The following is a 72,089-nucleotide window of genomic DNA, read 5'->3' as shown; positions in this document are numbered from 1 at the left end:
CTATCATACAATCTAAACTCATTCCCATTGCCATGTATGTAAATGTTCATAGGATCATAAATTTAGACTTACATAGTACTTCAAAGGTTAACAGATCAAACTCCTCCATTTACAGAAGTGAATACTGAGATTCTGAAGGCTGAATGACCTGTCTAAGACACACAGATAATTATTGATGGAGATGGAATAACATCCATGGATGTTTTCATGTCCAAGAGTCTTTCCACTACACCACTATTTTTATTTGTTTCATATGTGGTATCCTGTATTTCAAAACATATTGTATGCCACTGGAGCAGAGATATTTTTTCTTCCTAATGCCTAATACAAAGTAAGGTCTCATTCTATTCTGACCAAATTAAAATGAAAGTCAAGCTTAACATATATATATATATATATATATATATATATATATATATATATATATATATATAACCATTTTTCTTGAGAATACAAATTTGTTTCATATTTCTTAAGTATGTCCTTTCACTTGAGCCAGTAGGGAATATCCCTCTTTCTATGCTTCACATTCATTTCAATGAATATGAGCCTTAATTCCTACTTTTTTTTTAATTTGTAGTGCTCCAAGGAATCAGATTCATAAAATATTTGTACATCAGAGCAGGAAGAATATTTTTTTACTCTCATTAATTTTATCTGGTATTTTTAGTTATGTATGAGTGGAATGAAAAATGCTCACCCCCTACTCCTACTCCCAACAGATTCTGTTTTATCCTGAAAGCACTTCAAAATCTTATTTCTTATTCAAATCACGAACCAAAATCTGTCTTATGAATACATAGGGATTTGGAGAATCTGGATTTCCAGTTCAGATCTGTTTAGTCAAGATTCACTTTATAAAGACATTTCATTATGCTGTGTGAATTTTCCTCCCGTCATTTGTTTGTGACTACAAACTTCTTACTATATAAATACAAGACGTAATGGAGAAAACTGAGCATGAATATGTCATTAAGGGGAAGATTTGAAACTAGTTGGACTATGATAACTTTTTCTGGTTTTGCAGGAACTTATAAGAATTGAATATTTCTGATTTTTTCAACTAATCGAGTAGATGGTTATCTCAGGGAAAAATGAATACAAAAAAATTGTTAATGCATTAAAGTCTACAGAGCTTTTTGGTTTTTAGAAGGAACACAGAAAATGCTCCTGGGACTTTAAGCAGAATTTATTGTTTTCTAAAAAACTTAAAAAACAAAACCCAAACACTTAATCACTCTTTAAGATTATATTCAAATCTAAAGTCCTCAAGTTAAAGATAAAACAAGGTTTAAGACTTGTAAATGATGTTTTTATAATACAGATATTTATTATGTTATATAAGACATTATCTTCCTTAAGGTCAATATCTCTTAATGTACTCAATAAGACTGCAAATATTATTCTTTTTTATAAATAGATTGCTGAAATTTTTATTTGCAATCTACTTGTTGCCTTTATCTAAATTAAAATTGCAGGCAGTGAAGCAAGTTTTTCTTTTGTTTTTTTTTTTTTCTATACTACTAGGTGCTCTTATATGTTGCCTTTAAGCACAATTTCCAGTAAAGTACAAAGACTTTCCACTGTTCACATTTTAATATTTTTCTACCTGACCTGAAAAATTACTTTTAAAATACACTATGATCTGTGGACTCTCTTCTACTTCCAAAATAGTGCTTAAGTGGAAAAAGGCAAAACATAACCAAATAATCCAAATTCTAGCCGTGGAAGAAACCTGAGAGGTCATCTACTAAAATCCTACTTTTACTTTATTCTGTATCACTTTTTTTTTTTTTATCTTTGGACAAAGACCCTCCAGCTATAAGGAACATTCACTAACGACCAAGGCAGTCCATTCTACTTTTGGAAAGTTCTAATATTGGAAGATTATCATGTCCCCTACTGAACTAAATCATAAATCCCTGAATCCATTCCTTAGTTCTTCTTTTGCAGGTTAAACAGAATAAAGGCATTCCCACTGTGAAATAATCATTTTGTAGTATTTTGTGGAGAGAGAATGAGTTTCCAAAAAGTCAGTAATCAAAATTTCAGAACATTTATTGTGCATTTACACTGGTATACATTGTATTTGAAAAAAAAATCTGTGAAAGATACCAAGAGGAGCAATTGCCTTATTAACTTGATAATTGATAATCATTCAGTCAATCAACCAGTAAGTTTATATTATCTCTGTCAAGCATTGTGTTAGGGAATTAGAGGTAATTTTCCTTTTTGAGAGGACTGTGATTTCATTCCTTATGAAATAGGAGAAAAGACATTAAAAATTTTTGTTGAAAGCATTAGGGACATTCACAGGGAAATGCCCTTCTGCAACTCATTGAGTATGAAGATGTTTCTGGACCAGTATGGACTAATGGTGAATTAAGTGATTGGTTTAAGCTATTGGGTCAGTCTAACATTTGTTTTTCATTTGTACATATGCTCCTATTGTTCATTTTCCCTTTCTTCAGATGGTTCAATAAATCTAAGATTAGAGCTAGAAGTGTTAAGGTCCGTGAAAAGTCCTCAATTACAGAACAGAGGCACTGGACACAATGGAGATGCAATAGCAAGGGTTTATTAAACTAGCTCGATCTAGGGTTCCATCCTAGGTCAGGGCTAGGATCCTGGAACCCCAAGTAAAGTGAAGAGAGATGTTATATATGGTTTGGTAGGGGAGTTTCAAGCATCTGCCTGCAGATTGTCTTGAGATGGTGCAGCATGTTCTTATTGGATGCAGGTCCTTGGAGAAGCTCACCCCCTGCTGCATGGTCCGAGGGCTGACCAGGCAGAATCTTCAGAAGCTGATCTGGCAGAAACTCAGCTAGCTGACCAAGCAGAGACTTAGGGGCAGAATTTAGGTAACAGTTCATAGGTTTCAACACTCAGGATCTTACAGGCATTCAGGCTAAAGTTCACAGGTTTTGAAACTCAAGATCTTACAGGAGAAAGGGAAAAAGACAACATGAAGGCACAAAGTTGTTTATGTTTATATTAAGGGAGGGAAAAAGCCTGCAGCTGAAAGAATTCTGAACCATGCTATTAAGAGGAGAGTTCCTGAATCCAGAGTTCCAGAATAAAGTCTTCTAGACAAAAAAGGGAGAATTCTTTGGAAGGGTTAGTATAGTTCATTCTATAGCAAATCAATGGTTGCATCATGAAAAAGAAAAGTCACAATGATAGCAAATTTGTATAATGGTCTTGAGTCAGGAAATGTGAACTCTTGTGATTCAATTTTTTCCAGGTTATTTCTTAGGTCCTTTCTAGATCTATATCTACAATTGTATGATTTATATTGTTTCCCTAATACCTTATATCTTAAGTTCTTTCTTCATGTTCTATCCTCATTGAAGATAAGGAAATACTACCTAAATACTTCAATCAACTATGATAAAAAGAATGGGGAATTGCTAGGACAGGAACTCTTTCTACCAATGCAAATTGCCCAAATTCATTAGCTCAATAGATAAATCCTAGGGGATTGCCTCAGGACGAAAGAGATAAAGTGATTTGCTTAGAGTTATATAGCTAATCAAGTTAACTTGTAGCATTTGAACAAATTGAACACAGGTATTTCTGACTTAGTTGAGGTTATTATCACTATGCTTCATCTGACTTTACTCATACTGACTTTACTTTCATACTGACTTTACTCCTCTCCTTCCCCAGGCTCAGAGAGTATCCTTCCTGCATTCTCTAATGCCCCAGAGAGGGCCATGATGAGGTTCTGGGTTGTTGACCCCAGAGTTATTGTGGGTGCCTTTGGTCACCATGGTCCATGCCACCTGAGTTTATGTTCTCTACAGCATGTTCTACACAGTGAAAAGGGGTCACACTCTCCCCACATGGAGTGGATATCAGGTACAAATAAACCAATTTCCTGCTCTTCAGCTCAAGAAGTTTGCTACTGAGGATGAGGTTTGAGTCTTTGAAATACTGCAAGTCCCCATCACTTCACAGAGCAGCAAAAGAAATGTGATAAATGAGACTCATCAGATGAAGAGGAAGAGTCGTGTTCAAAGTCTGAAAAAAATAGAGCTAATACCTTCATTTAGGAAAAATACACGTTCTGATATGGGAGATGCAACTGTGGTTCACACAGATGGCTGCTGCTCTAGAATTTGGAGAAGGAAAGAACTAGCAGGCATTGTTGTTTATGGGGTCCAGACCATCCCTTAAATGTTTGTGATAGAATTCCTGGCAGCAGATAAAAAAAAACAAACAGAAATACATGCTGCCTGTAAAGTCATCAAAAAAGCCAATAAAAACATCAGTAAGCTGGTTGTCTACTCAGGAGGTTTACTATAAATTCTATAGTGAGTTAGGTTAAAGATTGGAAGAAAAATGGCTGGACAAATGGCACAGGAAAAGAAAGGAAAGAAGATTTGTGAAGTTTTAAATATTTATTCTAAAGAAAACCTAAAAAAAATATTTATTTTAGACATAGACATTAAATGGAAACACATTCCTGGTCATTCAGGATTTGTAGTAAAAGAAAAAGCTGACAGATGAACAAAAGAAAGAACTAAATCATTTCAGAATCAATTTAGCATCATTTTTATAAACTAAAGGGCAAACCAAGTACTCTTTAGTCATTATTTGTGACTTTATCAAGGCTTAACCAAGTAACCTAGAACTACTTTTTTAAAATAGTATAAGTATTGTGGAAGATATATGCTATACTGGTATAAATAAACCCTAAGAAACAAATATGCACAAATAAAATTTCTGTCTATTTAAAAATGCTGCAGTCATTCAAAACATATGTGAAATCCCTTAGGATTTGGTCTATATCTACATTTTATATATTAGAATGAAGTATAGTAAATCCACAGAAGCCCATAAAGTCCTTTATTATGTTATACTATTCATATTTCCTTTTGTTGTTTTAAAAAGTGAAATAAAAATATAACATTCTAAACATGACATAAAGGCAATTTATCTCCAATTGTGAAACCTTTCCACCAGAGTACAATTTACCAGATATTCCTGATTCCATTAATTTAAAAAATTTAACTAAATCAGATTTGCCTTCTTATTCTACCTTCTCAGGAATAGGTCTTCTTAGTGTTCTCAAGAGTAATGTATGTCCTGGCTACACAAATTAATGTTGGTCAGTCTTTACTTGGTAAAACTTATGTACAAAAGGGAGAGAACTAACTTGCATCTGGCTTGAACTACTTCTGTAGCAGGACTTCTATCTAGTCTTGACTCTGTCACCTTTTCATGGTGCAACTTTGGGCAAGACCTGGATCCTTGGTGGTCTCAATCCTCATTTGTACCATAAAGGAGTTAAACTAACCTCTCAATATCACAAAAATTGTCATCTGTACAGTACTTTAAAGATGCTTTAATATCCATTGTCTTTCTTGAGAGAAAATTCTATGCTTCTATGAGAAAGTTGTCAGAAAAAGTCTACCCTTCTCACCAACCTCATTTCCCAAGCCATAAACTTGTTGAGTTGATGATCAAAGTTTGGCAAAAGGATGCAATTAATATTAAATGTTGATTATGCATAAATATTTGTTTTTATTTGGTTTTATGCAGCTTTTCACATAGGATGATGATGACCCTTCTAACTGATTCCTAACAGTGTATATGTTTTTCAGCAGTCTGTGTTTCTGGTTTTTCTTTAATCCAGTGTCACTTTCCTGGCATCATATACAAATCATGCTTTGCCAGAATGAGTTAACTGGTTTACTTAAATGACTACTATTGATTGGTAGTGTTAATCTGCATAATTCTACCTATTTTAAAGAGTATAATGAATAGATATCAGTCTTTCATCTTGGTGACAGTTTTGCTCATATAAAATTATTTGAATAGTGGCAGCCTAATTTTTTTTGATAAAACCTAAAATGGAAAAAAATAGAATTTACATTTTAGAAATGGAGTTATGGACTTCCGGCCAAGATGGCAGAGAGAAGACAGGCATAGTTCTAAAGTCTCTAGATATTTTCTCATCTATCATATGAAACAAACCTCTTAACAGAAATCTGATCCACAAAACCCAGAAAGAAAAGCCAGGTGAAAGAACATCTATCTCAGGATTTGTCTCCCGCAGCAGCCTTGGGCGAATCCAGGCATGTGAGTCTGGGTGCAGAGGGCAGATCAGCCCTGGATCAGCCAGATTAGTGGATGAATTGGAACCAGGGAGTCTGAGGGTGTGAGAGACCAACCTGCCGGATCAGTGGTGGGGCTTGAGTATGGGAGCAAGACTAAGGAGCAGAGGCACTGGTGTTGGCACTGACCATCTGGAGTTTATGGACAGGGCTAGGGGGAGAGTTCTGGTGCAGGAGAGCCACAGACACGATCCCTGGGCTCCTCTGCTTTGAGGATCTCTGAGTCCACAGCCTCCATTGTGGCTGAGGCCTCTTTCCAGAACAAACAATTGCAGACTACTTCTGCCTCAGGCACAGGTGTGTGAGCAGACGAACCAGCCCAGCTGACAATAGGCAGAGGGATGACCTCACTCCAGGTTAGAGCCCACCATTGATTGAAAGCAAAAGGATTCAATAGCTTCAATTGCTCTCTTCAAGCTAAGGGAGAAGGCCTCAATCAAGGAAACAGACACTCCAGAGGAAGCAACCAGCACCTCCTACTGGCCAACTAGAGAAATTGCACTCAGTGAGTAAAGCCACTAGCACTCTCAAGCCCCTGTGAACCAGCCCCTCCCCAACTCAAGGTCTTAGCAAAATGAAGAAGGGTCAGCTGAAAGGTGGATCCATAGAAAAATTCTTGGAAGAAAAAAACCTAACTCAGAGAGACCTAGAACCTCTAAGGAGAATATGATCTGGTCTTCAGTACAGAAAGACTTCCTTGAAGAAATAAGGAAGGAATTTAAAAACCAAATGGAAAATTTGGGAGAGACAATTAATACCATGCAACAAGAAAACAAATCCTTAGAAAATACAATTGGACAAATACAAAATGAGAATAAATGTCTCAGATCATAAATTGGACAAATAGAAAATGAGAATAATTCTCTCAGATCCTCAATTGAGCAAATACAAAAATAAAACAATTCTCTAAAAACCTCAATTGGTAAAATGGAAAGCCCTTTCAAAAGTAGAATTGACCAATTGGAAAAGGAGTTCCAAAAGGTTAATGAAGAAAACTCCTCACTAAAAAACAGAATGGAGTCTGCAGAAACTAACAACTTCATGAGACAGCAAGAGCCAGTTAAAAAAATAAAAAAAATAGAAAAAATAGAAGAAAATGTAAAATACTTCATCAGCAAAACCACTGACCTTGAGAATAGGTCGAGAAGGGGCAACCTGAGAATTATTGGACTTCCTGAAGACAGTGAAGAGTTAAAAAAAAAAGCCTGGACTTAATCTTACAGAATCTAGTGCTGGAAAAATTCCCTGATATCATGGAACCAAAGGGCAAAGTAGTTACTGAAAGAATACATCTTTGCCCTCTAGAAAAAAGATCCTAAAATGAAAACACCAAGGAATGTTGTGGTCAAATTTTAGAACTATCAGATAAAAGAGAAAATCCTGCAAGCAGCCAGAAAGAAACAATTAAAATACCAAGGAGCCACATTAAGGATTATGCAGGACCTGGCTGCATCAACAAAAATGGAAAGGGGAACGAAAGGGGAGGGTGTGATATAGGAGGGCAAAGACACTGAAGGGGGTGGTATTAAGAAACAAAATACTGGGGAATATGGATAAAGGGGGGGGGAAGGGTGAAAAATAGAAACATAGGGAAGATAGCATGGAGGGCAATAAAGAATTAGTAATCATAATTTTGAATGTCAGAGGGATGAACTCTCCCTTAAAACGTAAGCAAATAGCAGAGTAGATTAAAAACCAGAATCCTAAAATATGCTGCTTACAAGAAATTCATTTGAAGCAGAGAGATACATATAAAGGAAAGGTGAAATGTTGGAGCAAAATATATTTTGTTTCAACTGAAGTGAAAAAAGCAGGGGTGGCAATGCTTGTCTCAAATAAAGCAACTTCAAAAAATAGATAGCGTTAAAAGAAATAAGGAAGGAAACTTTATCCTCCTAAAAGGTACTATAGACTCTCTCTCTCTCTCTCTCTCTCTCTCTCTCTCTCTCTCTATATATATATATATATATATATATATATATATATATATATATATATATATGCACCCAATGGGATAGCATCCAAATTCTTAGAGGAGAAACTGAAAGAAATACAGGAAGACATAGACAGCAAAACTCTACTAGTGGGAGACCTCAACCTCCCACTCTGAGATCTAGATAAATCAAATCATAAAATAAACAAGAAATAAATTAAGGAGGTAAATCGATTTTTAGAAAAAATAGATATGGTAGACTTATGGAGGAAACCGAATGGGGATAGAAAAGAATATACCTTTTTCTCTGCAGTACATGGAACTTATACAAAAATTGACCATGTACTAGGACATAAAAACCTAATGATCAACTGCAGAAAGGCAGAAATAGTGAATACCTCTTTCTCAGATCACAATGAAATAACAGTCATTTGCAATATTGGGTCAAGGAGACATAGACCCAGAACAAATTGGAAACTGAATAACCTCATTTTAAAGAATGAGTGAACCAAAAAACAAATTATAGAAAGAATTAACCATTTTATTCTAGATAATGACAATAATGAAACAACATACCAAAACCTATGGGATTCACTCAAAGCGGCTCTCAGGGAATATATCATATCTTTAAATGCTTACATGAATTAATTAGAGAAAGAGGAAATCAATGAAGTAAATATGCAACTAAAAAATTAGGGAAAGAACGAATTAAAAATCCCTAAATAAATACCAAATTAGAAATTCTACAAATTAAAGGAGAAATTAATAAAAGCAAAAAAAACTATTGAATTAATAAAACCAAAAGTTGGTTTTATGAAAAAAAACAATAAAAATTAATAAACCTCTGGTCAGTTTGATTAAAAAAATAAAGAAGAAAACCAAATTGCTAGTGTCAAAAATGAAAAAAGGTGAACTTACCACCAATGAGGAGGAAGTTAAAGTAATAATTCAAAATTATTTTGCCCAAATCTATGCCAATAAATTTGGTAATCTAAGTGAAATGGATGAATATTTACAAAAATAGAAGTTGCTCAGGTTAAATGAAGAGGAGATTAAATACCTAAACAACCCTATCTCATAAAAAATAGTTCAACAAGCCATTATTGAACTCCCTAAGAAAAAATATCCAGGGCCTGATGGATTCACAAGTTGATGCTACCAAACATTTAAGTAAAAATTCATTCCAAATCGATATAAACTCTTCAGAAAAAAATAGGGAAAGATGGAACTCTGCCTAACTCTTTCTATGAAACCAATATGGTGCTGATACCTAAACCACCAAGAGTTAAAAGACAGAAAGAAAATTATAGACCTATCTCCCTAATGAATATAGATGCAAAAATCTTAAATAAAATATTAGTAAAATGATTACAACAAGTTATCACTGGGATAATACATTATGACCAAGTAGGATTTATCCCAGGAATGCAAGGTTGGTTCAATATTAGGAAAACTGTTAGTATACTTAATTATATCAACAACAAACTTATCAGAAGTTATATGTTCGTATCAATAGATGCTGAAAAAGCTTTTGACAAAATACAGCATCCATTCCTACTAAAAACACTAGAGAATGCAGGAATAAATGGATTGTTCCTTACAATAATTAGCAGTATCTATTTGAAACCATCAACAAGCATTATATTCAATGGGGAGAGGCTAGAGGCATTTCCTTGGTGAAACAAGGATGTCCATTATCACCGCTACTATTCAATATCATATTAGAAATGTTAGCTTCAGCAATTAGAGAAGAAAAAGAAATTGAATGGATGGTACTGCAAACATTCTTTATGAGGTCAACTGAAGTACTTAATTTGGACTTTGAAATGAAAGGGTTGATTGTGATATTAAAGCACCTACATTTGTATGTTTTCATAACCTGACCGCAATATGACTGTCTTCTCAGACAGTGCATCACCTGATACCGTTATCGTTAAGGTACTCTTGCTTGCCCTCCTTTCCTCTTAAACTCCATCTTTGAAAACTGAAAAATGGAAAATTCTCTAACTTCTGATGTATCTGGCTAAGGTTCAAAATAATTCTTTATAAGCCATGCCCTTTCACCCCATAGTCAGTCAACTTTCTTAAAGCCCTTCTTTCCTTGACTCTTCAAGCTTACATATAATGAAGGCTGACTAAAACAGGTTATTGTCTATATGAGTTCTGTCACAATCATCTATGAACCAGGATGGGGTCCCTAGAATCTTTCTGGGTTCTTTCCCTCAGCACTCATATATGAAGATAGCTTAAAGTGAAGAGTTTAAAGAAAGTTTAAAGTTTAAATCATCCAGGATGAAGTGTTTCAGAACTGATCCCCCAAAGAAGAGTGTCATTTGTTAAAAGGAAAAATGAAAAGCAATAGAAAATAGAGAACAAAGTAGTTGTATATACTACCACCACATTCTAGAGGTTGATGAGAGCTTCAGGAAGTAGAATTGTGTAAGTCTGGAATCCAAAGCAGCTGTTAATGCTGTTTGTCCACTAAAAAAGAAGTAGAGCAGTAATTCTTAGCCTTGGAAATGAGATTTTAAAATATTTTGATAGATATTTTAATAAAAATTATATATTTAAAAAAGAGTGATGAATCAGAGGAACAGGGTAGTTACACAAGGTGCAGTAGTGAATGACAAGTAATCTATTTTTGATAAATCTAAACACTTTAATTTGTGTGATAAGAACTAATTGTTTGACAAAATGCTAGGACAATTGGAAGATAGTATGAAAGAAATTATGTGCAGACTAACATCTCTTTTCTTATTTCAAGATAAAGTCAAAATATGTACATGATTTTGATATGGTGATAGCAAAAAAAAATTAGGAAAGCAAGGAAAGATTAGTTTACCTATTAGATCAATGGGAAAGGGAAGAATTTATAACCAAACAAAAGACAGATCATTATGGAAAGAAAAATGAATAACTGATTATATTAAATTAAAAAGTTTTTATGCAAACAAAACCAATGCAACCAAGATATGAAGGAAACAGAAATCTGGGAGGCAATTTTTACAGCCAATACTGTTGATAAAGGCTTTGTTTCTCAATTATATAAAGAACTTATTCAATTTATGAAAATGCAGGTCATTCCACAATTGATAAATCATCAAAGAATATCAACAGCAGTTTTCAGATGAAGAAATTATAGCTATCTATCTATCTATCTATATCTATCTATATCTATCTATCTATCTATCTATCTATCTATCTCTATATATATATATATGAAAAATACTTTAAATCACTATTGATTAGAGAAATACAAATTAAAATAACTCTCAGGCATTACCTCACATTATCAGACTGTCTAATATTACAGAGAAGGAAAATGCTAAATGTTGGATAAGTTGTGGGAAAATTGCAACACTAATACTTGGTAAAGTTATGAACAGATTCAAACATTCTGGAGAGCAATTTGGAACTATTCCCATAGGGCTATAACATTGCATACATTTTGATCTAGCAATGCTAATACTAAGTTTGTATCCCCCCCCAAAAAAATCATAAAACAGGAAACATCTACAAAATATTTTTAGCAGCTCTTTTTGTTGTTGTGGCAAAAAAAATGGAAATTGAAGGGATACCCACCAATTGAGGAATAGCTGAAAAAGTTTTAGTGTATGAATATGCACTATTGTACTGTAAGAAATCATGAGGAGGCACCTAGTGGTAGAAGGCAGATTTCAGAAATTCTTACCTAGAATGATGCTGAATGAGGTGAGTAGAACCAGGAGAATATTCTACATAGTAAAAACAACATCAAATGATGACCGACTATGAAAAACATAGCTCTTTTCAGTGACACAGTTATCCAAGATGATGGAACATGCTATCCACATAGAGAGAAAGAATTATTTAGTCTGAATGCAGATGGGTGCATACTATTTCCACTTTTAATGATTTTTGTTTTTTTCTTTCTTCTGTTTTTCCCATTTTGTTCAAATTCTTCTTTTATAACATGACTAATGTATGTTTAACATGATTGTACTTACATCAAAATGCTTACTGTCTTGGAGAAGGGAGAAAATTTTGGAATTCAAAATCACATAAAAATGAATGTTGAAAACTTTATATGTGATTAAAAAAATAAAATATTATTAAGTGGGGGGAAAAAAGAGACAAGTCATCCTGGGCAACAGCAAGGCAAAGTAGCATCATGTATCTCTCTACCAATGCTAGGTCAGGGCAAATATTGTAGAGAAACAGAGAAAAGGAATCATAGTGCCAGGGATTGCCCTTGGTCACATGCAAGGTTCCCCATAGGAGAACTGGGACCTCTTTTCTATTCATATTTACTTATATTTTTCTTTTATTTGTTTTAATTATTTTATATATTTACTTTTATTTTAATTACTTTTCTTATATTACTCTTTGAAAGGACAGGTGACATTCCCAGATTCCAGCTGTCATGTTCAGTGACCTATAAAAAACTTATTCCACTCTTTACAGATTTCAGATTATTAAAACCAGTTTGACTTTTCCCTCATTCCTTTTTACAATGTTCATTAAAGGATTGAGGGGATCCTTCTCTCCACCTCCCTCAGAAATAGTAAACAACTATGTGCAGAAGCATATGGGCAATGGTGATATTGGCTTTTGTGGAGTCTTAAACGGAAATTTGAGGGCGTTGCCCAGGAAATTCAATCTCCATTGTACAAGGAGTAGAATTTTGAATTAACTGGGCAATCTAACTTTTAGATAATCTACTCTTCTGGAGGAGAAAAAGGGAAATTCCAATGTAATTGGATTCCAATTGGATTCCAATTCCATTGGAAATTCCAGCTTTGATATTTCCTGATGTAGTATGCTGTTTGGAAAAGGCAGAGGAAAGTTTGTGTTTCCTACAGGGTTCTACTTGGAGAGCAAATCACTAGGTTATATTTCAGAAGGAAATCTAGACTTTGCACATTTTTACATGGAAGAGAAACCTCACTAGAATGACAGACCATTGCTTCAAAAGTCCCAACCCCTAAGTTCATTTCCCTTTGAGGGAAGGTGGAGTTAAGAGATACTTGATATTTTTTTTCTTTCTCTGTTTGTAAACAGAATAATTAATGCCTAAAATATTCAGCATTTTCTGTGAAGTAAAATAAAAGCCTTATCTAATAACCATATTGCATATTGAGTATTAAGGACTTGGACAACTGCCATCCCCAATAGGGATATTCTAGAGGTGAGCAATAAAGATTTCCCTGATTGATTCAAGGTAGACACTAAGTCAAAGGTTTCAAATGTTTAATGGAACAAGGGCCATTCAACTACAGATTCCTTGGGAGTCCCTAAGCAATGAGTTTATATATATATATATATATATATATATATATATATATATATATATATATATATGTATGTACATATATATACATATATATATATGTATATAAAATTTTCACAAAAAATACTTTTATGAGTTCTGCACTGCCTTAGTTTGGATTTTAAAAATCATCCATACTCTGAAGCTTGGTGAAAATAGCATGTTCTTCTATCTCTTACTTAAGGCATAACTATTGTAATTTTACAGAGACTATCCCTCATAAAACCTAGAAACAGCCAATGCCCTGTCAGTTTAATGTGAATTCTACATTGATGATACATATTTTAACCATTAGGACAAAAATGATACACATAAAGCCAACAGTTATTTTAATTTCCATAGATTACATTGAAGGTATGAAACACATCCATGACCATTGCTTTGTGATTACATTTTAAGCTTAAATTCAATGAAAACTTCTCATTGATGAATAACTATTGCATCACATAGTGGATCAGAGAATAAACCAAACTATATTTTAGGTGATGAGGAGAAGAAAACACCACACTGGGTGAACTTAGAATTAGTGAGGGAAAAACCCTAACTGCTAGCTAGACTCCAACCCACATTGGAATTCCCACTCAAGAGTCTCAAAGAATAAATTTCTCAATGAGCAGAGCAATTGTTTATTCACTTCATCTGCTTGCTTTTTCTCCCTGGAACAAATAGAAATATAAATAACTTCTATACTATAATTTATTTCTTCATTATAAAACATACTCTATGGAAAAGCTTCAAATCAACAAGCAATATGATTTGTGCTCTCTCTCTACATTGTTAATTGAACACACTTCTGGTGCCTTTAATTCACTACAACCCATTTTAGTAGTAGAGACTCCTAAGACAAATCATGTCTAAAAATTCAGTGCTAGCCCTTTAATTTTCCAAAGGCACTGCTATCATTTTAATGGCTATCAACAGCTGCCCCAAATTGATTTTTCCCTAGATGAACGTGTTGCTGCTTTAAATTATTTTTTCTCTTAATTTAAGACATTGAAATTAAATCTTCACTATCTCAGATCTTTTTTATTTGACCACACAATTGATAAAAACATATAATGCAAATTCTATAAGAAAGAAAGTAATAGCATTAGTAATGAAAAAAAAGCAGTCAATGTTAGTATTAGATTTGTCCAGTTTCAGAACCAGTGAAAACCATATGTATTTCATGAGTCCTATTTTCTTTTCTTTTCTTTTCTCCCCTGGTTACATGCAAAAACAAGTTTCATCATTCACTTCTAAAACCTTGAGTCCAAATTCTCTCCCTTCCTCCCACCACCAATCTTCTTTATTGGTTAAATGGTTAATACTAAGAAAATTCCTCAATATAGATTTAAAAAAGTGTCAAGAAAAATGTTACTACAATAGTCATGATGTAAAAGTTAACATAACCCTTCCCAAATAAAGTAAAAAAACCTCAAGCAAAATAAAGAATTTTTTAAAAAGCCTGCTTCAGGCTGTATTCAGACACCATCAGCTCCAGCACTGCTGAGAAAGGGTGGCTCACATAGTCAGTTGACCATTCTGAAATATTGCTGTTAATTTCTATAAAGTATACTTCCCATTACTACTACTCATGTAAGTTTTTACTGAGAGTATACTGTTCATCATTTCCCAGAATAAAACAGTATTTCATCTCAATCACATACCACAATTTATTGGACCATTCCCCAACCTCTGGGCATCCCCTCAATCTCCAGCTGCCCACCACCAGAAAAGATCTGCTAAAAGTATTCCAATCAAATAAATTCTTTTCTTCCCATATTTCATCTCAGTTTGAGAAATGAGGTCTTTATCATAGAAACTTGTTTCAATGTGTCCCCAACAATTGCTATTGCTAACTTTATTTCCCTCTATCCTATTCCCCCCAACCTCCATTTATTCTATTCTCTCTTTCATCATGTCTCTCTTCAAAAGTGTTTTGATCTGACTACCCCCTTCCACAATCTTTCCTCCCTTCTATCATCTAAACAATACCCTTCACCACCACCCCATCCTCCCCACCCATTTCTCCTCTGTCCCCTTTCCTCCCATCTCTTTCATCTCCTACTTTCCTCAACGATAAGATAGTTTTCTCTATTCACTTAACTGTGTATGTCATCCCTACTCTGAGCCAATTCTGTGATGAGAGTAAGGCTTACTCTCTTCCCCTCACCTTCCCCTTCTTTCACTTCACTGCAACAGGTTTTTCTTGCCTCCTTCATTTGAAATAATCTACCCTTTTTAACCTCTCCTTTCCCTTTCCCTTGGTACTTTCCTTTCTGGTCAATTAGCTCTATTTTTAAAATATATTTTCAAATTCAACTCCCACCTGTGTCTTTTCTATGTATCTTCTTTCTAGCTGCCCTAAAAATGAGAAAATTCATATGAGTTATCAGAATCATCTTCCCATGGAGGAATAAAAGCAGTTAAACAACAAGTCACTTATGATTTGATTTTCCTATTTACCTTTTGTATACTTCACTTAAGTCTTGAATTTGAAAATCAAATTTTCTGTTCAGCTCTGATCATTTCATCAGGAAAGTTTGAAAGTTCTTTATCTCACCAAATATATTTTTTCCCTTGAAAAAGTATGTCAGTTTGCTGGGTACTTGATTTTTGGTTGTAATCCTAAATCTTTTGCCTTCCATAAAATCATATTTCAAGTCCTATGATTCCTTAAGTCAGGAGCTTCTAAATCTTGTGTTATCCTGACTGTCACTCCACAATATTTGAATTGTTTCTTCCTGGCTACTTGCACCATGTTCTCCTTGACTTGAGTATTCTGAAATTTGGCTATAATATTCCTGGCAGTTTTCATTTTGGGATCTCTTTAAGGAGGTGATCAATTAATTCTTTCCATTCTGGTTTTATCCTTTGCTTCTAGGATAGCAGGACACTTTTTCCTGATAATTTTAAAATTATCTCTCCTGGATCTGTTTGACATATCATTTGTTTTCTAATGAAATATTTTACATTTTCTTCTACTTTTTCATTCTTTTGGTTTGTTTTATTGTTTCTTGATTTCTCACAAAGTCATCAGCTTTCCTTAGCTCCATTCTATATTTTAAGGAATTATTTTCTCGAGAAAGTTTTTGTATCTCCTTTTCCATTTGGCCAGTTCTGATTTTTAAGGCATTCTCATTGGCTTTTTGGACCACTTTTTCCATTTGATCCAGTCTGGTTTTTAATATACTACTTTCTTCCATATTTTTATATCTCTTTTACCAAGCTGCTGACTTGGTAATTGTCTATAGTCTGATTTTTTTCTTCTGTTATTTGCTCTTTTCCCCCAATATATGATTTGATTTTAACTCTGTTTAGTGGAGCTCTGCTTCCAGGGTATTCACTATCCCAATCTGTTGACAGTTTTTGCAGCTGTTTTCAGAAATAAACTGCAAGTTCTCAATTCCTCCAAGGTCTTATGAGAGACTCTGACTGCTCTCCTGATTTGTGCTCTCGTCTATAGAGGACCATAAGCATTCCCCTCTGCCCTGGAACCATGGGGAGAGTCTCTGCTCTGCCATAGGCAGAAACTCTGTAGTGATTTTACTCCTTTCCTGAGACTGGGTCCCCAGACTGTCACCTGAATTTGAAAATGGGTGAAGCAATAGAGTCCTGCCTCATGGATAGCACAGAGATCTCTGAAGTCTCCCCTGACTCCCATACTGTCTATGGACTGAACTGTCTGGACACAGCTACCTGTTGAGTCCTGAAAACATCTGGTTTCCTGGGGCCAGGTCTTCATTGAGACCTGGTTGGACTGGACTCTGTTTTCATTCTGGTGGGGAAAAGTTTTTCTCTTAACCTTCCAAGTTGACTTTGACAATTCCTGGGTTGAGAGGTTTGGAAACTGCCCCTACTGCTACAAACTCAGGTGCCCTGTGGTCTGTTCCTGGATAGTTGGAGCCATTTCACTCTGGTGTGGCCAGGCTATACTGTAGATCCTTTTTAACTCTGGTGTAACAGACCCTTCCTACAGATCTTCTCAGCTATCTCAGACTGGAAGATTGTTTCACTCCTTCTTTTGTAGGTTCTAGCACTCTAGAATTTGGTTAGGATTAGTGATTAAAGGTATCTGAATTGTTTTAGGAGAGAGTTTGAGGGAGTCATGTCCCTGCATTTTCTCTGCCATCTTAGCTTCACCATGAGTCCTATTTTCTAAAAGAGTATACAATTTCTGAATAATTTTCTGAGAGAGTCAGTATATGTAATTACAAGATAAAATGCTGATCAAACTCATTTAAATAAGTTTATATATTCTATGATAGCCTTGACTGTAGGTCTTATGATTATCTTTTAATATTAAAATGCTACTGTGTTACATTGGCCAGGAAGGGAATGAAAGGATTTCTATTTTCTATTAGCAAATAATTTGGTTAGTACCTTTTATCTACCTTTGGTAGTAACCTTTTATCCTACGAGTGAATTAATCAATCATTCAAATGACCAAACACCTGTTTTTAACATCAAAAACAATTTTTTATAATGACAAATTTAATTGCCAAAATGATCCAGTGATATCAAATTAGTATTGTCATTTTCATTAAGAAAATTATATTTCTTAATAAAGTGGTCTACAGATAATCTAAGTGTACAAATCACGCACCATATCTGTATTCAACTTATTTTACCAGTTTTCATGAATTTCCTCTTTCTAAATTCTATTCATTGAACTCTTTGATGTTCTAGCTGTAAGTATTAATATGTTCTTCAATTAGTGGTGAATACATCCTGCCAGTTATCTGAGGAGATTGGAAGAGTTTGGAAGTGTCCTCTTCAGGGAGAGTAGGTTGTCCTCATGTCTGGTGGTATAGTTCTCCTGCTGACTGTATTGCTGATGCTGATATTTTGTTGTTGTTTCTTACTAGTGTTTCTCATATAGATGTAATATTTAATTATAACTTGGCTCATTTTATTTCATCCACTCTGCCCATCAATTATTGCGGGCTCTTTCTCAGATGATAAGTGCTGGCTAGACTGAGCAATTCATGTTAATTTGCCACAGTTGATTTCTTTTCTAATTTGCACATTTGTAAGTTGATCAAACATAGATTTTTAATTATTATAGGCACTTAAATCTTTATTTAAAGGTGATATTTCTTGTTTTAAATGCTTCAGAAGAAATATTTTTCTTTTTGTAAACATTTTTCTTTGTACACTTCCATCAGTTTAGAAGTCAGCCTGCATGTATGCATGACATAGACTGTCAAGAATTCATGATATCATAAATGGGAACTATAGACTCTTCAATTGGATGTCAGTAACTAAAGAGAGTACAGGGGACAAAAGAGTCATATGTAAACTGGGACTAACCAACATGAAGATTATCAGTATTTATATGATAAAAACTGCACATCACTTCTATCAGATAATGGACTTTATCAAAATCAACATCATTCTCTGTGTGCTGGGGAAAGTGAAATCAATTAGGGATTTCCAGTCTGTCTTCCATTTCTAGACCCCAAAATCCTGCTTGGACAACTTTATTCCCCTGTCCTTTTGTTGATAATGTGAAATCATTTTCAAAATAAATCAGTCCCTCAATTTATACATTTTCCACTTGCTTTATGACTGAATCTCCCACTGTCTTTCCCAGAGATGATGCTGATTATAGAAATTGAAGTACTGGAGACATAGCTGGTACTCTCTTTATGGAATGCCCTCCTAGAGGAAGGACAGAAGGAAAGAGCCAAGGATCCATTAAGTGCCACTTCGTTACAGGAAAAATTACAGTTGATTGAGAGATACAGACAACAGTGAAATAATACCACCTATTTTCAAGGGTTGTTGTTAGTTAAAATGAAGTAATATTGATAAAGTGCTCAGTATGGTCTGGCACATAGCAAGTCCTTAGTATACATAATCTCTTCCTTATAATAATAATAATAATAATAATATTTATATATCATTAAGTTTTAGAAAGTATTTTAAAAATATTGTGTCATTTTGCTCAATATTGGAAGTTGTGTGGCAACTGGGACACATGCATTGTTGGTGGGTTTGTGAACTGATCTGCCATTTTTGAAACTATGCTGTAAGGGGGAAAAACTGTGCATGTCATGTGCAACAATTTCTGCTATGTCTGTATCCTGAAGAGCTGACCAAAAAGGATAAAAAAAAATATGCAAAAATATTTCATAACAACTCTTTTTGAAATAGCAAAGAATTAAAAATTAAGGGGTTGTCCAACAATCGGGGAATGGCTGAACAATTTGTGGCATATGAATATGAGGAAACACTATTTTCCTATAAGAAAACATGACAGATGGGACTTCAGAATAGCCTGGAAAGATTTGCATGAATTGATGCTGAGTAAAGTAAGCAGAACTAGAACATTATACATTAAAAGCAACATCAAGTATGATAGACTTGCTCATGCAATAAACAAAGATAATTTGAAAAGACTTGTGATAGAAAACAAAAACCATTTATATCTACAGAACGAACTATGGATTTTAAATGAAGACCAAAGCTTACTATATTTATTTTTAAAAGTTGTCTTATGTATTATGTTTTTATCTCTCTTATTTTTCTCATTTTGATTTGATTCTTCTTTCACAACATGATTAATATGAATGTATGTTTACCATGGTTATGCATATATAGACCATATTAGATTTCTTTCAGTCGGGGAGGTAGGAAGAGAAGGTGAAAATATGAAACTAAAAACCTGCAAAAAATGATTCTTGAAAACTACCATTGCACGTAGTTGCACAAATAAATATTATTATTTCTTAAATATTGTGTCATTTGATCATCAAAACAATTTGGGAGTATGAGATGATATTGTCTCCATTTAAAAGATGAAAAACTGAGGAAAAGAAAGATGAATAGAATTGTACAATTAGTAAGTCAGGCTAAACTTGTCTATGGAATAGACTGGGTACAAAAGAGACAGCCAGAAATGATTATAGCAATCTGTTATTCAATTAAACTCAAAGAGTCCAGCCTCTGCAATTAGAATTTTCTCTTTGATAAAAATTTTCGGGAAAATTGGAAGTCAATATGGCAGAAACTTGGATTAGACTAACATCTCACACCTTATACCAAGATAAGATCAAAATGAGTGCAGGATTTAGACATAAAAGACACTGTTATAAACAAATTAGGAGAGAAAGGAATAGTTTACCTATCAGATCTATGGAAATAGAAGCAATTTATGACCAAGGAAGAGATGGAGAACATCATTAAAAATAAACTAGATTATTTTTATTACATTAAATTAAAAAGATTTGCACAGACAAAAGCACTATAACCAAAATTAAAAGAAATATAGTAAATTGGGAAACAATTTTTACAACTAATATTTCTGACATAGGACCCATTTCTAAAATATACAGAAAATTGAGTCAATTTTTTTAAAAAAAGCAAGCCATTCCCAAATTGACAAATAGTCGAAGGTTATGCAAAGGCAGTTTAGAGATGAGGAAATTAAAGCTATCCATAATCATATGAAAACTTGCTCTAAATCATTACTGATTAGAAAAATTCAAATTAAAGCATCTCTAAGGTATCACCTTACACCTCTCAGACTGGCCCATATGACCAGAAAGGATAATGATCTATGTTGGAAGGGATATGGGAAATATGGGATGCTAATACATTGCTGGTGGATCTGTGAACTTATCCAACCTTTCTGGAGAGCAATTTGGGCCAAAGGGCCACAAAAATGTGCATACCCTTTAATCCAATAATACCTCTACTGGGTTTATACCCTGAAGAGATCTTGAAAAAGGGAAAAAACGTGACTTGTACAAAAATATTGATAACAGCTCTATTTCTAATAGCAAAGAATGAGAAATTGAGTGAATATCCATCAAGTGGGGAATGGCAGAATAAATTGTGGTATATGTGTGTGTCATGGAACACCATTGTTCTCTTAGAAACAAGGAGGCATGGGATTTCAGAGAGGCCTGGAAAGACTTGCATGAACTGATGCTGACCAAGATGATCAGAACTATAATAATATTATACACCATAATAGCAACATGGGGGTGATGATGAATCTTAATGGATTTGCTCATTCCATCAGTGTAATAATCAGGGACAATTTTAGGGTATCTGAGATGAAGAATGCTATCTATACACAGAGAAAGAACTGTGAAGTTTAAACAAAGATCAAAGACTATTGCCTTTAATTTAAAAAAAGTTGTCTAATGTTCTACATAATTTTGTTATTTTTAATATTTTATTTTTTCCTCAAGGATATAATTTTTCTTTCAATATATTCAATTTTGATCAATGTATAGAATGGGAAAATGTAAAGATTATCAGACTGCTTGTAGGTGGGGGGAAGGGAAAGGAGGGTAGGGGGAAAAGTTTAAAATTCAAAACCTTACCAAGAAATGATAGGTAGAAACTACCTTTGTATAAATTGGAAAATAAATAAAATATTTATGCAAAAATATTAATTGAATAGTGGATTAAAGTCAGAAAAGTCATCAAAATTTAGTGACTTTTCTGCTGCCTATTCACCATTTACTTACCAAATTTCTTGCTTTTTCTCACTGTATATTACAGCATCAGGCTTGGGAATATAACATTTATTTTATATGCTAGGTATCAGGCTAAATGCTTTTCAAAGAAGAACAAGACTTGTTGAATATCTAAAATTAAATTAGACTTTCAGAAGGGAGAAGAAGAAGAGGAGTAAGAGAGAGAAGAGAAGGAGGAGGAGCACGGACAGACACCAAGAGAGACAGAGATAGATAAATATAGAGAGACAGAAATGGAGACAGACAGAAAGACAGAGACAGAGTGATGAAGAAAAAAGAGAAAATAATATCTAACTCAAATGCAAAATTCATTGGTATGGGTCTAACTTTGATTTGTGAAGATCAATGCCTTTCACCTTCATCAGAAGCATGATGAAGTTGACATGAACAAAAGAGAAGAATGATCTTCTTTATCTATGAGTGAATTGGTCATCATAGCCCATATAGTAAAGATAAACAATAGATCTAAATTGGTATTTTCTCTGGATATGGCCTATTTGTCCTAAGAGAGCAATCTTGGGTTCAACTTGGGTTAACTGGGGTTGAACAAGAAAGAGGGATACAAGAAGGTCCCAAGACAGACAAAATGACAAGTTTGGCAGACAGAAGGTAACTGCAAAGGCCAGGAATAAACTTAATGAGGCAAGATCAGATGTTACCCAACTTGAATGTATACAAACTTCATGTGAAATATGAAGTCTATCAACACTGTTAATTTTATCTCTAAAATTTTGCATTGTAAAAGAGAAAAACTTGATTAATTCCTTCTCAGAGTGAAGCAACATATGCAGAGAGTGACACAGATCGTTGTTGTAGATCCTGAGATAGCAGGAAAACTTACACTACAAATATTGTCCTAAGGTTTGGTAAATGAACTTCATGCTGTTTTCAGAATTCTGAAGACACAGAAGTTATTTTTAAGAATGTCTGAATTGAGACAGATACTCATGAAGTCAAGGAAGAATATTATCCACAGGACTTAGTCCCAAAATCTTGTGAATCTTCTTGAATATGGCCCAATAAATAAAACAAAACAACAATAACACCAAAGAACTAGAGAGTCATGTGTAAGAGATGAAGCAATGCAAAACCTTTTTCTCTTGGAGAGATAGATAAAGAAAGGAATGGAGGATATAAAAATCATACATGAAAATACTTATATTCAATAATCATCAAGATAACTTCTTCTTTTTATAATAATTGTGGATTAGATGACCATATCCTAGAAAAGCTAATGCAGTTTTGGGCAAGAAGTATTTTAATAAACTTTGGCAACCTGGAGTCTTAGGGAAAGAGGGATAGGGAGAAATGAGAATATGTAATTGCAATATTGACATGGACAGTGAATCTCAAGGTACCATTATTTTCTAGACTTTTAATAAGAATATGTAAAAGTATCTTTAACAAACCTTTGTCAAGACTTGAACTTGAACAAATAAAATATTTTTTTAAAAAGACTTGAACTTGATGTCGTATTTACCTATTAAAGCCTTTCTGTTAAAGGCTATTCATCTGAAATATATCCAATTGACCTCAAAATTTTTCAAGGAAGTAGCTGATATCAGAATAAAAGTGAACATTCTGGCTCTACTATGTTCAAACAATTCAGTAACCATTTAACTATCATCACTGATGGAGCTAATTCTATTCTTTTCAAAATTCATGCAAGATACTACAAGCAAACAGAGAGAATCTAAAACCTTCACACTTTGATTAGCCATGCAGATTATGTAGAAATTTATATATGGATAGAGTCAAGAACTTTCTGTGAATACTACAGGAGACCAAATTGCTCACCCTTTGAACTAGATCCTGAGGGATTTGATTTGGAAAACTCCCCAGTTCCACAAGAATGGAAAGATAGATAGAGACTGGAAGTTTGTAATAGGACGGGAATTTTCCCAGTGTTTGAGTAGGCTATGAAAGGTGCTTGAGGTGCAAGTCATAGAATACAATTTACCAATTCACTTATTTATTATTTTATTTCTTCCTTCCTTCCTTCCTTCCTTCCTTTATTGATTGGTTTTTACAAGACAATGGGATTAAGTGACTTGCCCAAGGTCACACAGCTAAGTAATTATCATGTGTCTAGAGGGTGGATTTGAACTCAGTTCCTCCTGAATCCAGTACCAGTGCTCTATCCCCTCTGCAACCCAGCTGTCCCATTTTGCCAATTCCTAATGATTTGGAGAAAGATCTAGGAGTTTTCCTCTAGCTGTGGTTTGATTTGAGCCTCTTTGAATTTGTGCTATGCTGCTAAAGGCTTTGAATTTGCCTTGGTTTATCAGGGGAGGAATATAATCTGAACTTTGAAGTTCATTGAAATGGAATTCTCTCATCATTTGGTGGAGATCACTACCACAGGCCTGCCTGAGTTGTGAAGCACAATCAGGAAGAGAAAAGAAGGATTTCTTTAAGTCTTTCTTCAAGCTCAGCAATGCATTAGATGCTTCTGGTTTCCAGCTTCATGATAAGAGATGAATTTTGCTGACCCATCTCAGGTTTCTTATTCTCAAGGGACTTTAGGAAGATGCTGATATGAGCAGAACTGGAAAACTTCATGCTATCCCCAAACCCAGTTTGTTACCTTACAAACACTGAGAAATTTCCTCTTTGGTAAGATCTAGAACTCTCTAGGTTGAGATGAGTTATTATTAATATTATTACTTTTACCATCTATTAATTGATGGCAAGTTGATCTCATTCTTTATAAATTTGACTCAATTTTAGAAATGACTACTATCAGAGCAATAATATAAATGTTTTTGATTTTCCTGGTTTTTCCTTCTAATTTTAGTTGTACTGGACTTGTTAGTAGAGATCCCTTTTAATTTCATATAACCAAAATTATCCATTTTACCTCTCATGAACCTCTCTAAATCTTATGCTGTCAGAAACTCTTCTTCTAATTTGCTTATATTACCCTATATATCTAAATCATATACCTATTTTGTCCTTACTTTAATATATATTATGGAATATTGATCCATGTCTAATTTTTGCCAGACTACTGTGCCCATTACTTCTATATATTGTATGCCTAATCTACTCAATTAGCCACTTTATTTATTATCCAGCACTAAATTATCTTGATAATATCATTTTATAATATAATTTGAAGGGGGGTATTGTAAGGTGTTGCTCTTTGCTTGGTTTTTGCTATACTACTTCCATATTTTCCAGTAGTTTTTGACAATGAGTTCTAGCTCCAAAAGTTCTGATTTGTAATTTGTCAAATACTAGATTATTGTGTACATTTACTTCTCGATCCAGTTTCTCCTATTGATCAATCTATTTCTCGCCACTATCAAATTATTTTGATAATTATTAGTATAATTTGTTATAGAACTTAAAATTGATATTAGATCTTTTTTAGATCTAATAGATCTTTTCCCTGAAAAATTTATTACCATTATATTCTTGACCTTTTATTTATTCAGATGATTCCCCCCCAGTTCCATAAAATAATTTATTAATAGATTGATAGGTATGGCAATCAACAAACAAATCAATTTAGGTGGCATTATCATATTTATTAAATTGTCTTGATCTACTCATGACCAAGGAGTATTTCACAAATACTTATATCTATTTTATTCATGTGAAGATGTTTTGTTATTGGGTTTTGTTATAGTTGCTCTATGTTTCTTTTTTGTTTTGGTGGTAGAAAAAAAATGTAAGGGTCCCTTGGACCCTAGCAAGCTAGGAGGTCAAATCAGTTAATAATTAAAGAAATTAATTCAGGATATTCACTTGAAGGTCAAATACTGAAGATGAAACAAATATTTTGGCTACATAATGAGAAGATGGGATTCATTGAAAATGGCTTTGATGTTGAAGAAGGTCAAAGGTAAAAGCCATTGGGAATGGCTTTGATTTTGAAGGTCAAAAGAAAAAGGGAATGGCAGAAGATGATATAGATAGTACCATGTGAACAATGAGCATGAACTGGACAGACTACTAGACATAGTTCAGGATGGAAGGACCTGGCAAGTGTGGGGTACAAAAATTGCGATCTATATTAAAAGAAACTGAGGTATAAGTCTGAGCTAATTCCCTTTATTAAAGAATGAGGACCAACCCCCTTCAGGGAATGGAACCTCAGATCTTTCTCATGATCCAAGATGCTCCCTTCCTCCAAGGTCTTACTCAGATAATACAGATGAAGCAAACAAAATACAATGTTTCATTGACAGTTAAATCTTTATATTGATCCCTCAGAAGGGGTTACATAAATATAGAATCACATTGGTTGAGAATCCTATATCTTAATCTTAATCTTTGAAAAGATTCTAAAATCCTACAAGCAGATGCAAAAAATGTGCTGATAAACATGTCAAAACATTCATATAGATTAAAGGACTGGTAGAAAGGCAGACAACAAGCTGGCAAATTGGGTCACTTGTTTCATGACTGTCTCTCCATGTTGAAGAATAGAGGAATGACAAGGAATGGAGGGGCAACCAATATGTTGGGGGACTATTCATATAGCATACTGGACTTGGTATCCCCTACTTAACAGAAAGAGTGAAATACCTCTAGTTAGCTTCCTATGGTTAAGTAAGTAAAATGCATAAAAAATTCTTAAAAAGTTATAATCTTATAGTTTCAATTTTGGGGTTTACTATAAAACAAGACTGACTAAATGTATGATAATAGATTAGTATAATTTGATTAGTGGCTAACAATCAATGCCCCTATTTAATCACAATTTAACTGATTAATAATGAATGGAATAAAATAGGGATTCAATTAAAATCATCTATCTCATGTGCTCTGATCCATGACATCAAGAATAGTTGGACAAGACTGAATAATAATTATAAAATCATTATTAACAGAAGAACAAAATAAAATACTTTAAACGATTATGAATAAATGAAAAGCTCATGATCTGAACTAGGAAAGATAAAATGGACAATTTTGATCATATAATTTTTTAAAAGTCATTGTAAAAGTAAAACTGAGGGAAACGATTAACATGGGAAAAGGAAGCTTTGTATTAACTTCTAGAAAATCTAACTTTATCATTTGAATATTTTCAATGAATTATACAAATTTATAAGATTCAAAGTCATTCTTTAATTAAAAAATTAGACCAGGATATGGACAAGCAGTTCTGAAAGGAAGATACAAAAGTTGTTAGCAAATATTTTAAAATTATACAAATCACAAATAGGAAAAATTCCATTTAAATCCACTCTAAGATTCCACCTTGCACCTGCTGAAAAAAGATCACAAAAGAGACTAATGAGAAATGTTAGCAAGGCTATAGGAAACAATGTTTTCTTGGTAGAGCTTTGAGTTGAATCAGCTCTTACTGAAAAGCAATTTTTAACTATGCACATGTCCAAAATGTCACTAAATTACACCAGTGAATACATTGTCTTCCTGAACATAACTAGGACAAAGAATCTTCCAAGAATTTGTAAATCAGATGCCTATGGTCTGCTTCTAATGATTCTTGTTAGGATAAATTATTACTAAGAGGAATCTGAAAAATACTAAATTAGGAAAGTCTTGGACAATCACAAAAGCAAGAATTGAAGAAGAAAAAAAAAGTTCTAGGAAGAAAACAGCCAGTATGACAGATGCTTTCTTGACTGGATTGGTTTCTTCTTGAATGGTGAGTAAAAGATCTACTGAATTTGTTTATATTGTTTGTTTAGCTATAATACTGATTCCTCCCTGAACTTGGCTGCTCCTGCTGGCAGCTCCTGTGGTTTCTGTTATTGTCTCCCTTTACTTCTAATGATTCTTCCCACCTTTTGAGGCTCTTGAAGTTATAAAATGGCCAGTTTGATCTCTGAATATTTATTTAGTTCAGATCATGGGAGGAAAAGCACAAAAAAAAAGATGAGAGAGAGAGAGAGAGAGAGAGAGAGAGAGAGAGAGAGAGAAATTTCACCCTTTAGAGACTCAATAAACCAGACAAGTAGGAGGATAAGGACCACTGCCCCCTATATCTCACAGCAGATTTCAATATATTGAGGCATTTGGAAAGGAGAACAAAAGATTGTGAACTCGATCCCTTTGTGTGTATTCATAGTTACATCTCAAAAGTCAGTTTTGATTACCACACATAATGCCCAAAGAAAACAATCTAAAACCTGAGGATGTTCATTAAATGAAGATGGGGAAGGATGTCTCCATTATACATGTCACAAACCAGTTTTACTGAGTGCCCATATGTTGGATTAAAACTAAGTAAGGACCTCTTGACCTCTTCTTTCAGTGGGGAGTCAAGATGTCAGTATGAAACTAACATGCTCCTAGAGCTTTTTCCTACCTAAGTTAAATGAAGCCTCTCCACTGACACCAAAGCTACAGATTCCATCAAGAAAAAGAGAAGATCCAAAGAAATTTTCAGTGATGAAAATCTGTGTCTCTTTGGATGGGGGTGGGGGGGAGAAGGGGAAGTAAAACCCAGGAGGCTGGAAAGCAGGAAAGCCAGTCCAAAGTTTCAAGCCACAGTATAGTCCAGGTCCTAACAGTTTGACAACAGTATAAACCCCAGAACCTAGAAAACAAACCATCAGGGAAGGTCCCAACCTCAAACTCTGAACCCTGGGAACACTGGGACAAAAGACAGGATTGGACTGGGAACAAACTACTACATGGTCAGAAGCTTGTACATAAAGGAAAAAATAAACTTCTACAAAGGCAAGACTTGGGTTGCATAGGCAATATCTTGGCCAATGACAAGTCAGGGATCCTACCCCAGCCCCCATAATAAAAAGCTTGGATCTATACTCCCTATACCCCAAGAGCACAGCTCCAACTATGAAGATAAGCAAAAAAGATAAAAGAGTGCTCGCTATAGAAAGTTACTTTACAGTTAAAGATGATAACAATGCCATATTGGAAGAAGAAATCAGTGAAAAATTACTTGCAATACAAAAGCTCTAAGAAGACCTTAAAAAAATTTTAAAACACAAAGAAGAAAGAAAAAAATGGAAAAAAAGAAATGAGAGACATGCAGGAAAATTATGAAAAATTGAATGAAAAATCAACTCCTTTAAAAAGTAAAAATAACCAATTGGAAAAAGAATGTTACTCTTCAAAAAAATAAAATTTTCCAAGTGGAAAAGGAAACATAAAAGTTAACTGAAGAAACCAAAACACTAAAATTAGAATTAAACAAAAGGAAACCAAAAAAACTGCAAGTCTACAAGATTCAGCAAACAAAATAAAAAGGCTGAAAAAAATGGAAGAAAACATACAAAACCTTTTGGGAAAACAAATGACCTGGTAAATAGATCTAGGAGAGATAATTTGCGAATTATCAGACTAGTAGAAACCCTAGATCAAAAAAAAAAAGAACCTGAAAAACATCTTGCAGGAAATTATCAGGGAAAACTGTCCAAATCTGCTAGAACAAAAAGATAATAAAGTTATTGAAAGAATATTCAGAGGGTAACTAAGTAACAGAAGGACCTGAGTTCAAATCTGGCCTCAGGCACTAGCTGTGTGACCCTAGGCAAGGCATTCAAACCCCATTGTCTTAAATATCTAAAAATGCTTAAAAAAAACTAAAAGAATATACAGAACTCCTCCAGAAAGAGAACCTAAGATAAAAACTTGAAGGGTCAAATTCCATAAATCTCAAATAAGAGAGAAAATATGGCAAGAAGCAAAAAAGTAAACAATTTAAATACAAAGGAAACATGATCACACTTACACAGGACTTATCAGTTCCCACACTGAAGTGCCAGAGTACTTGGACTACTATATATTGGAGGGCAAAGGACCTGGAATTACAAGAAGTTACTATCCTACAAAATTCAGCATATGCTATCAGGGAAAAAGAGGAATGTTCAAAGAAATAGAGGACTTCAAAAATTTCCTGACAAAATGATCAGAACTGAACAGAAAATTCAGTTGCCCAATACACAACTCAGGAGATCTATGAAAAGATAAATGAAAAGGGGAAATAAAAAACAAAATGAAACAAATGTTAGTGAAGACAATCAAACAGTACACAATCCTATAAAGGAAGATATAACACTTGTAACTCTTAAGATTAATATTTCTCTTAGGAAAATTAAAGGCTTGAATATAATTAAAGAGATTGGATTTAGGGAATATGGGAATGATTGGGACTTACCTCTCCATTGAAGAGGACCAAGATTAAATCACTGTTTGAAACAAAAAAGTCTTGATGTAAAGGAAGGGTTTTAACTCTAAACTTAAGTGGTTCTGCTTCATTAGACCTACGTTATTTCTACTTTGCTCACAAAGCTTAACACTTTCTCTGATGAGAGCATCATAAGCCAGACCTTCCTGAGTCAGTGTCTCCCATTCCTTACAATCAATTGCAAAGTTCTTAAGAGAGATCTTCAAAGGGAACCATTACTTTAATCACTTGGACATTTTATAGTTAACTAAATCAGGATTGGATTTAATCCACACTTTACTCAAAAAGGGATGAAGTACCCTGAATGGGGAACTAACGGGGAAGTTCAGGAGACAGTATGATGAGGGGAAGAGTACAAATGGTTCATTAATTATAATTTAATGTAATTCAAGACTTTTGAAATGTATGCTTCTAATAAGATGGAAGAGGTGAGGGTACTTAGTAACTTAATCAAGCAAGCTAACTGTGATTTACTTTTTTTTTAGTTTTTTTGCAAGGGCAGTGGGGTTAAGTGGCTTGCCCAAGGTCACACAGCTGGGTAATTATTGTCTGAGGGATTTGAATTCAGGTATTTCTGACTCCAGGGCTGGTGCTCTATCCACTGTGCCACCTAGCCACCCTCTGTGATTTAATTTAATAGTACTTTGGGCTTATAGCAATCAATTAATCAAGTTGTGTTTGATGGTACCTAACTAACTTGATTGAGAAATAACACCAGGTGAAGACGTACAAAATCTATAATTTTAGAGGAAAAGGAGGGAGGGTGTGAACACTGAGTAAATTCTATTCAATACATTTGACCCAGAGAGGGAATATGATGCATTCCCACTTAGGTTTAAAAATTTATCCTATTCTACAGGGCAGGGGGTGGGTGAAGGGAAGGATAAAGGAAGAATGGACTGATAAAAGGGAAGGCAAAGACATAAGTGAAAATGAACTGAAAGTTAAATTTTAAAAGAAAAGTTAAAGGTAAAAAAGAACAACACTTTGGTGAGAAGGAATTAGAGGAAAGGAAAGCAAAAAATATAAACGGGGAAAGTTAACATGGAGGGAAATACAGGATTAGTAATCTTAACTGTAAATTTGATTGGAATGAATTCTCCCATAAAAAGGAAATAGAGAGCAGAATGAATTAAAAACCAGAATCCTATAATATGTTATCTACAAGAAACACATTTGAAGCAGAGAGATAAATACATGGTAAAGGCAAAAGGATATGATAAAATATATTATGCTTCACTGAAGTAAAAATTCAGGGGTAGTGAGCTCAGATAAAGCAAAAGCAAAAATGGACTTCATTAAAGGGGATAAGGAAGGAAACTACATCTTCTTAAATGGCACCAAAGATAATGAAGATATAACATTGAAACAAGAAGAAAGATAAGGTGAATAAAATCTCAGAAAACCTAAATATGATAAACCAATGAAGGAAAATGAATAGGGACAAAAGAGAATATATCTTTTTCTCTGCAGTATATGACATCTATACCAAAATTGACCATATTCTAGAGCATAAAAATTTTATAACCAAATGCAGAAAGTTGTAAATAATAAATGCATACTCAACTAATAATGGAAGAAAAATTACATGTAATAAAGTATCATGAAAAGATAAAAATTAATTGGCTATGAAATAACTTAATTTTAAATATAGAATGTATAAAACAGCAAATCATAGAAATAATAATTATATCCAAGAAAATGATAACAATATGATATCATACCAAAATTTATGGGATGAAGCTAAGGTAAATTTTTTTAAAGAAAAATTTTGTCTTGAATTTTACAATTTTACCACTAATTTTCCTCCCCCCCCCCCCATAGACAGCAGTCTGTTAGTCTTTACATTGTTTCTATGGTATACATTGATCAAAGGTGATGAGAGAGAAACCACATCCTTAAAGAAAAAAAATAAATTATAAGAGATGGCAAAATTACATAATAAGATAATGGTTTTTTCCAAAATTAAAGGTAATAGTCTTTGGTCTTTGTTCAAATTCCATAATTCTTTCCCTGGATACAGATGGTATTCACCATCACAGATAGCCCAGAATTGTCCCAGATTGTTGCACTGATAGAATGAGCAAGTCCATAAAGTTTGATCATCACACCCATATTGCTGTTAGGGTATATGATGTTTTTCTGGTTCTGCTCAACTTGCTCAGCATCAGTTCTTGAAAATACTTCCAGGCTTCCTCTGAATTCCCATCCTTCCTGGTTTCTGATAGAACAATAGTATTCCATGACATAAATATACCACAGTTTGTTAAGCCATAACCCAATTGAAGGACATTTACTTAATGTCCAATTCTTTGCCACCACAAACAGGGTTGCTATGAATATTTTTGTACAAGTGATGTTTTTAGTCTTTTTCACAATCTCTTCAGGATATAGACCCAGTAGTGGTAGTTGTATCAAAGGGTATGCACATTTTTGTTGCCCTTTGGGAGTAATTCCAAATTGCACTTCAAAAAGGTTAGATGAGTTCACAGCTCCATCAATAATGCATTAGTTCCCAGATTTCTTGCATCCATTCCAACACTGATCATCATCCTTTCTGGTCCTCTTGGCCAGTCTGAGAGGTGTGAGGTAGTACCTCAGAGATGCTTTAATTTACATTTCTCTAATAAGTATTGATTTAGAGGAATTTTTCATGACTATGGATTGCTTTGACTTCCTCATCTGTAAATTTCCTTTGCCTATCCTTTGACCATTTGTCAATTGGGGACTGTCATTTTTTTTAAATTTGATTCATTTCTCTGCATATTTTAGAAATGAATTCTTTGTCAGAAATACAAGTTGTAAAAATTGTTTCCCGATTTACTATATTTCTTTTGATCTTGGTTTCAGGTTTTTTGTCTGTACAAAAGGTTTTTAATTTAATGTAATCAAAATTATCTAGTTTGTTTTTGATGATGTTCTCCATCTCTTCCTTAGTGATAAACCTCTTCCCTTTCCATAGATAAGACAGGTAAACTACTACATGATCTTTTAGTTTGTTTACAATATTGTTTTTATGTCTAAATACTGTATCCATTTTGATCTTATCTTGGTATAGGGTGTGAAGTGTTGTTCTATTCCAAGTATCTTCCATACTAAGTTCCAATTTTCCCAGCAGTTTTTTATTGAAGAAAGAGTTTTTCATTCCAAGAGCTGGACTCTTTGGATTTATCAAAGAGCAGGTTAATATAATCATTTGCTTCTATTGCACCTAGTCTATTGCAATGGTCCACCACTCTATTCCTTAGCCTGGATCAGACAGTTTTAATGAGTGTTGTTCTATAAAATATAATTTTAGATCTGGTAAGGCTAAGTCACCTTCTTTCATACTTTTTTCCATCAAATCTCTAGAAATTCTGCATTTTTATTTCTCCATATGAATTTACTTGAAATTTTTCCTAATGCAAAATAGGTTTTTTTTTTGGAATTTGGATTTGTAGGACACTAAAAAAGTGGTTTGGTTTTGGTACAATTGTCATTTTTATTATATTAGCTTGGCCTATCCATGAATAGTTGATGTTTGGTCAATAATTTAAATCTGATTTAATTTGTGTGAAAAGTGTTTTGTAATTGTTTTCAAAAGGTTTTTGAATCTGCCTTGGCAGGTAGACTTTTATATTTTCTGAAGTAACTTTGAAGGGGATTTCTTTTTCTAACTCTTTCTACTGCATCTTGCAAGTCATATATAGAAATGTTGAGGATTTATGAGGGTTTATTTTATATCCTGCAACTTTTCTAAAGTTGCTAACTATTTCTAGTAGTTTTTTAGATGATTTTGGGGAATTTTCTAGGTAAACCATCACGTCATCTGCAAAGAGTAGGAGTTTTGTCTCTTCCTTCCCAATTCTAATTCCTTCAGTTTCTTTTTCTTCTCTTATTAATGAGGCTAATATTTCTAATACAATATTGGATAGTAGTGGTGATAATGGGCATTCTTGTTTCACCCCAATCTTATTGGGAATGACTTTAGCCTATCCCCATTGCATATGATGCTTGTTGATAGTTTCAGATAGATACTACTTATTATTCTGAGGAACAATCCATTTACTCCTACACTCTCTCTAGTGTTTTAGTAGGAATGGATGCTGTATTTTGTCAAAAGCTTTTTCAGAATCTATTGATAAAATCATATGATTTCTGATAGGTTTGTTATGGATATAATTAATTTACTAACAGTTTTCCTAATATTGAACCAACCTTGCATTCCTGGGATAAATCCTACTTGGTCATAATTTGTTAACCTAGTGATAACTTGTCACAATCATTTTGCAAAGATTTTATTTAAGATTTTTGCATATATATTCATCAGGGAGATAGGTCTATAATTTTCTTTATCTGCTTTAACTCTTCCTGGTTTATGTATCAGCACCATATTGGTGTTAAAGAAAGAGTTAAACAGAGTTGTGTCTTCACCTATTTTTCCAAAATGTTTATATAGAATTGGAACCAATTGTTCCTTAAATATTTGATAGAATTCACTTGTGAATCTATCTGACCCTGGAGATTTTTTTTTAGGGAGTTCAATAATGACTTGTTGAATTTATTTTTCTTCAATAGGGTTGTTTAGGTATTTAATTTCCTCTTCATTTAATTTGGGCAACTTATATTTTTGTGAATATTCATCCATTTGACTTAGATTTTCAAATTTATTGGCAGTGTTGGGCAAAATAATTCTGAATTATTACTTTAATGTCCTTCTCATTGGTGGTGAGTTCACCTTTTTCATTTATGATACTAGCAATTTGGTTTTCTTCTCTCTCTTTTTTTTACTCAATTTGACCAGAGGTTTATCAATTTTATTGATTTTTCATAAAATCAACTCTTGGTTTTATTTATTATTTCAATAGTTTTTCTTTTCATTTTATTAATTTCACATTTAATTTTTAGAATTTCTAATTTGGTATTTAACTGGGGGGGGCTTTTATTTTTTCCCTAACTTTTTGAGTTTTAAATTTAATTCATTGATTTCCTTTCTCTAATTTATTCATGTAAGCATTTAAAGACACAATATATCCCCTGACAACCATCTTGAGTGAATCCCGTAGGTTTTGGTTTGTTGTCTCATTATTACCATTATCTAGGATGAAATAATTAATTATTTATGTAATTTGATATTTGATCCACTCATTCTTTAAAATGAGATTATTTAGTTTCCAATTAGTTTTGACTCTATATGTCCTTGACCCAATATTACATATGATTTTTATTGCATTATGATCTAAAAAAGATGTTTTCTCTATTTTTGCCTTTCTGCAATTGATCATTAGGTTTTAATGCCCTAGTAAAAAGGTGAATTTTTGTGTAAGTGCTATGTACTGCAGGAAAAAAGTATATTACTTTCTAATCCCATTCAATTTCCTCCATATGTCTATTATATCTAGGTTTTCTAACAATCTGTTTACCTCCTTAACTTCCTTCTTGTTTATTTTATGACTCAATTTATCTAAATCTGTGACCAAGTGTTTGAGGTCTCCCACTAGTAGAGTTTTGCTTTCTATTTCTTCCTGTAGTTCATTTAACTTCTCCTCTAAGAATTTTGATGCTATACCATTGGGTTCATACATATTTAGCATTGAAATTATTGTCTATGCTACCTTTTATGAGGCTATGGTTTCCTCCCTTATCTCTTTTAACAACTATTTTTGTAGCAATTGCTACCCCTGCTTTTTTGTCTTCAGCTGAAGCAAAATATATTTTACTTCAACCTTTTACCTTTTCTCTATATGTATCTCTGTTTCAAATGGGTTTCTTGTAAGCAGCATATTGCAGAATTCTGGTTTTTAATCTACTCTGCCATTAGCTTATGTTTTAAGGGACAGTTCATCCATTCACATTCAAAGTTATAATTAATAACTTTTTATTGCCCTCCATGCTATCTTCCTTCTTACTGTATTTTCCCCCTTTTTCACTTTATTCATATTTCCCAGTATTTTATTTCTGAATACTGCCATCTTCAGTGTGATTGCTCTCCCACATCAAACCCTCTCCCATTTATTTCCCCTTTCCCTTTTCCCCTTCTTCCTTCCTTTCCTTCTCCTAGTTCCCCCTTTACTCTCCCTCCCTGTCCTCTCCCCCCTTTTGCCCTTTTAATATTTGAATGGTTAGATAAGTCTCTTACCTGAGTGTGTGTAAGTTAATTTTAAACCAAGTCTGATGAGAGGAAGATTCAGGTGGTTCTCACCTCCTCCCTTCTTCCCCTCTATTGCAATTGGCTTTTTGTACCTCTTAATGTAATGAGATTTACCCCCCATTCAATCTCTTACATTCTCCTGTCTCCTTACTGTCCCCCCTTTAAAGGAAAGATTGTTTTTAAATCATTCTGAGTCACAGAAAAGTCATAAATGTCCAATACTTCAGGCTAAGTATATTCTCTCTAAAAGAGTTGCAATTATTGAGAGTTATTAGAGTCTTTTTCCCAGGTTGGGATATAGCCAGTTTCATCTTATTGGTTAGCAGTCTCAAGGATAAGACATGAGTGTCCATCACTTCTGGCTAAATATATTCTCTCTAATAGTTTCAGTACTCAAGAATTATAAGAATCTTTTTCCCAGGTGGGGATATGGCCAGTTTCATCTTATTGGATAGCAGTTTTTTTCTTTACTCTTTTTTTTTACCTTTTCATTTGTCTCTTGAGCCTCCTGTTTGATGTCCAAATTTTCTATTTAGCTCTGATCTTACCATCAGGAAAAGTTGGAAGTCTCTTTCATGAAATATCCATATTTTCCTCTGGAAGAGATGACTCTGTTCTGCCAAAGAGTGAATTCTTGGCTGCATTCCATGCTTCCTTGCTCTTTGGAATATCTCATTCCAGTCCCTTCAATCCTTTAACATTGATACAGCCAGGTCCTGCATAATCCTTTCTGTGGCTCCCTGGTATCTAAATTGTTTCTTTCTTACTGCTTGCAGGGTTTTCTCTTTTATCTGATACTTTTGGAATTTAGCCACAACATTCCTTGGTATTTTCATTTTAAGATCTCTTTCTGGAGGGCATCAATGTATTCTTTAGTTTTTTTAGGTTTTTTTTTTGCAAGGCAAAATGGGGTTAAGTGGCTTGCTCAAGGCCACACAGCTAGGTAATTATTAAGTGTTTGTGACCAGATTTGAACCCAGGTACTCCTGACTCCAGGGCCGGTGCTTTAACCACTACGCCACCTAGCCTCCCCCATAATGTATTCTTTCAATAACTATTTTGTCCTCTGGGTCCATGATATCAAGGCAATTTTCTTACACTGAATCCTGTAATATTAAGTCCAGACTTTTTGTCTCTTCAAAGTTTTCAGGAAAATCTATAATTCTTAGGTTGTCCCTTCTCAATCTGTTCTTGTGGTCTTTGGTTTTGCTGATGAGATATTTTGCATTTTCTTCTATTTTTTGATCTTTTGCTTTTGTTTAATAGAATCTTGTTGTCTCATGAAGTCATTAGTTTCTACCAATTTCATTCTTTTTTTAGAGAAGAATTTTCTTCATTTACCTTTTGCAACTCCTTTTCCAATTGTTCAGTTCTATTTTTGTAAGAGTTTTCCATTTGTCCAAGTGTAGTTTTGAGAAATTAATTTTCTTTTTGTTTTTGTCCAGTTGTATTTTCCAAGGATTTATTTTCTTGTTAGGATATGTTGATTTTCTTTTGCAATGTGTTGATTTTCTCTTGAGTTTCTTTTCTCAATTTTTCCAATTGATTTTTAAACTTCTTGATTTCTTCAAGGAAGTCTTTCTAGGCTGGAGACCAATTCATATTCTCCTCAGAAGTGCTAGATCTCCCGGGTTAGAATCTATTTCTTCCAAGTATTTCTTCATGGGCCCCCCTTTTTGCTGGTCTTTCTTCATATTTTTAGGATCTTGTGTTGGGGGGGTGGGGGGTGGCTGGTTCTCAAAGGTTTACTTTTGAAGATCCTAGAGGTTTTGTTCACTTGGTTTAGTAATTCCAAGTGGGCCAACCAATAAGAGGCACTGTTGCTTTCTCTATAATGTTTGAAGCCCCCTGCCTAATTCTGGAGGAAGTGAGGAGGGACAGCAGGGTCTCAGTTGACTTTGAAAATTCAGCTGTGCTCTGGGGGAGGTAGTTAATCTCCTTTTCAGCAGAATGAGCTCTGACTGGGTGGGGGGGGGCACAGAGGACAGTTACCATTTGATCTGGGAAGAATACTCTGCTAGAATATAGAGCTCAGGTCCTGCACAGTTGGTTAATTTCCAGGCATACTCTGCCACTCTCTGTGCTGGAACTCACCCTCCCATCAACTGGGGCTCACCAGACCACCTCTCCCCTGGTCAAAGATTCCAGAAATAAACTCACCAAAGCCTCCAGGGTCTTAGGTCCTCTGGCTTCATCCTGCTGCTGTCCCTGTTTTCACCCTCTGCTCTCCATTCCCAGTTCACCCAAGGTCCCCTGAGACAGACCTTGTTAGTAGGTGTTCTTCTCCTAGTTTCTTTTTCTGGGTTTTGTTGAGTGAATTTCTTTTAAGAGGTTTCTTTCATGTTATTTTTGAGGGGGAATCAGGAGTACTTAACACAGTGCCTGTCTTCTCTTTGCTATCTTGACTGGAAGTGCAGCCAAAGTAATTTTGAGGGGAAATTTTATATCTCTCTCTAAAATGCTTATAGAAATGAAATAGATAAAGAAGAGATCAATGACTTGATTCAACTAAAAAAGCTAGAAACGAACAAATTAAAGATCCCCAATTAATTGCCAAATTAGAAATTCTGAACATCAAGGGAGAAATTAATAAAATGGAAAGCAAGAAAATCATTGATTAATAAATAAAACTAAGAGTTGGTTTTATAAAAAGCCAATAAATTAGATAAACATTTAGCTAATCTGATTACAATAAAGAAAGTAACCAAATAACCAATATCAAGAATGAAAATGGTGAACTAACATCAATAAGAAGGAAATTAAAGAAATAATAAAGCACTACTTCAACAAACTGTATGCCAATATATTTGATAACATGAGTGTTATGGATGAATATTTACAAAAAAAATGCAAACTGCTCAGATTAATACAGGAGTAAATAAAATACTTACATAACTCGATTTCAGGAAAAAAAAGATACTGAAATGAAGAAATCATCAATAAACTCCCTGAGATAAAGTCTCCAGGTCCAGATGCATTTACAAGTGAATTCTCCTAAACATTTCAGAAATAATTAATTCTTATCCAACATAAATTATTTAAGAAATAGTAGTGCCAAAGTCCTTTTATGACTCCAATATGTTTTTGATACCTAAACCAGGGGGAGAAAAGGTCAATAATTGAAATAGCAGAATTTCAAGCTTTTATGAGGAGATCATAATTAAACCAAAATTTTGATCTGCCATATCAATATGAAAGAGAATCCTAAAAAGGTAAAAGAAAACATAAGATATTCAGTGACCTGTTTAAGTCCCTTTGTGTAAAAATGCTACTTATAATTCTTAAAAATTCTACCACTGATAATACAACTAGAAGATATATACATAGACAGAAGGAATGGGTATGAGATGAATTGGTGGGAATGACATAAAATATTAAAGAATGAGAAAGAGTAGTACACTGAGGACAGAGGATAGAGGAGGTAGAACAGGGCAAATTATTTCAAATTAAGAAACCTTAAAGACCTATTACAGTAGAGGGAAAAAATAGGTATGTGGGTGTCACTTGGACCTTACTCTCATTAATATTGGTTCAAAGAGGGACTATATACATAATAATTGAATTTAAAAATCTGTCTTAACCTAACAGTGAAGTATGCATGCAGAAGATTAAATAAAAGTAAGGGTTTAGGCTTCACAGAAGTGAGTGTAGATTTGGAGACATGATAGATAACAAGCAAAACACTGGTAGACAAGGAATGGATGAAAGGGAAGAGAGGACCAATCAGAGGAAGAAAAAGATGGAGGAATATACACAGATAATAATTTTAATGAGAATGTGAATGAGATGAACCCTACTATAAAATGGAATTGGTTAGTAGAATAAAAGAAAAACCAGAATTGTGTAATAATATACTTGAGAGAATTACACTTGAAGCAGAGGACATACACAGAGTAAGAATAAGTGGCTGGAACAGAATCTTTTATGCTTTAGTTGCAGTAAAAAAAAAGAAAAAAAAAGAAAAAGAAGGTCAGATAAAGCAAAAGCAAAAGTTAACCTAATCAAAAGAGATAAGGAAGGAAACTGCATCTTGCCAAAAAAGGTGCCATAGCTATGAATCCTGAATAAATATGTACCCAAGAAGTGTAGCATCCAAATACTTTTTTTGTTTTTTTTAGAAATCAAAACAGCTTTAATAGGCAAACTCAAATTAAGGTTTTAAACTGCCAAGTATACTTTATTTTCTATGACATGTGTACCTGAAAAGATGTAAAATCAGATTTTTGAAAGTCAAAACATGAAAACACTTGATGGCACAAGGGTGAGGGATGCAAAGAATTCATTTCATTTTTTTACTTACTTTGTTGCTGTGTGCCTTGCTGGCTAACTTATCATTTACTCATAACTAATACTTATCTCAGAGGACAAGTTCTCCTTAATTTTACCAAATGCCAGAGTTTAAATATCCTCTTAATTCCTGGTTTATCCCCAATTCACAAGGTGTTCTCCAATTAGCAAATCAAACAAATCTTTCCCAGGTAGTGGACCTCAGATGGTAAAGTTTATTTCCTCAGGCTAGTGCTTCTCACACAATGATGCTATCACCAGTTTAGGGTTAAACACAATGCTCCAGGAAGTGCCAAAAGGGAGAAACAGATAAGAAGATCTAGAGAGCTAATCCAGAAGATTAGGCCAAAGGTGAACCTAAACAAGAAGGAGATTAAGCCATTCCCAGGCATGCAATGACCTCTCTGTGACCCTCAACAGTGTCTTACACTTTGTAAAACTGGATTTTCATATATTGGGTTTTGTTTTATGGGAGTAATGTGCCATGTGGACAAAAGGATGCAGAAAGCAAAAAAACTGCCTTTGTTACCAGTCACTTTCCACAATAGTCCTTCTATATGACTGGATGACTCCTCATGTTCTCTCCCACTAACCAAGCACAGATCATATGCAGGAATGTCTGGTAGTATCTAAATTCCTAAAGGGGAAATTAAGTAACAGGTTCATGTCCAAACAAGAGGTAGAGAGCTTTAAAAAATGTAAAAGAGGGGTGGCTAGGTTGTGCAGTGGATAGAACACTGGCCCTGGAGTCAGCAGTACCTAAGTTCAAATCCAGCCTCAGACACTTAATAATTACCTAGCTGTGTGACCTTGGGCAAACCAATTAACCCCATTACCTTGCAAAAAAAAACCCCTAAAAATGTAAAAGAGATAATATTGATGAAATTAAATTATAAAGATTTTATACAAAGAAAACCAATACAACCATGATTAGAAGGAAAATAGAACTGGAAAACAATTTTTCTAACAATTATCTCTGATAAAGGCCTCATTTCTCATATACATACATACATACATACAAACACACACATGCATATATATATATATATATATATATATATATACATATACATATATGTATATATATATCTGGAGGGGGAGAGAGAGAGAGAGAGAGAGAGAGAGAGAGAGAGAGAGAATTGAGTTGTCATTCCCTAATTGATGAATGATGAAAGGAAATGAACCTTTACTTTTCAGATGAAGAAATCAAATTATCTACAGGCATATGAAGAAGTGCTCTACATCATGTTTGACTGAAGAATTGCAAATTAAAACAATTCTGAAGTACAACATCTTATCTATACTAATAATGACAGAAAAATAAAATGATAAATATTATAGAGGATGTGAGAAAATTAAATCACTAACACTCTACTGGTGAAATTGTGCACTGATCCATTCATTCAGGAGATCAATTGGGAACTATACCCAAAGGGTAGCCTACCTGTGCATACCCATTATCACCATTACTATTCAGTATAGTATTAGAAATGCTAGCTGTTGAAATAAGAGGAGAAAAAGAAATTGAAGGAATCAGAATTGATAATGAGGAATCAAAGCTTTCACTCTTTGCAGATGATATGGTGGCATACTTAGAGAACCCAAGAAAAATCATCTTAAAAACTCCTTGAAAAATTAAGACATTCAGCAAAGTAGCAGGATATAAAATAAACCCACATAAATCATCAACATTTCTTTATATGAACAACAAAGTGCAAGAGCAAGAGAAAGAGAAATTCCATTTAAATTGACTATAGACAACATTAAATAATTGAAAACCTACTTCCCAAAGACAAACCCAGAAACTATATCAACACAATCATAAAGTACTTCTCACTCAGATAAAGTCAGAGCTAAATAACTGGAAAAATGTCAATTACTCATAGTTAGGTCAAGCTAATATGATAAAAATGACAATTCTACCCAAATTAAATTGCTTATTCAGTGCCATACCAATCAAACTACCAAATATCTACTTTACCAAGCTAGAGGAAAAAAATAGCAACAAAATTCATCTGGAGCAAAAAAAGGTCAAGATTAGCAAGGGAACTGATGAAAAACATGTAAAGAAAGGTAACTTAACTCTACAAGATCTAAAGCTATACCATAAAGCAGCAGTCTTCAAAACTGCCTGGTACTGCTTAAGAAATAGAATAATGGATCAGTGGATTATTATAGGTTCCAAAGAAGTCGCAGTAAATAACTATAGCAATCTACTATTTGACAAACCCAAAGACATCAGCTTCTGGTATAAGAACTCACTATTTGGCAAAAATATTTGGAAAATTGGAAAATATTATAGCAAAAATTTGGCATAAAGCCACATCTCACATTCTATATCAAATTAAGATAAAAGTGGTTGCTAGATTTAGTTTTAAAGGGTGACATCATAGATTAATTAATAGACCAAGAAATACTCTATCATATGTCTATAGAAAGCAGATGAATTTATGACCAAGCAGGAATTAAAATTTATTTTAAACTACAAAATGAATGATTTGACTATATTAATTTATAAAAGTTTTTGCACTAATAAAATCAATAAAATCAATGCTCCAAAATTAGGAGAGTTGAAAACTAGGACACAATCTTCACAACTAGGAGTTTTGATAAAAATCTCATTTCTAAATTATATAAAGAATTGCATTAAATTAATAAGGTAAAATGTCATTCCCCAAATGATAAATGGTCAACAGATATGAATAGACAGTTTTCAAATGAAGAAATTAAAAATCTATGTAATCATATAAAAATGTTTCAAATCATTATTGATTTGAGAAATGCAAATTAAAGCACCAATGAGGTATCATCTTATATCTTTCAGATTTGCTAGGATGAGAAAAGGAAAAATGATCAATGTTGGAAAGATTGTAGGATTGGGACATTGATGCATTGCTGGTGGAGTTGTGAATGAATCCATTCTTTTTTGGAGGTAAATAAGAAACTAAACTCAAAGAGCAGTAAAGCTATTCATACCCTTTGACCCAGCAATTCTAATTGTAGACTTACATCCAGAAGAAATCATAAAAAATTGGAAAAGTCCCATGTGCTCCAAAATATTCATAGCAGCTCTTTTTGTAGTGGCAAAGATTTGATAATTGAGGGGATGCCAGCTAATTGGGGAATGCTTAAACAAGGTATATTATATGAATATTATGTAATACTATTGTTCTATAAGAGACCATAAATGATGGGCCTCTAGAGAAGCATGGGATGACTTTCAGTCCCAGTGAAGGGAGCAGAACCAAGAAAACATTCTACACATTAAGAACATTGTTAGATGGACCTCGATGAATACAACTCATCTCAGCAGTTTAAAGAGCTAGGACAACCCTATTAGACTGGTTAAGGAAGAATGCTATCCCCAATCAGAGGAAGAAAAACAAAAGAAAACAAAACAAAAAACCCTTTCAGAATCTGATAAACACTATTCACTTTTTAAAAAATTTCTCTTATGTACTTCTTTCCCTTAAACCTAATCCCTCATACTGAAGATGTCTAATCTATAAACATGTTTAAAATAAATATATATGTAAAATTTTCACCTGATTGTTCACCACTGAGGGGAGGGTCATGGGATAGGATAGTAGAAAAAGATAGAAAAACTAAGTAAGGAATATTGTGCATACTCTGTATTACCCAGTAAGGAGAACAACTCTGTACTTTCTCTGAAGCTTTGTTCTTCACTAGTAAATGCATTCACTGAAAAAGAAAGTTTCTATGCATTGTAGAAAATATCTGTTATTAATTTATGAAAAGGCATGGTCAGGCCATGTACAGGCTGAGAAAATTGCCATTTGTCTTGGAAAAGGGGATAACCAAATGAAACAGATCATAGATACAATTGCTAAAGTAAGATAATTCCGTATCCTAGTGAGAAATGAGCTCTTTAAGCCATTTTAAGTGTCCACAAAATATTGTCTGATGTTGCAAATATGAAGACAGGGAATTCCTCAGCATAAAATGAATCCCTTTGTTTTTGAGAGAGATAGTAGTTTCAAGAGGAGAAAAACAGTTTAGAGAGAGAGAGAGATAAAAGAACAATAAACTAGTAAGGAAAGAACACAACTTACAGAAAACAGCAACCAGATACCATGATTAAAATGTAGTACAAAACTATGCACAAGGGTTCAATCTTAAGTTTTTTTTCAAAAAAGTTTGAAGTGCTTCAATTAGGGTCTTCCCATTATCCAGTATAATATCAATGATGGAAATGTACACAAATTAGACTTCTTTTAGTCATTTTTACTGAAATACATAGAAACATATAAATGTTTCTTGAATTTTATATTAGGATTTGTTTTTAGTTTTAACTTAGAATTGTTTCATACTTGTTGGGGGCGGGGGGGAAGAGGCTTGGCGGTCGCTTAGAGGGGGAAACATAATCACCTTATAAGGGAATGTTACAGAACTCGGCCCCTCATTGAGTAAGAGTTCATGGGAGGGAGGACAGAGGGGATAAAAGGGTCTGCTGAGAGGTTGGGGAGAGCGGGAATGTGATCACAGAAGAATAAAGACTCATGACCCACCTCAGGCGCTCTGTCTGGTTCTTCCCCCATCAAAGAGTGGGGGCCGGAGGTACCCCGAAGACTCACCATGCGTTGGACTGGTGAGTAAGAGGACGGACTAGCATTAAGAAGCCGGCGTTGTAAATAAAAACCCGGCAAGTGGTGCCGAAACCCGGGACCTGATTTTGCTAGGGAACGTCTGAATCCGCTGGTCGGATTCTCCAGACAGCCTCGGTCGTTTCTGACCGGGAGGAAGGAGAGGGCGTTTACTCTCAGATATTGCCTGAGGGACATATCCCTATTGTGTTGACTATGCTTTCTTTCTCTCCCCTTTCTCCTTCTGCTCTAATCACGCTCCTTGCCGTGCTGGCCTGTCTGATTGTGCCCTGCTTCCTCCTTCTCTTTTGCCGAACGGGAACTTTCCAGTTCTGCCACCTGTTAGGATTGCAGCCTCGGCTAGTAGACAGCATGGGGGGCCGGAATAGTATTCCCGCCTTTGAGCCGGAGGAAAAAGAGGCCGTTGCAGCGCAGCTTTATAAACTCTGCGCTAAGCATGGCCGTAAATTACCTATCAAGACGTGCCGTGCTTTTGTTGAGAATATCTGGAACATCTGCCCTTGGGTGCAACATAGTGGGATCCAACCAGATAAATGGAAGGTGGTAGGGCAGCAGATGGCCTCCTATAATGACACCTGCCCGGGAAAACTGACCCCCAAGGATTTTACAGTGTATAAGATAGTGGATGCAGCCCTGCATCCCCAGAAGGTGACTTTGGCACGAACAATCAGCACTCAGGTGGGTAGCTCGTTGGCGGGATCGGATTCAGAGAGCTCAGAGGAAGAGGGAAGGCCACTCCCTCCCCTGTATCCGTGGGAGGAACTTAGAAGAAACAATGGGGGAACAAGGGGCCCCCAGGGAGAAGATTCAGGGCTGGAAGTTTCCGAGCGCGGGAAGGGAGGGGTGCAAACAGCCCTCAGGGGTGGCAGGAAGAGGAGCGTGAGTAGGTGGGACCGGGAGGCTGCTGACGAGGAGGGAGAAGTCCGCGCTGATTGGACAGCTGCCGCGCCCCAGGCTTGGCGGCCCAGCCAGGAAATAGAGGCAAAAAATCCCCCGTGTTCCTTGTCCACCCTTCAGAGATCCCCTCAAGGGCTCCGCCCATCCGGCCTACTTGCCACCAGTGCCTCCATAGCAATAGAGAAAGGGGAGGAGGTGGACTGGGATGACTGGGGCCTCTACCTGGTATTTACGGACCCCCTTACCGGAGCCCGAGACTACCGCCCTGTCCCTTTTAAGATGCTTAAGGAACTTAAGGAGGCCGTGACTAAATACGGCCCAAGCTCCCCTTATGTAAAAAGACTGATGCAAAACCTCTTTGCTACGCACCCTTGGACCCCTGCTGACTTTGACGAAATTGCAGCCGCGTGCCTAGATGCCTCCTTATATTTAGCTTTTAAGGCTCAGGCCCGCAGAGAGGCCTCTAAGCTGGCAAAATCCCGGGGTTATACTCCCCTGGATTTAGCCATTGACCTCCTGTGTGGAACTGGAGCCTATACTGACCCTGCTGTTCAGGCCCAGTATGGCCAGTTTGAGCTAGAGACTGTTAAAGAAACACATGTTGCAGCTTGGGATAAGATTGGAGCCATGAAAGGGGGGAGAGCCACACAGAAGTTGGTTGGGCTGAAGCAGAGAGCAGATCAGACACCCCTCTCATTTGTGAACGAGGTTAAAGAGACAGTGACTCGTATAATGGGAGACACCCCCGGGATCTGATCTACTTATGAGACAATTGATTAAAGAGGGTCTTCGCCCCAAAGGGATCGCAGCCATTAGCAGCCTTCCCCCCATGCTTCATTAGAAGAAATTGTTGACAAATTGCTGGACATGCCCAGCGAGGATTCAATTCAAGCCTTAGTGACTGCCATGGAGAACCGGGAGGATAGCCTCCTGACCGCCCTTCACGGTATGCAGGTGAGACCCACCTGTTTTGGGTGCGGAAAGCCAGGGCACCTCAAAGCACAGTGCAGGCAGCGGCCCCCCTCCACTTCAGTTCCAACCTGTTATTCCTGTGGAAAGCCAGGTCACATAGCCAGGTTCTGCCGATCCAAAGGGAAGTCGGGAAAAGGGAAAGGGAGGGGCCCGGCCGCGGCCCCCCCCCCCCCCCCCCCCCCCCCCCGTGCTCGAAGACAGCGGCCCCATTACTGTGACTATCCCCGTGAGGGTTGACTATAGAGAAGGGACACAGCAGAGAGAGATCGGGCCTTGGGAAACCTCGATGATTCCCATTGAGCTAAATATTTTCCCAGCGCTCATCACAGGGGCTGAGAGATGTGTGGACTTAGTCACCCATACCCAGGTCATTTTTGGTCCCGGAAGTCCCACATCCGTAAGGGTCACAAACCCCCACCCCTTTCCCACCTTGGTAAAACAGGGCCAAGAGGTGGGAAAGGCGCTGCCCTTGCGGACCCCTCCCGCTCATGTGAACTAGGTCCACCCGGTCAGCTCTGGGCGACCACTGTTAACCGTCACGGTGGAAAATCAGAAGCTCGAAGGGATAATTGACACTGGAGCCGATTGCTCTGTCATAAATAGGGGACAGTGGAGGCGCGAGTGGCCACTCCTACAGAGCCCTCAAGCAGTGACGGGGGTGGGGGGCAATAGATCTGCCATGAAAGCAGCACACGCCCTACGGTGGTCAGCTTTGGAAGGATCTGGACTCTTCACCCCACTGTGCCTACCCGACCTCCCTTATGCATTATGGGGTAGAGATATCTTGAGCCAGCTTAACCTGACACTTGCCACCCCTGATAGCCTGCGGGGAAATTAATTGGGGCCACTCTAGAGATGAGCTTTTCCCCTAGAATAACATGGATTAATAAGAAACCTATTTGGGTTGAGCAGTGGCCCCTGACAAAAGAAAAGCTCATCGCCCTCACAGACATAGTAATGACCCTCCTGCACGAGAACAAAGTGGAACCGTCCCTTAGCCCGTATAACTCCCCCATCTTTGTCATAAAAAAGAAAGGGGGGAGTTGGAGAATGTTGATTGATCTTCGGGCAGTAAATGCCAACATGGTACCCATGGGGACCCTCCAACCTGGTCTCCCTATGCCCACTGCAGTCCCGCAAGGGTGGACTATTATAGTGATTGATGTTAAAGACTGCTCAGAGGCTTGTTGGCGCCATACAGTGGCTGCGTCTCGGTGGACACCTTCTCCTCCTTCACCTTCGCCTCTCTACAGCCAGGAGAAGCGGTTAAACACGTTCTCTCACATCTATATGCCCAGATGGCTGTCTTAGGCGTCCCCTCGGCTATCAAAACCGATAATGGGCCTGCCTACATCTCGAGAGCCTTTGCTTCCTTTTGCAAAGAATTTTCCATTTCCCATTCCACCGGGATCCCTTACAATCCCACTGGCCAAGCTTTGGTAGAAAGAGCAAATCGCACACTCAAAACTACGCTTTTAAACAGAAAGGGGGAGTTGGCAGGTCACTGACCCATTCAGACCTGTCTCAGGTACTATTTACCATGAATTTCCTACAAGTCAGGGATGACGGCACTACAGCCGCCCAGAGATTTTTCTCCCCAAAAGGACATGCTAAGAAAGAACCAACGCTCCTGCCCTCTCCCACCAAGGCCCTACCAGGCTCTAAAGTCATGTGGAGAGATGAAGAGGGAGGTTGGCATGGCCCTGTAACGGTAAAGAACAGAAGACAGGGCCACCTGTCATTTCATCCCGAGGATAAGATAGAAGAGCCAGAAAGATGGCTCCCTGTTTACAAGATAAGAGACCTTGATTAATGCCCAACCCTACGGGGTGAGAGGAATTTCTTTCTTTTTCAGGCCTTCTGATCATCGTAGGGATCCTTGGAGGTGCTCCATCTGAAGGAAATACGACATGGGGAATACTCCGAGTTATTCCCTCTCCCCTTCCGGTAGCACGGAACTCCCCGATCTACCCTCGCCTGCTAGTGACCAATACATCGATGGGGCTCCCTTCTGCCTCGGTGGGGCCCCTCATGTGTGGCCACAGGGGAAAACATCGAGGATCCCATACCATGGAGGGATTGCCAGATGGCGGGAGGATACCCCCTTGAGGGTGAACAAGGACGCTGATTCTGGGAATCACCCTACTTGTTGTCTGTTTCTGCCGCCTAGCTAGGCGACAGAGGGGCTATATGCTTCTTACTCAGAAAGCCTTCATGGCCATGGAGACGGGGGTGGATCCCCAAGTCTGGCTAGCCGCCTTGCATGACATGTGACACCTAGGGGTAAGACGAGGTAAACCCCGAGACGGGCAACTTCTCCTGACCCAGCCACCTAAGACGGGCAAGGTCCTGGGTTGAAGGAGATGACCTAAGACAGGGTTCCTCGCCCCCGGCGGATCCCCAAGTCTGGCTAGCCGCCATGCATGACATGTGACACCTAGGGGTAAGACGAGGTAAACCCCAAGACGGGCAACTTCTCCTGACCCAGCCACCTAAGACAGGCCCTGAGGGTGTCGGGCGCCTAGGACGGGCAAGGTCCTGGGTTAAAGGAGATGACCTAAGACAGGGTTCCTCTCCCCCGGCTATCAGAGGCCAGTAGAAATGACACCGCTTAAGGCTAACCTCAGCATCGCTTAAGGTCACACCAAGTGATAACCTTGTAAAACAGAAAGGGGGAGATGTTGGGGGCGGGGGGAAGAGGCTTGGCGGTCGCTTAGAGGGGGAAACATAATCACCTTATAAGGGAATGTTACAGAACTCGGCCCCTCATTGAGTAAGAGTTCATGGGAGGGAGGACAGAGGGGATAAAAGGGTCTGCTGAGAGGTTGGGGAGAGCGGGAATGTGATCACAGAAGAATAAAGACTCATGACCCACCTCAGGCGCTCTGTCTGGTTCTTCCCCCATCAAAGAGTGGGGGCCGGAGGTACCCCGAAGACTCACCATGCGTTGGACTGGTGAGTAAGAGGACGGACTAGCATTAAGAAGCCGGCGTTGTAAATAAAAACCCGGCACATACTGTCCTAGTTTTCCTGTCTCCAGCTAGATTATAATTTTCTTTACAGAAGGGGCTTGTATCACCTATAGGGTCTAATGGAGTGCCTGGTACATAACAGGAGCTTAATTAATGATGTTTCAATGGAAATAAATCAAGCTAAAATAGAGTAAGCTCTTATAAACCTCTGTGTCATTTTCAAAGTTCAGCTTCTTTTTTTAACTTAAACCTTAGTTGAAAATAAATTTTATACTACTAATATACCAATCAGTGTTCTTCAATTTAAAGAATATTTTCTTGGTTTTTTTTTTTTTTTATGAATCATCCTAATCAGATCTTATCTATTAGAGAATTATGCAAAGATAATTTCTTCTGAACTCTCAATATATGACTTCTTAGGTGATTTTGTTATTGTTAGAGACATTAAGAGATATTATGATTGGGATCTGTAAAGATAATACTTTAATTGCTTCTGAATGTTGTTAGGTAAATGTTCCCATTTGATCAAATGTTCAACAAATTGTTGACAAGGAAACTGGTTTTCCCAGGATGAAAAATTTATTTCAGACTTTAGTTTGAAATTTTAACTCAGTTCATCTAAAAGGAATTTTTGTAGAAAAAAAAGAAACCAAAAACAAAAAGAAACCAAAAAACTGGATAGAACACCAGCCCTGAATTCAGGAGTACCTGAGTGAATGCTTTTCATTTTCAAAGTGCCTTTGATCTATTTATTTACAAATTGTTTTTCCCATTAGAAAATGAACTCCTTGACAATATTTTCTTTTATTTAGGCCATAGGAAAAGTATTAATCCATAAATCATTTTTTTGGTATTTCTTAAAGGGATAATAGAGAAAGAGGATAGGCATAAAGTTAAATAGGTACAAAAACCAATGAAAAATCTCAATTTAAAAACACAATTTGCATATGTCTTCCCATTTTCATCCTGAAGATCTTTTGATTTCTTACATGAAACTGAAAACATACATAGTGTCATTCTTCTGGGAATGCCTTTGAAAAATAATTAAAATATAAATGATTTTTTTTCAGTTCCAGCATTGTGTGCTCTGGAAATGATCATTTCTATAAAGATACTGAAAATTAATAATATCAAGTGGTTCATCTATTCTCTTAATATGCCTGTATTATAAAATGTGAGGGCTGATTTATATACACTGAAATTGTTTTCTATAATGAATTTATTTACATATGAAATTGCATATACTGTAACTAATAAAACAAATCTTTCTAATTAAATAATATTAATTTAATCATTAGTGTATGTGTTAATCTTGAATATTGATTCATACAACTATATCCTCTGAATTGTTTCCTTTCCCCAAAATATAACATATATTTTCTCCCAATTAAAATAGGGATCCCTTCAGAGCAGAAAAATGACTTACTTTTATATGTGACCCTAGTACTTAGTAGTTTTGATCACATCATAATAATTGTTTATCTTTTAAATCTTTTTATATATTCCAGAGTAACAGATTGTTATTCATTATATTTTTCAAATGTTCACCCATATACAAAGATACTTTCTCTCTTTTTTTTTACTACAATGGTAACTACCATCTCTATACTGAAAATTATAATTTAAAAAGGAAATAAGGAAACATAAATTGTTGCAGCATTAAAGAATAACTTCTTAGGGTTACACAAAATGCTCAAAGCACAAATTTTCATAATTGGGAACTCAGTGGACAGCTAGATTTATAAGATCATAAGTTAAAGATAGAAGTAACCTTATTATACCATGAACTTATATATAAGAAAACTGAGTTGAGAGGATATGATTTACCTAGGATCAGAATTAGAACTCGGATTATTTTAAGCCCAAATGCAGCACTAAATCCAATGGGGTATATAGCTAGTTCAATTTATACCCAAAGACGAACCCTTCTAAATCATATTTGAAAAATTGTCATTTAACTTTTATTTAAAAATCTCTAGTCAAGAAAAATACACTTCTTTTGGGGATAGCCTATTGCTCTCGTTGATCAGTATATTCAGTAACTCCTCTTGTTAATCAGGAAGTTATTTATATCATTTTCCTCAATCAATCTTCCGGGAAAACTAAACAAATTAAAACCTTCTTTTAGATTTAGTGACTCCCTATTACCTCCCAAGATCAAATATAAACTCCTTTGTTTAGATTAGAATATAAAACTTCATAACCTAGAGTCTTTCTACCCTTCCAATTTCCTTACACCTTTCTGCCTGCATACATTTCTTGTCAATTATCATTGCTCTTACTTGTAATTTCTAGTAGACCACACCCTATCACCCATTTTCTTTTCTTAAACAACTTATCTTCCATGGCTGAAGTGTTCTGTTCTCTCATCTCTACTTTTCTTTTTCCTGAAATTCTTTAAGGTGCAGTTCAAACTTTGCCTATTCAGGAGGTTTATCTTCCTTGGTACCAATTCTCTCAATTTCTCGTGAATGCTTTTCACTTTCAAAGTGCCTTTGATCTATTTATTTACAAATTGTTTTTCCCATTAGAAAATGAACTCCTTGACAATATTTTCTTTTATTCTCTCTCTCTCTCTCTCTCTCTCTCTCTCTCTCTCTCTCTCTCCCTCTTCCTTCCTTCCTTCCTTCCTTCCTTCCTTCCTTCCTTCCTTCCTCCCTTCCTTCTTCCCTCCCTTCCATTCTCCCTCCATTTCTCCCTTTCTTCCTCCTATCTGGCAAGATATCAGGGGATTTACCAACCCCAAATCACACAGGTTCTCATTGATGGGCCAATAGTAGGACCCAGGCCAATGGCATTTGGTCATTGTTTGAGTTCTGACAAACTCAAAGTGAGTGAAAAATAGCAATTCTGTTTTAGTCAGAAGCCTTGAGTGTCCTCTCCATTCAATTAAATTTTTTACTATACAAAAAGAAGTCATTTATGTCTAACTTTATCCATTTATATGCATAAAAGCAAATTGAGGTAATGTCTTGGTAAAATTTATGAAAATTATATCAATATCAAGATTCTGATCTTTTGACTAACTTGGCTCTTCAGCATGATTGTTTGTTTTACAAAATATTCACTATTATTTCAGCAATAAACTTCTAGAATTTTACTAGCAAATGAAGTTAATTTCACTGGCCTATAGGAAGCAGACTTTTTTACTTTTTTTTCAAATTCTGTGATATCTTGTGCTATAATTTTTTCTTTCTCAGAGTACTGACAGGATAGAGCAGGGTTCTTCAACTTACTGTCCATAAACCCACAGAGCATCTATGTATAGGTTCCAGGAGGTCCAAGAACCTGTATGAGAAAAACAAAAACATCTTTATTTTTCCTGATCTCTACTTGTATTTGGCATTTCCTTCAATTGCTTAAAAAATTATTTTGAAAATCATCAATCATCAGCCAGTCAATAAGCATTTATTAAATACCTACTATGTGTCAGACACTGTACTGAGTGATAAGAATGAAAAGAGAGGCAAAAGTCAGACCCAGCTCTCAAGAAATTTAGTCTTTAATGTTGTCTCATGAGATGGGACTTTTAAAATAGCTATGTACAAACAAGAACATAGGAGTTAGCTGTCACAATGAATAGAGGGTGGGACATAGATAGAGTCAAGAACATTCACCTTCTTAAATTGAAATCTGGCCCCAGACATTTACTAACTGTGTGACCATGGACAAGTCACTTAATGGTTTTTGCCTCCATTTCTTTATATGTAAAATGAGCTAGAGAAGGGAACAGCAAAACACTTTCAAATCTCTTATAAGAAAATACAAATGGGGTCATAGACTGGAAACTACTGAACAACAACAAGAAGCAAGAAAATTATATATAGGATAAATTGGAAATAATCAGTAGATGGAAGGCATTAGCATGAAAGGTAAACTCATAAATCCCATGGGAGGATTCCTCAGAAATCCAAGAAGTTCCATTCACAGTGCTAATTAATTGGATTTTCTTTTGTTATAAAAAGTAGTGTATATAAAGTAGATACTACTTTATCTCCAATTCCTAATTACAACGACCCAAACCTTATACCTTCTTCACACATGAATTATTGCAAAGAAACCTAATTGGTACTTCTGTTCCATTCATCACCAGTGCCCTCCTATCTAAACAACTTGGATATTTTTACAAGTTAATTTCCTAATGCACTACTTTCAAAATTATTTTCTTCTTCAAATTTTTAAATGCCTCTTTCTTGTCTACAGAAAAAATTCTAACCTCAAGCTGACATTTGTCTGTGACACTGGTACTATTTTTACTTTCTTGCTTTGCCTTTCAGTCTTCTCCATCTACCCTTCATTATCTAGGCCAGTTTCCTCATTCTTCCCAAAATAAGTCCCACTAAATTCCTTTCCTTCTAAAATAAACTCCCATTGGGGGCAGCTAGGTGTTGCAGTTGGATAGAGCCCCAGCCCTGAAGTCAGGAGTACCAGAGTTCAAATCTGACCTCTGACACTTAATAATTACCTAGCTATGTGGCCTTGGGCAAGCCACTTAACCCCATTTGCCTTGCAAAATCCTAAAAAAAAAAATCTTAAAATAAACTCCCCTTAAATGTAAAAAGTCACAAACTATTTGTTTTCTTTATATTCCTAGTCTTAGTAAGTTCTGAAATTGCTAATATATTTTTGCTTATTGATTCATGTAGTGTCATTCACAGAAAATGTCCTTTTTTCTTCTATGTCATTTCTAACTAACCTTTAAGACTACTTCTCTTACCTCTTCAATGAGTCCTTCCAAGGTTGAACTTCTTTCTTAATTCCTAATCATGTTATCTCATTTTCTAACTAAATGATTTCCTTATTTTGGTTTTATTTTGTTTTTAAATAGATTTTTATCATTATATATATATATATTATTATATTTATATAATAAATATAATAAATATATATATATATGTATATATAATCTTGATTTTCTACATTCTCTCTTCCCTTCTCCCTGACTGTTATCCTTTCTGACAAAGAAGCAAAGAAAAAAGTGGGAGAGGAAATATATGCTCAATAAAATGTTTCTTGCAAGACTATGCATTTTGAGCTCCTGTGCAATGGTTGTGGAGGCAGCAGCGGCAGAGCGCGGCACGATGTCTCACACCATTTTCTTGGTACAGCCTACCAAGAGGCCAGAAGGGCGAACGTAAGCTGATTATGAATCAGTGAATGATTGCATGGAAGGAGTTTGTAAAATGTATGAAGAGCATCTGAAGAAAATGAATCCCAACAGTCCCTCCATCACATATGACATCAGTCAGTTGTTTGATTTCATTGATGATCTGGCAGATCTTAGCTGCCTTGTGTATCGAGCAGACACTCAGATATACCAGCCCTAAAACAAAGATTGGATTAAAGAGAAGATTTGTGTGCTTCTCCGTCGGCAGGCCCAAAAAGCCGGCAAATAATTCCAATGGCAGCCTTGGGGGGGATGGGGGGAGGGCTTGGAAAACAGGTTTGTACAGCATGCTGTAGCAGGGAGCTTAGTATTATAGAAGTCCTGTTTCCATTTTGTTACAATCTAGCCAAGGTCGAATGTATTAGGAGATTTTTGTCTTGTTCAATCTGAAGCCCTTGTCCCTCCTTAATTTCTTTTTCTTTTTTTTACTAAAAAGTAGCTGAAAATTTCTCTTCGGTCAGTTAGCACTTGGTTACAGTTCTTCCAGCTGTTCATATCTGCTTCATAGTTTAACCTTCTGTGTGAGGGTTTTCCAAAATTTAGTTTTGTCCTCAAAACTCAAATGTTTAATAGAGAATACAATAAGTGCTGTTTAGTTAAGCTTTCTTTGAGTATATTTTTAAAAAAACAATACTTTTTACTAGTTACAGTAGTGAATAAAAATGGCACATTGACTGAGCTATATACATCTTGTTGTTATATCATACAAGAAGCTTTTATCCTATTTTTCTGATATAGTGAGTCTCAACTATTTTATAGCTTGTAGGTTTACACCTACTACTCTAAATCTCTTGATTCCTAGTGCTGTCGTCTTTATACAATGACATCCAGTTCACATTTTTTTGTTCAAGTATTTTTGCTATGAATGAATGTCCTGGCTACTCAACTTAGAACTTTAAATATTTCAGCAGTATATAGAAAATATATAGTATCTAAGAAATGAGAGTATGTAGAAAATGAGAGAAGAGCCAACTAGCAATTAAAAAATAAGTGATACATTTATCATTTTCTTAGACAACCTGGGGAATGTCTATACTTTCAATTTACCATTCTCTTAATATCCACATTTTCCTAGTTCCCTTTTCAGACATTAGAAACTTAGGGGAACTTTCTCTAAATTCACTACATTCTTTTGACCTTAATCCTGGTCAAGTGTCAGATAGGGTCACCACAAGATAGTCAGCTTATTGAATATCTTTGTGGTAGGTCAGGATCAACAAACTATATGCTGATGAGCCAGCTAAAAATAGTTTTTATATTTTAAAGTTTTACTGTGTTAGATAATTGGTAAAGTGCCTGGGTATATAGTGAGTATTATATGTTAGCTAATATTTTAAAATGTTAAAGCATTATTAATGGAGTTGACCCTTGGTTTACCAACATATTAGGTAAATGATTTAAGAGTAAATCACTATGTGAAAGAGGTCTAGACTAATTCACATAGATCCAAGCCTTGTCGTTTTTCTTCATGAACTGAGCAAAGAACCAAAATGTATGAGTGCTTTATAGTGCTAATGTTCTGGAATTCAATGTGCTAGAGCAATGGTATCAAACTCAAATAGAACCAGATTCCTGCAAGACACATAATTGACCTAGAAAATCACAAACATTATCTGTGTTGTATTTTTTTTTCCCAATTACATTTTAATCTGGTTCTGGCCTAAGGAGTTTTTGGTACCTTTATTGCCTAATAACTTCATATTCCTGCTTGATGTTTTGCCATGGTCAATTAAAAATAAACTTGTTTAAAAAATAAAAAAAAGACTATGCATTTTTTAAATGTATGTTATTCTTACTCACCTGTATGTGTGTCATTTATCAATAATTAGATTATCAGCTCATGGGAGTAATTGTTTTCTCTTTTTGAGTCTAGCTCAGTAATGCTAGGAAGAAATAAAAAACTTTGTGAGAGAATTTGACAAACCATTATAAGGAACGACTGGCATGGAAAATTCCTCCACCAATACTGATCAGTAATTCATCTATAATTCATAAATTTAGAAATTTTCTTGATTGTATAGAGATTCATGGACTAGTCACATAGACAAGAGACAGTTCTTTTTCATTACAACTTCTTCTCTCGTCAAAGACAAACCTGAGAGACCTGTTAGAGACAATGTCATTCACATCCCAGGGGAAGTGGTGCAAAACTTCAGTCTTAATGAAGAGCAAAGCATGTTATGTTCAGTTTATTGAAGCCTATTTTAGGTTTTTCCTTTCTCATGTTTTTTTTTTCCCTTTTTCCTTAGTTCTAATTCCTGACAAATATGTAAATATGTTAAAAATTAATGTACATGTACAACTTTTACCAGACTATTTGCCACTATGGGGAAAGGGATAGGAAGAGAGGGTGAAGAAAAAATTTTAAACTCATAAATTTACAATAATCGGAAAAATAAAATCTAAAAAAAACAAACAAAATACCCCCCAAAACTTCTCTATCCACCTCATGCTGCTTCTCACTAAATACATAGTAAAATCATAATGATTCAGTGAATTAATCATCAGGAAATAGGATGTTAAAATTAAATCAGAAATATAATAATCCACACAAATTTTCTAGTGGTAGCACTGGATAACTTTTATAATTTTTTCTGTGTGTTTCATGCTGTATATAGGTCAACTTTATAAATGGGTCTAGTTTAAAGCTTGGGGAAAGGATAGAACCATGAAAGGATGGTGGTAGGGAGCCAAAATCTTCCTCTCACTGAATGAGTTTCCTTTCATGACTAGTAAATCTAGATCTATTTCTAAAAGAACAAAATTAACTGAAAGGCAAATCACTTCTATTTTAAATTATATGAATGAAGAAAGAATAATTAACATATTCTTATGAATGGAGGAAACATTACTCATTCACTGAAAATTCAATAAAAGAATCAAGAGCTTTTGCATATTACAGGATTTCTTCTACTCTACTGCAGTGTCTAAATAAAAATCTCTTACTCTGATAGAATGTTCAAGCATTGAAGAGATGTTAACTTGGACATAGGAACAAAAATACTAGAGTTTAATTTCTAACTTTTCCTGACATATCTCCCTCTACAGCTTCATATCACCTGTATAGCCTAGATGAAATCAATCTCAAAGAGATTTTAAGGAGATTTAATCATCTCTGTAAAGTGCTTTACATTTATAGATAACAGAATTCAAGCAAATAAAAAGTACATGACCCATTTATCTGGAATTTTAAAGAATAATGTATTTTCAATAATTTGTCAATTTTAGCTCATTTTGCATTTCCCCTATACAAATCCTTTGATTATGTATTTTGAGACCATAAGAAATATGATAAATTTCAATGTTCAATATTACTTGTTCCATTCAAAAATCACTTCAATATCTTGAAAGCAGGGGCCTAGAGTCATCACTGAGATTCAATCGACAATTATTTATTAGTTGCCTGCTATGTGTTTGGCACTGGGTTAGACACTAGAGACACAAAGAAAAATATAAATTAAATTAAAAAATAAAGCAACTATTGATCTCAAGGAGGTTTCTCCCTCTTTCTTGAGGAGAAGAGGAGAGGAGAGGAGAGGAGAGGAGAGCAGAGGAGAGCAGAGGAGAGCAGAGGAGAGCAGAGGAGAGCAGAGGAGAAACAGAAAAAGAAAAGAGAGACAGCAGACAGACACACACACACACACACACACAGAGAGAGAGAGACAGAGAGAGAGAGAGAGAGACAGAGAGACAGAGATACAGATCTAAACAGAGTTAGAGACAGACAGAAACAAGAGACAGTGACAGAGACAGAGACACAGATAGAGACAGAGCTGAACCTGGAGTTCTAATCTCATATGAGACCCTTACTCATGACTTTAGACAAGTCCTAGAACTTGTCTGTAAGTTTCTTCAGTTGTAAAATAAAGATGTTAATCTTTTTCCTTTCTCTGTCTCCAGTCTAGTATGATGACAGAATGAGATTATGAATGTGAAAGTGTTTTGAGAAACCTAAAGAGCATCCAAATTATTGTTAGGTATTTTTTTTTTCAGTTATGTCTAACTCTTTGTGATCCCATTTATGACTTTCTTGACAAAGATATTGTTTTTTATTTTGTTTGTTTTTGTTTTGTTTTGTCAAGACAATGGTGTTAGGTGACTTGCCCAAGGCCACACAGCTAGGCAATTACTAAGTGTCTGAGACAAAATAGGAGCATTGATGACAGCGGGTGAGGCTGAACAATTAAACTGACTTTTCCAGAACTTCAAGACTAGGATGTAGATGAGAGATAATATATATGGTATCAGTTTACATAGTAAGGGTGTGTGTGTGTGTAATAAATCTGAGTTTTGAGGATGCAACTCAGACAAGAGTCAGAGATTCAAACCAAGGCAGCATGTTGTAAAGATGAAATCTTGGACTTTTGGGGAAGAGTCAAGATAGTGGCATGATGCTCACAAGCTCCTGGGACTTTTCCCTTTTCAACATTAAATGAAGACTCTGAATAGACATTAAAACTATAGATCCCACCAAAAGAAATTTTCAACTGTAAACATCATGGAAGTTCTTCATTGAAAGTCTGTCACTTTGCGGGGAAATGGGGAAGTAAAGTTCAGCTTCCAGGGAAAGCAGGAAAGCCAGCAGAAAACGTTTAGCCACAGTGTAGTCTTAGCCATAGTGCAGTCCAAGTCCTGACAGCTTGACAACAGCATAGGTTCTGATAGCTATGTAGCAAACAAAGTCTGAAACCTAAGAAGACTGGGGCAAAAGACAGGACTAAGTTGGGAACAAATCATTGTATATGCAGAACTTGGCTATGAAGAAGGAAACAAACCTTTGCAAAGCAAGCTCCTAGGATGCATAGGCATCTCTTGTCCAATTACAAGCCAGGGATCAGACCCCAGCCCCAGCATAAAAACTTCCCATAACCAAGGATTAGAACTCAAGCAATAAAAGATGAGCAAAAAAATAAATAAATAAAGGAGCACTCAGTATAGAAAGTCACTATTCAGATAAATATGATAATAATGTCACTTCAGAAAAAAAGAAAGCAGTGAAAGATTACCTTCAGGGAAAGTCTCAAAAGAGTCTATGAGTTGGACTCAAATTCAAAAGCTCATAGAAGAGCTTAAGAAAGAATTTAAAAACCAAAGAGAGAAAGCAGAAAAATGGAAAAAAGAAATGAGTGTCATGCAGGAAAATTATGAAAAATTGACTAAAGAAAGAAACTCCTTTAAAAATAAAAATTATCAATTGGAAAAGGAATGTAACTATTCAAAAAATAAAATTGATCAACTAGACAATGAATGCAACTCAGCAAGAGTAAAATAAACCAATTGGAAAAGGAGAGAAAAGCTAACTGAAGAAAATAAAACCCTGAAAATTAGAACTGGATAAATAGAAACCAATGATCTATTCCATCAAATAAAGTATAAAAGACTGAAAAAATTGAAGAAAATATATGGTACCTTTCAGGAAAAACAAATGACCTGGAAAAATAGAATCAGAGAGATAATTTATGAATTATTGGACTAATTGAAAGCCTAGATCAAAAAGAAGAACCTGGAAAATATCTTAGAAAATTATCAGGGGGGAAAACTGTCCAAATCTGCTAGAGCAAGAAGATGAAATAAACACTGAAAGAATACCCAAAACTCCTCCAGAACGAGACCACAGGATAAAAATTTCAAATTTCATAGCCAAGTGCCAGAATTCTCAAATAAAAGAGAAAACAATGATGATAATGATGATGATGTTTGTCCTTTGTTCTCAAAGAAGACCATGACATGAGGGGAGATGATATCATGAAAAGCCCATGAATTGGGTTTGATTGAGGGGGTGCAGTGCTAAGTTACCAGTCTCATTTCCCCCTACAGAACCCTCTGGATCCAGCAGCCGGATATGAATCAGGATAACTGAAGATGGCCCTGCTTGCAAAGCAGTCAGGATTGTGACATGCCTAAGGTCACACAACTAGTATATGAGACAGGATTCTAACACCAGTCCTCCTGATTCTAAGGTCAGTACTCTATCCACTGGGCCAAGTAATTTAGATACAAAGAAAACTCAGTCAGACTTATACAGGAGTCACCAGCTTCAGCACTGAAGGAGCATAGGATGTGGATTACCCTAAGTGTATTTTGCTTAGAGGGCAAAGCACCTTGGATTATGACCAAGAATTTACTACCCTGAAAAATTCAGTATGTTTTGTCAGGGGAAAAGATGGATGCTCAATGAAATAGAGGACCTAAAAAATTTCCTGATAAAATTACCAGAACTGAACAGCGAATTAAATCTTCAAATACAAGATTCAAGAAATGCATAAAAAGGTAAACCAAAAAGGGGGGAAAACAAATGTTAGTCAAGAACATAAAATTGTGTACAACCCTGTAAGAGAAGACATAACAATCAGAACTCTTGAGTATTTTATTTCTGTTAGGATAGTTAAAGGGTTGAATATAATTGAAGTGATTAGATTTAGAAGATATGGGCATGGTTGATTTTTATCTTTCCATTGAAGAGGACCAAGGTGACATCATTACATCTGAGATAGCCCTGATGAAAAATTGGGGTATTTCCTCTAAATTGATGTGTTTTAGTTTCTTTTGACCTAATTCAATTCTATCTCACTCATAGAGCTTAATACTTTCTCTGCTGAGGGCATCCTATGCTGGACCATCTTAAACCAGTGTTCCCATAATTTACAATCAATTGTAAAGTTCTGAAGAGAGACCTTCAGAGTGTTTCAGTCCTTAGAGTACTTAGAGACTCTATAGTCAAGTATATCAGAAGTGACTTTAGGGGCAGAGGATGAGAACCTCTTTAGAAGGTTTGTGCATAAAAAGATTAGAAATTGATCCTATCTTAATCCATTCTTCAGTTAAGTTAACCATACTAAGGTTGAGGAAAAGTGTGGGGGAGAGTATGCTTGAGAAAGAGGTAAAAATGGTTCATGCTGCCTTGGCTCATGCGGACTATGTGTCCATGGAGGGGACTTGAAAAGCAAGTAAGGAATAAAATGATTATAATTTGATATGATTCCTGACTCTTGAGAAGTGTACTTCTACTGAGACAGAAGTGGGGAGGTACTTAGTGGCTATGAAGCAAAACTGCTTATCAAACAATCAAGCAAGCAATCAGTCAACCTGTGTTTGTACTTTGATAGTATCTTGAATTCATCAAGCAATTAGACAATCAATTAATCCACCTTTGATTGATGGGACTTTGATAGTACTTGTTTGATTATAATTCTTTCAATTAATGACACCAAGTGAAGAGACACAAAGCTCTATTATAGTAGAGGGAAATAAGGGAGGATATGAACATTGAGTAAATCCTATTCAATAGATTTGGTCTAGAGAGGCAATAAAGCGACATTCTCACTTAGGTTTAAAAATCTATCCTATTCTACAGGGAAGTGGGCTGTGGTGGGGAAGGGAAATAAAAAGGAAGAAAGAACAGATAAAGTGAAAGGGAAAGGTATAAGTGAAAATAAACTGAAAGTTAAAATTTAAAGCAAAATTTAAAGGTGAAAAGGAGTAAAACTTTGGTGAAGAGGAATAAGAGATAAGGTAAGAGAAATATATAAAAGGGGGAAGATAACATGGATAGAAATGCAGAATTAGTAATCTTAACTGTAAAAGTGAGTGGAATGAACTCTCCCAAAAGAAGGAAATAGAGAGCAGAATGAATTAAAATACCAGAATCCTACCATATTTTATTTACAAGAAACACATTTGAAACAGAGAGATATACACAGGGGTAAAGGTAAAAGTCTAGACCAAAATTTATTATACTTTAGGTGAAGGAGCAAAAATCCAGGGTAGCAATTATGATCTCAAATAAAGTAAAAACAAAAATCTATCTCATTAAAAGGGATAGGGAAGGAAACTACAACTTCATGAAAGACATCATAAACAATGAAGCTATATCGTTTTTAAACATGTATATATCTAGTGTTAAAGCCTTCAAATTCCTAGAGAAAAAGCTGATGAATTACAGCAAAATGAATAGACAGCAAAACTATAATAATGTGGGACCTCAACTTTTCTCTCTCAGAACTAGATAAATCTCACCACAAAACAGACAAAAAGGAAGTTAAGAAGGTGACTAAAATCTTAGGAAACTTAGATATGATAGACTTCTGAAGAAAATTGAAAGGGCATAGAAAAGAATATACCTTTTTTTCTCTGCAGGACATGGTACCTATACCAAAATTGGCCACATACTAGGACATAAAAACTTTGCAATCAAATGCAGAAAGTCAGAAATGATAAATGTATACTTTTCTGATTATGATGCAATACATGAAATAAAGTGTCATGGAAAGATGATCTAAAAATTAATTGGAAATGAAATAACTTAATTTTAAAGAATGAGTGGATCAAACAACACATCAGAGAAATAATCAAGAATTCTATCCAAGGCAGATCTGTTGTGGACAATGGTATCCAAATCCAGAGGAAGAAAAGCAAAACAAAACAAAACAAAAAATTCATACACAATCTGAATGAATACTATATTCACTTTTTAAAATTGTCTCTTCTGTATTTGTTTCCTATCTCATAGATTTATTTCTTTGCCCATAATTCTAAATCCTCAGATCAAAAATAACTAATCTGTAAGCATGTTGAACATAAATGTACATGTATAATATTCACCTGATGCTTCATCATTTAGAGGAGGGGTGGGAAGGAAGGGTAGAGAATCTCATGTAAATTAAAAATATGCACATGCATGTGGATGAATGTAAAAGATGTTCATAACATGTAGCTGGAAAAATAAAATATCATTTGAAAAAGAGATAATTTCATCCAAGAAAATGATGACAGTGGGACATAATGTCAAAGTTTTTGCAATGCAGGCAAGGCAGTTTTTAGGGGAAATTTTATAACTCTAAATGCTTATATGAATAAAATAGAGAAAAAGGAGATCAATGAATTGAGTATGCAACTAAAAACTAAAAAAAGATGAAATTCAGGCAGGATCCCCAATTAAATACCAAATTAGAAATTCTGAAAATTAAGGGAGAGTTTAATAAAATTGGAAACAAGAAAACCATTGACTGAACAAACAAAACTGATTATGAAAAAAATCAACAAAATAGATAAATCTTTGATTAATCTAATAAAAAGAGAGAAAATAATCATATTATCAGTGTCAATAATGAAAGGGGTGAACTAACCAACCACCAATGAGGTAGAAATTAAAAAGATAATTCAGTTATTTGCTGAACTGTATGCCAACAAATTTGATAACCTTAGTGAAATAGATGAATATTTACAATTACAAACTGCCCAGATTAACAGAAAAGGAAATAAAATATTTAACTCCATTTCAGAAAAGGAAATTGAAGAAACTATCACTAAACTCCCTAAGAAAAGGTCTGCAGGTCCACATGGATTTCCAAGTGAATTGCGCCATACATATAAGGAACAATTAATTACTAGTCTACATAAACTATTTTAAAAAATAGGAGAAGGAATTCAGCCAAAGACCTTTTATGACAATATGGTGCTGAAACCTAAACCAGGAAAAACCAAAGAAAAACTAATTTCTCTAATGAACACTGATACAGTAATCTTAAATATAATTTTTGCAAAAAGAGTGACATCCTATATTTAAATTCCACCTCTGACATTTATGAGCTGTGTGACCCTGAACAAATCACTTAAACTTCTCTGGAAGTCAATTTCCTCATCCATAAAATGACATCTCTACTACCTTTAAACCTACTTTTCTATGAAAAGTTAGTATGGACATGAAAAACAGGTCAGACAAAGTATTTAGTCATTCACCACAGGCAGAAAGCAACAGACAGGAGGGAAACTGATACATTGATCTGTGAGTTGGTCCAAATTGAACAGGAAAGGTTCAAATACAGAATGCAGGTCAAACAACAAGGCAGAGAATAGTCTTGAGATGTATAACTAGAAGAAGGGTACCCACAAAACAAAGTAATGCAGCTGTGATGATTGAACTCAGATGAAGGATACTCTATCCTTTGTATTATTTTAGAGCTACCTCCTTTTTGGCAATAAATGAAAACTATATAACTTTTCATACTCTTCATAAAGCCTGGTGATACAGGTCCCTAATGATAACAATATAGGGCTAGCTCATCAGGGCAACTCTCATAATGAAATCTATAGTACAGTATTTTTAGAGGTAATATAGGCTAATTCTCCTCAGCATTCTCCCCTCTCCAACTCCCCCTCCCCCACACACACTTTAGTTGATTAGGAGATTAAATGGCATTCACTGAAAAGGTAGACAGTCCAGTGAAGTTAAAAACAATTAACCCTTATTAGGAGCACTTTTAAATCCCACAAAAAAAGGTCTGAAGCTCTAGATGGAATATCAAAGCCAGAAGGGACAAGTTGGGAAAGGGTCCAAGACAAGAGAAGTACGGAGAATACATTGAGATTTCAGTCTTTCAAAATATACATATAACCAGAATATTATTGCTAAAGAACATGGTATACAACTGGATCTGCTACCTGAGAGATAGAAGTGTAATAGCATTTTGATAAGTGTAATGATGCAGAGATAGAATGGTCCTGAAAGAGGCCACTCAGGATATTTTCATTCTTATTAGTTCTACGCAAAGATGTTTAGATTTCATCTGTCAAATCTCAGTGTTGTAATGTTTACATCATTCTCTTGTTTGTGCTCCCTTCACTCAGCATCAGATCCTGTAAGTCATTCCATGTTTCCCTACAGTCCATTCATTTATGGTTCCTTGTAGAACAATAATATTCCATAGTATTCATGTACCATAGCTTATTTAGCCATTCCCCAAATGCATCAATGTACCAATCCTCCCACAATATCTCCAACATTGATCATTTTCCCTTTTTCTCATCTTGGTCAATCTGATAGGTGTGAAGTGATACCTCATTGTTTTAATTTTGCATTTCTCATGGCTGGAAGTTTTGACCATAGAAAATTCTAGCCTGAAAGGCTTCAAATGTGAAGTTGTCCATAAAAACAGGAAGGATAGAGATACCAGGTAGGAAGAGAAGGCATGTCTAGAAAAGACATAAGTTTGCAAGGTTTGTGGATTTATAAGGTTCCACAGATTTTTCAATCTATTAAAGTCCTACCTAGTAACAACTTGAAATAATCTCATTGCAAAAATTTTGTTTAAGACTTTTGTTTCAATGTTCATTAGGGAGATTGGTCTATAATTTTCTTTCTCTGTTTTGGTTCTTCCCAGTATAGGCTTCATTGGTGTCATAAAAGAAATTTGACAGAACCCCTTCTTCTCTTATTTTCAGATAGTTTATGTAAAATTGGAATTAATTGTTCCTTAAATGTTTGAAAGAATTCACTTATAAATTCAACTGGACTAGGGAATTTAGTAATGGTTTCTTCAATTTCTTCATCTGAAATGGGGCTATTTAAATATTTTATTTCCTCTTCTGTTAATCTGGGCATTTTGTGCTTTTGAAAATAGTCATCCATTTCACTCAGGTTATCAAACTTTTTGGAATATAGTTGGCAAAATAATTCCTAATTATCTTTTTAATTTCCTCTTCACTGGAGATAAATTCACCCTTTTAATTTTTGATAATGGTAATTTGTTTTTCTTTTTTTAAAAAATCAGATTAACTAAATGTCTATTTTATGACTTTATAAATAATTGCAACATTTAATTTTATTTATTGCATCAATGGTTTTCCTACTTTCAATTTTATTAATCTCCCTTGATTTTCAGAATTTCTAATATGGTATTTAAGTAGGGATCTTTAATTTGTTCTTTTTACTAGATTTTTTAGTTACATTCTCAGTTCAATGATCTCTTCTTTCTCTATTTTATTCCTATTAGCATTTAGAAATGTAAAATTTCCATAAAAACTGTTCTGATTGTATCCCATACATTTTGGCATGATATTAATATTGTTTTCTTGGTTGAAATAATTTATTATTTCTATGATTTGTTGTTTGATTCCCTTGCTCTTTAAAATTGTTATTTAGTTTCCAATTAATTTTTGATTTGTCTTTCCCTGGGTCTTTATATGTTTGATGTTTATTGCATCATGATCTGAAAAGTATGCATTTATTATTTCTACCTTTCTGCATTTGAATGTAAGATTCTGATGCCCTAGTACATGATCAGTTTTGGTATAGGTACCATGTACTGCAGAGAAAAAATATATATTCTTTTCTATTCCCATTCTATTTTCTCCAAAGATTTATCATATCTAAGTTTTGTAAGATTTTGTCCATCTTCTTAACTTCTTGTTTATTTTGTGATTAGATTTATCTAGTTTTGAGATGGAGATTGAGGTCCCCCATTATAACAGTTTTGCTTTCTATAGCTTTATAATTCATTCAGCTTATCCTCTAAGAATTTGGATTTTATAACAATTATACATATAATAATTATATAACTTAATTGCCTTTCTGGGTCTTTTAAGAAGATGAAGTTTTCTTCCTTATCCCTTTTTTATGTGATCTAGTTTTGCTTTGGCTTTGTCTGAGATCAGGATCACTATCCCTGAGTTTTTTACTTCACCTGAAGCATAATATATTTTGGTCCAGTCTTTTACCTTTACCTAGTATGTATCTCTGTTTCAAATGTGCCTCTTGAAAATAACATATTTTAGGATTGTGGTTTTTAATCCTGCTATATGTTTCCATTTTAGGGAAGAGTTCATTTCATTCAATTTACAATCAAGATTACTAATTCTTTATTTCCCGCCTTGTTATCTTTCCCTGCTGTACTTGTGTCTTTCATTTCTTCTTATTCCTCCCAAACTTTTTTTTAATTTAATTTTTTGCAAGGGAATGGGGTTAAGTGGCTTGCCCAAGGCCACACAGCTAGGTAATTATTAAGTATCTAAGGCTAGGTTTGAACTCAGGTACTACTGACTCCAGGGCCAGTGCTCTATCCATTGTACCACCTAGCCTCCCCTTCACGAAATTTTTACCACTTTCCTCTTAAACTTTTCTTTTAAATTTTAACTTTCAACTTATTTTCACTTATACCATCCCCTTCCCTTTAATATAAATCCCTTCTTCCTTTTATCTTACCCTTCCCCCCATAGTTCCCTATGAAGTAGTATAGATTCTTAAATCCAATTAGATATGGATGTTATTCCCTCTCTGGATCAAATCTATTGAATAGGATTTGCTCAGTGTTCACACCCTCCCTTATTTCCCTCTACCATAATAAGACTTTGTGCTTTCTCACCTGGTATTATTTATTTACTAATGCCTAGCTTTCTCCTTTTTATGTTTTCATTGTTTTCAAAACATAATCAATCAAACTGCACTCAAGTAAAGGTTGTTTGATTGAACCATAAACTCAAAGAACAATCAATCATTTAATTGTTTGATTCAATAGGTAATACTACCTCATAGTCACTAATTACCCTCACCTTTTCAATCTCATTAGGAATACACTTAAAAGTTTTTCTTTTTTATTGATTTTATTAATCTATTTTTATGTTGATTTATATTTATTTTTCTAAATACATATCATGAAAGGTTTTCAACATTCATTCATATGCATGTGTATATTTTTAAGTTACAAAATTTGCTTTTACCCTCCATTCCCACTTCTCTACCCTCAACAGGGACCAGTAAGATTGATATTATACATACACATTTGTTTTTTTTACAGATATTTTTACAGATTAGTCATTTTCAGTATGAGGAATTAGAATTAAAGGAGATAAATACATAAGACATAATTTTTATAAAGCTAATGTAGTGTTTATTAGATTCTGAAGGGTTTTTTGTTTTTGTTACACTTCTCAGGAGTATTGAATAAAATCAAATTATAATCACTTTATACCTTACCCTGTTTTCAGGTACCTTTCATGAACACATAATCCTCATGAGCCAAAGCTTCATACAAAGCCAAATCCTTTCATGAACAATTTGTCCCCCCAAAAGATACTCTCCCCCCTTTAGCTCAAACCCTCTTTAAAGTGTGGATTAAGATAAAATGACTCCCTAATTTTTTTATGTCCAACCCTTCTAAGAACATTCCCACCCTCTGCCCCTTTGTCAATACAAATCTCAAAGTATCTAGTAAATTAAAGTCACTTCTGATTTGATTATATATAAATCCTCTAACTACTCTAAGTACTGGGACTCTCTGAAGAGCTATCTTAAGAACTTTACAATTGATTATAAGGTATGGGAGACCCTGACACAGGATTGTCCATCAGAGAATATGCTGAGCAATATGAGGAAGACAGAATTAACATAGCTCAAAGGAAACATAAAATGCATAATTTTAGAGTAGCCACCCCAGTTTTTTACCTGGACTATTTGTATATGACCTGTTATTGAGCATTCTGATCAGCCACAGTCGGATTTGTCTGTGCTGTCTCACACATAGCGATGCCATTTTGATTTTCTTCAACAGGAGAATAAGAACCACCCCTACCGATATCCTCTCAGTACAATCTCTTCAACTATATTCAACCCTTTGAATATTTAAGAGAAAAACAATTCTCAACAGTTACAAGTGTTAGCTTCCCTTGTAGAGTTGTGTACAATTTAATGTGCTTGAGTAACATTTGCTTTCCCCCCCCCCCCTTTCCATTTACCTTTTTATATATCTCATTAGTCTTGTATTAGGAGATTGAATTCTCTGTTCAGTTCTGGTCTTTTTATCAGGAAATTTTGGAAGTCCTCTATTTCATTGAACACCCATCTTTTCCCTGTCAGAATATGCTGAATTATGCAGGGTAGCAAATTCTTGGTTGCAATCCAAGGTCCTTTGCCCTTCAAAATACCATATTCCAGGTCCTACAATCTTTCAACGTTGAAGCTGAAAAGTCCTAGATAAGTTTGATTGTTCTTACTTTGTATTTAAATTGCTTTTTTGGCTGCTTGCAGTATTTTTTTCCTTTGAGAATTTTGGAATTTCACTATGATAAGTCCTTGGAGGTTCTATCATGGGGTCTTTTTTTCTGGAGGAGTTTTATGTATTTTAAAGGCTATTTTTTATTCTTGTTCCATCAGATTTAGACATTTTTCCCTCATAATTTCTTGAAATATATTTTTCCAGTCTCTTTTTTGCTGTAGGCTTTCTGGTAGATCCATAATTCATAAATTTTCTCTCCTAGATCTATATTCCAGGTGGTTTAGTTTTCCTAAAATACACTTATTCTTTTTTCAGATTTTTCACCATTTTTACTTTGTGTGATGTAAATTTGGTGCCTCATAGATTCATTGATTTCTGTTTGTCTAATTTTTAATTTTTTAATGTTTTTTTTTCTGTTAACTTTTGTGTTTCCCTTTTCATTTGGTCAATTTTACTTTTGATGAGTTGCATTCTTTTTCCAATTGGTTGATTTGAATGTTAAATGAGTTGCATTCCTGTTCCAGTTGGTTGACTTTATTTTTTGAAGTGATACATTATTTTATAGTTGATTATTCTTATTTTTAAAGTAGTTGATTTCTTTAGTCCATTTTTTCCCATAATTTTCCTGCATGGCTCTCATTTCTTTTTTTTCATTTTTCTTCTTCCTCTCTTCTTTAGTTTTTAAATTCTTTTTTAAACTTTTCTATGAGCTTTCATATTTGAGTCCTATTCATAGACTCCTTTGAGACTTCCCACATATAAAATTTTTCATTTCCTTCTTCTTAGGTGGCATTTTTTATCATCTCTATCTGTATAATAGCTTTTTATTATTAGCATTCTTTTAGTTTTTTTGCCCATTTTGATTGTTTGGGCTCTGTTCCTGGAATATAGTATAGACCCAAGCATGTTTGTTTTTTCTGGGGCTGGAATCTGATGTTGTCTATGCAGATGTTTGTTTCCTCCTTTATGTCCAGTCTCTGCCTGTGCAGTGATTTGTTCCCAATCCAGTCCTGTCTTTACCCCAGTTTTCTGAAGGATCAGACTCTGTTTGGGATTGGAACCCTCCCTGCTGGTTTTTGAGCTAGTTGCCAGGACCTGTGCTGTTGTCTAGATGCCAAGACATCAACTGTACTGTGGCTTAAAGCCTCCGGCTGGTTTTTCATCTCTTCCTCCTAGCTGGGCTCTACTTCCCCTTTTTCTGACAAAGAGACAGACTTCACTGAAGATCCTCATGATGTCTACAGTTGAAAACTTTTTTTGATTTTGTCTTTTTATTTTTTGGTGGGATCTGTAGTTTTAATGTCTATGTAGAGACTTCATTTAATATTATTTATGGAAAAGTGCTCAGAGTTTGCTAGTTTCATGCTGCTATCTTGACTGTGTCCTGAAAGTTCAGTAAGCCAATTCTTAAAATAATCCACCTTGTCTCCTCCAGGGAATTATTACAACATATATTATCAGCCCACTGACTGCCCCCTTTTTCAGTCACCATATGATTCTCACTGATTGGTTGTATCCATAGTACCTAAAGGATGCCCCACTATAACTTATGACAGATTTTTATTCAATATACCCTGTTTTAGTGGTGGAGGCAGGAACACCTAGGTTTGAATCTTGCCTCAAACACTCATTATACTATGACTTTACACAGAATTTTAAACTTCTCTTAAGCTTGCTTTATTTATTTGTTATATTGAGAAAATTATACCTGCAGCATTTGTCTCATGAAATTGTGGTAAGGATCAAATGAGTTGATGTCTACACTTTTCCAAACATCAAAAAGACTCTATTATTATCAATTTTTAATTATTATTACTCCTATCATAAATAGCCCAATCATTTGAACATGAAAAATGTTGAATGTCCACAGACTTGATGAAGTTGTGGAATTCTTCCTTTTTTCTCACTGATATACTCTAAAATAGATTTAGTTGTTGACCTGTCAAGCATAAAAAGGCATTATTTGTCTATGTGGATCTTGGTCTCTCCTGATCCTCACAAACCTTCATTAATCTTTAAGATTCTCAGTCACATTTATAAAAGAATTATGACTCACTCAGCGTAATACAGTAATCTGTGGCAAAGTTCATTGGAAAATTGGTATCTAAAAGTGAACTTTTCTCCCTTCAGTAATTTTTCATGTAGGAAAAAAAAAAGAAAGGCTGACTTAAGCTAGCTTCTACCTGTATGATAGAAAGAGAGAGAAATATCCAGAAGGGAAGAGTAGATGACTTATAAATGATTCACAGATGGTGCTTCTATTTAGGTATTCATTTCCTCTATTATTTTAGGAT

At 35.0% G+C, this 72,089-nt stretch overlaps 3 pseudogenes; 2 read left to right on the top strand and 1 right to left on the bottom strand.

Moving 5' to 3' along the window:
* Positions 1-3,716: 3,716 nt before the first annotated feature.
* Positions 3,717-4,512, top strand: LOC141489676 (ribonuclease H1-like; annotated as a pseudogene).
* Positions 4,513-18,006: 13,494 nt separating this feature from the next.
* On the bottom strand, positions 18,007-24,402 carry LOC141489247 (eukaryotic translation initiation factor 3 subunit H-like; annotated as a pseudogene).
* Positions 24,403-54,941: 30,539 nt separating this feature from the next.
* On the top strand, positions 54,942-55,256 carry LOC141489675 (enhancer of rudimentary homolog pseudogene; annotated as a pseudogene).
* Positions 55,257-72,089: the final 16,833 nt, after the last annotated feature.

This window comes from Macrotis lagotis, chromosome 5, assembly GCF_037893015.1.
Source record: "Macrotis lagotis isolate mMagLag1 chromosome 5, bilby.v1.9.chrom.fasta, whole genome shotgun sequence".
Classification (NCBI taxonomy): domain Eukaryota; kingdom Metazoa; phylum Chordata; class Mammalia; order Peramelemorphia; family Peramelidae; genus Macrotis; species Macrotis lagotis.
Note: the sequence above shows the minus strand (reverse complement) of the source record. Positions and strands in the feature narration are given on the sequence as shown.